The 71,311-nt window shown below is 44.7% G+C and overlaps 4 protein-coding genes and 2 long non-coding RNA genes across 13 annotated transcripts; 3 read left to right on the top strand and 3 right to left on the bottom strand.

Annotated features, from left to right (window-relative positions):
* Positions 1-16,905: 16,905 nt before the first annotated feature.
* On the top strand, positions 16,906-19,444 carry LOC125535940 (probable serine/threonine-protein kinase PBL23). The gene is made up of 5 exons (XM_048699023.1): positions 16,906-17,636; positions 17,739-17,902; positions 18,001-18,190; positions 18,285-18,679; positions 18,779-19,444. Exons 1-5 carry the CDS (start codon positions 17,444-17,446, stop codon positions 19,145-19,147), a joined length of 1,311 nt encoding a protein of 436 aa, XP_048554980.1. The 5' UTR covers positions 16,906-17,443; the 3' UTR covers positions 19,148-19,444.
* Positions 19,445-31,197: 11,753 nt separating this feature from the next.
* LOC125532936 lies at positions 31,198-35,364 on the top strand. Its single transcript, XM_048696784.1, has 2 exons — positions 31,198-31,574; positions 34,564-35,364. Exons 1-2 carry the CDS (start codon positions 31,266-31,268, stop codon positions 35,170-35,172), a joined length of 918 nt encoding a protein of 305 aa, XP_048552741.1. The 5' UTR covers positions 31,198-31,265; the 3' UTR covers positions 35,173-35,364.
* A 242-nt stretch (positions 35,365-35,606) lies between these two features.
* Positions 35,607-44,429, top strand: LOC125520955 (SAC3 family protein A-like). Of its 4 annotated transcripts, none has more exons than XM_048686009.1 (14): positions 35,607-36,037; positions 36,626-37,459; positions 38,030-38,230; positions 38,308-38,508; positions 38,751-38,849; positions 39,366-39,469; positions 40,860-41,028; positions 41,214-41,681; positions 41,820-41,960; positions 42,472-42,531; positions 42,893-43,023; positions 43,102-43,235; positions 43,322-43,527; positions 43,839-44,429. In XM_048686009.1, exons 1-14 carry the CDS (start codon positions 35,984-35,986, stop codon positions 43,935-43,937), a joined length of 2,901 nt encoding a protein of 966 aa, XP_048541966.1. In that variant the 5' UTR covers positions 35,607-35,983; the 3' UTR covers positions 43,938-44,429. The 4 variants fall into 4 exon arrangements, with proteins under 4 accessions (XP_048541966.1, XP_048541959.1, XP_048541954.1 ...); XM_048686002.1 differs by having other exon boundaries at positions 38,296-38,508; positions 40,863-41,028; XM_048685997.1 differs by having other exon boundaries at positions 38,296-38,508.
* Positions 44,430-46,000: 1,571 nt separating this feature from the next.
* Positions 46,001-47,665, bottom strand: LOC125520944 (protein CANDIDATE G-PROTEIN COUPLED RECEPTOR 7-like). Its single transcript, XM_048685987.1, has one exon. The coding sequence runs from the start codon at positions 47,589-47,591 to the stop codon at positions 46,218-46,220; it is 1,374 nt and encodes a 457-aa protein (XP_048541944.1). The 5' UTR covers positions 47,592-47,665; the 3' UTR covers positions 46,001-46,217.
* An 8,519-nt stretch (positions 47,666-56,184) lies between these two features.
* Positions 56,185-57,233, bottom strand: LOC125520938. Its single transcript, XR_007288920.1, has 2 exons — positions 56,720-57,233; positions 56,185-56,625 (listed from the first exon to the last, which is right to left on the bottom strand). It is a non-coding gene; the product is annotated as an uncharacterized LOC125520938 (long non-coding RNA).
* A 23-nt stretch (positions 57,234-57,256) lies between these two features.
* On the bottom strand, positions 57,257-64,690 carry LOC125520921. 5 transcript variants are annotated; one of them, XR_007288918.1, is made up of 6 exons: positions 63,980-64,690; positions 62,186-62,244; positions 61,647-61,697; positions 61,013-61,084; positions 59,673-59,780; positions 57,257-57,548 (listed from the first exon to the last, which is right to left on the bottom strand). It is a non-coding gene; the product is annotated as an uncharacterized LOC125520921 (long non-coding RNA). The 5 variants fall into 5 exon arrangements; XR_007288903.1 differs by having other exon boundaries at positions 61,044-61,084; XR_007288909.1 differs by having other exon boundaries at positions 57,257-57,539; positions 61,044-61,084.
* Between the last annotated feature and the right edge of the window lie 6,621 nt (positions 64,691-71,311).

Raw genomic sequence — 71,311 nt, 5'->3', positions numbered from 1 at the left:
CTACTTATGATGATTATTGTGATGATACTTATGCTATAAAAAGTAATGATGATTATATTTATAAAACTTGTCATGATTATGATTACCCCTTTTCTGAACATTACTCTTTTAATATGGAAACAATTTATAGTATTCGAGTTTGTTATGATACTCCCCCTATTCCGAATGAGAAGAATTTTGCTTATGTGGAGAGTAATAAAATTTCTATGCTTGTAGATCATGAAAAGAATGCTTTATGTGATAGTTATATTGTTGAATGTATTCATGAAGCTACTGAAAATTATTATGAGGGAGGAATATATGCTTGTAGGAATTGCAATAATATCAAGTTTCCTCTCTATGTGCTTAAAGTTTTGAAGTTATGCTTGTTTTGCCTTCCTATGCTAGTTGATTATTGTTCCATAAGTTGTTTGCTCACAAAATACCTATGCATATGAAGCGGGTTAGACTTAAATGTGCTAGTCATATTCTTCATGATGCTCTCTTTATAGTTCAATTCTTATCTTTGATGTGAGCATCATTGAAATCATCGTGCCTAGCTAGGGGCGTTAAACATTAGCGCTTGTTGGGAGGCAACCCAATTTTATTTTTGTTCCTTGCTTTTTTCTCCTGTTTAGTAATAAATAATTCATCTAGCCTCTGTTTAGATGTGGCTTTATGTTTTAATTAGTGTTTGTGCCAAGTAGAACCTTTGGGAAGACTTGGGTGAAGTCTTTGCAATCTTGCTGTAAAAATCAGAAACTTTTGCGCTCACGAGATTTGCTGCCATCTCTTACTGGAGAGTGCGATTAGGTTGATTCTTTTTGAAGATGATTAATAGACAAATTAATAAGGTCCACCAATTTATTTCATAATTTTTGGGGTTACAGAAGTATACGTTTGATACATATTACTACAGACTGTTCTGTTTTTGACAGATTCTGTTTTCATTGTGTTGTTTGCTTATTTTGATGAATCTATGAGTAGTATCGGAGGGTATGAACCATAGAGAAGTTGGAATACAGTAGATATTAAACCATTATGAATTTATAATGAGTTCACAACAGTACCTAAGTGGTGATTTATTTTCTTATACTAACGGAGCTTACGAGTTTTCTGTTAAGTTTTGTGTTGTGAAGTTTTCAAGTTTTGGGTAAAGATTCGATGGACTATGGAATAAGGAGTGGAAAGAGCCTAATCTTGGGGATTCCCAAGGCACCCAAAGGTAATATTCAAGGACAACCAAGAGCCTAAGCTTGGGGATGCCCCGGAAGGCATCCCCTCTTTCATCTTCGTTCATCGGTAACTTTACTTGGAGCTACATTTTTATTCATCACATGATATGTGTTTTGCTTGGAGCGTCAATTTATTTTGTTAGGATTTGCTTGCTGTTATTTAGTACAATGTTTTTAATCTTTTATTTCAATAAAAGTGGCATTGATAGCCTTTACTATGCCTATTTTACAAGTCTACATGTTGCTGTTTGAAAACAGAAAGTTTACCGGTGTTGCAAAGATTCCCTAGAAAAGTAAGAATGTGATAAAATGTTGAAACCTTTTGCATAATAAGCTCTGATAAATTTACTACAGTGGGAATTTTCTTTAATAATTTTTGGAGCTAGGGAAGTATGGATCTTGCTGCATTCTTTACAGACTGTCCTGTTTAGGCAGATTGTTGTTATGTTTGCATATGTTTGCTTGTTTGATGATTTTATTTGGGGATAGGACTACTAAATATGCAGAGGCATTTAGTATGCAATGTTCAATAATAATTTTAGTGATTTGCTACAGTAGACTATGATAAGGTTTTTGCATTGGCTTATACTAACTTATCTCACGAGTCCTTGTTGAGTTTTGTGTGGATGAAGCTTTTGAGATTTAGGCAGGCTGTGATATGATAGGAATTAAGGAGACACAAAAGCTCAAGCTTGGGGATGCCCAAGGCATCCCAAGATAATATTTCAAGAAGTCTCAAGTGTCTAAGCTTGGGGATGCCCCGGTTGGCATCCCACCTTTCTTCTTCGACAACTATCGGTTAGTATCGGTTGATCCTAAGTTTTTGCTTCTTCACATGATGAGTGCTATCCTTGAATTGTCATTTTATTTTGTTTTGCTTGCTGTTTGAATAATATATCAAGATCTGAAATCCTTAAATGGGAGAGCCTTCACATAGCTAAATAATTATTTAACTATTCATTGATCTTCACTTATATCTTTTTGGAGTAGTTTGTCATTTACTCGTGTGCTTCACTTATATCCTATGAGTAAATAGTTGAATGGTTTGAATATCATAAATCTGAAATTATATATGTTTCATATGAGTATCCCATGGGGAGTGATCACTTCCCATATAAGAAGTAGAGGTGGTAAATTTATTGAAGGTTAGCAAACATTGTATTGGTCACTTGAACAATTCATGAAAGAATATTGAGGGAAGAGAGATTTCACATATAAATATACTATATTGGACATCTTTTGTAATTGTGAGCACTCATTAAAATATGACATGTTAAAAGGTTGATATTGGACAAGTAAGACAACGTAATGGGTTATGTTTTCTTATATCTGAAATAAAGTATATTGTCATGGATCATTCAACATGCTGAGCTTGCCTTTCCCCCTCATGCTAGCCAAATTCTTTGCACCAAGTAGAGATACTACTTGTGCTTCCAAACATCCCTTAAACCAGTATTGCCATGAGAGTCCACCATACCTACCTATGGATTGAGTAAGATCCTTCAAGTAAGTTGTCATCGGTGCATGCAATAAAAATTGCTCTCTAAGTATGTATGATCTATTAGCGTGGATAAAATAAGCCTTATACGATCTTGTGATGTGGAAGTAATAAAAGTGACGAACTGCATAATAAAGGTCCCTATCACAAGTGGCAATATAAAGTGACGTTCTTTCGCATTAAGATTTTGTGCATCCAACTATAAAAGTGCATGACAACCTCTGCTTCCCTCTGCGGAGGGCCTATCTTTTATTCTTGTCTTATACCTTATGCAAGAGTCGTGGTGATCTTCACCTTTCCTTTTTACATTTTATCCTTTGGCAAGCACATTGTGTTGGAAAAATCTTGATATATATATCCAATTGGATGTAAGGCGTCATGAACTGTTATTGTTGACATTACCCTTGAGGTAAAAGGTTGGGAGGCGAATCTATAAGCCCATATCTTTCTCTGTGTCTGATTAAAACTTTGAACCCATAAATATCGCGTGAGTGTTAGCAATTGTGAAATACTAAATGATAGTTGAGTATGTGAAGTTTGCTGAATCAAAGCTCTGACATAGACTCTTCCTGAAAATAAGATGAATTGTAATTGTTTGATGACTAATAACACAGTTTGTTAGTTCTCAAGAAAGTTTATGATCTATACTTTAACATGTGAATAGTTTGTTACTTGATCATGAGAAGCTTTATGATATGAGCCATTGTTATGACATATAATGATGCTAGAAAAGGTGATTGAAATTACCATTGATCAAACTTGTGCACCTGCTAGCATTCACACTTCATAAATTCTTTCTTTTATCATTTACCTACTCGAGGACGAGCAGTAATTAAGCTTGGGGATGCTGATACGTCTCCAATGTATCTATAATTTATGAAGTATTCATGCTATTATATTATCTATTTTGGATGTTTATGGGATTTATTATACACTTTTATATTGTTTTTGAGACTGACCTATTAACCGGAGGCCCAGCCCAAATTGTTGTTTTCTTGCCTATTTCAGTGTTTCGAAGAAAAGGAATATCAAACGGAGTCCAAACGGAATGAACCCTTCGGGGGAGTTATTTTTGTAACGGAAGCAATTCAGGAGACTTGGAGACGTCAGGGAAGCTTCGAGGAAGCCACGAGGCAGGGAGGCGCGCCCTACCCCCTGGGCGCGCCCCCCACCCTCGTGGCCCCTTATGGCTCCCCTGGCCGACTTCTTTCGCCTATATATGTCCATATACCCTAAAAACATCGGGGAGCAGAATAGATCGGGAGTTTCGCCGCCAGAAGCCTCCGTAGCCACCGAAAACCAATCTATACCCGTTCCGGCACCCTGCCGGAGGGGGAATCCCTCTCCGGTGGCCATCTTCATCATCCCGGCGCTCCCCGTGACGAGGAGGGAGTAGTTCTCCCACGGGGCTGAGGGTATGTACCAGTAGCTATGTGTTTGATCTCTCTCTCTCTCTCGTGTTCTTGAGATGGTACGATCTTGATGTATCACGAGCTTTGCTATTATAGTTGGATCTTACGATGTTTCTCCCCCTCTACTCTCTTGTAATGGATTGAGTTTTCCCTTTGAAGTGATCTTATCAGATTGAGTCTTTAAGGATTTGAGAACACTTGCTGTATGTCTTGCATGTGCTTATCTATGGTGACAATGGGATATCACGTGATCCACTTGATGTATGTTTTGGTGATCAACTTGCGAGTTTCGTGACCTCATGAACTTATGCATAGGGGTTGGCACACGTTTTCGTCTTGACTCTCCGGTAGAAACTTTGGGGCACTCTTTGAAGTTCTTTGTGTTGGTTGAATAGATGAATCCGAGATTGTGTGATGCATATAATCATACCCACGGATACTTGAGGTGACATTGGAGTATCTATGTGACATTAGGGTTTTGGTTGATTTGTGTCTTAAGGTGTTATTCTAGTACGAACTCTTGAATAGATCGATCCGAAAGAATAACTTTGAGGTGGTTCCATACCCTACAATAATCTCTTCGTTTGTTCTCCGCTATTAGTGACTTTGGAGTGACTCTTTGTTGCATGTTGAGGGATAGTTATATGATCCAATTATGTTATTATTGTTGAGAGAACTTGCACTAGTGAAAGTATGAACCCTAGGCCTTGTTTCAATGCATTGCAATATTGTTTGTGCTCACTTTTATCATTAGTTACCTTGCTGTTTTTATATTTTCAGATTACAAAAACCATTATCTACCACCATATTGCACTTGTATCACCATCTCTTCGACGAACTAGTGCACCTATACAATTTACCATTGTATTGGGTGTGTTGGGGACACAAGAGACTCTTTGTTATTTGGTTGCAGGGTTGTTTGAGAGAGACCATCTTCATCCTACGCCTCCCATGGATTGATAAACCTTAGGTCATCCACTTGAGGGAAATTTGCTACTGTCCTACAAACCTCTGCACTTGGAGGCCCAACAACATCTACAAGAAGAAGGTTGTGTAGTAGACATCACAGCCCCCGGCAACCTTGGCCTACCGCGGTTACATCCTTGTGTCTGCAGCCCCCGGCAACCTTGGTTTGCCGGGGCCGGAGCGTCGGCCCGTTCTTTTTCCTCCCAATAGCTCAGCGGAAATGTCCATGTACCCTGCGAACCAAAGAAGATGGAAAGGAACAGAGTGACGCACACTCGACCTCTATGCTAGGGGTTAGCCGCCGCTAAGCACTATCAACCCTAACCGAGGGAGAGACTTAACCTAGCATGCATGCTAAAACTTAGGGTGCGAGCGCTTCATTTCTTTATGCTCAGGGTCTGCGCTTGGCTTTGTACAAAGGGTTACATGCCTTGCCGGCAAGGCTTGTACAAAAGGTGGTTTGCCGGGGGGCCAGGAAACCGCGCCTTATGGGTAAAACTTGCGAAGATGTTCGATGTTCCAGGAGTTGCTCACTGGAACGCCATCTTCGGTCTCCAGGCGGACTGCGCCAGGCCTAGTGACTCGTATTACCCGATAAGGGCCTTCCCACTTCGGCGTCAACTTGTTGGAATTCTTGGCCGACTAAACGTGCCGAAGAACAAGGTCGTCTTCCTCAAAGCTTCGGGCATGAACCTTGCGGCTATGATAGCGGCGCAAGGCTTGCTGGTAGCGCGCTGCTCGTATAGCCGCCCGAAGACGATCTTCCTCAAGGAGCGTTGCGTCATCTCGCCGCAATTGCTCTTGCTCAAGCTCATCATAAACGAGCACTCGAGGTGACCCGTATGTGAGTTCCGTGGGGAGAACTACTTCTGCCCCATAAACGAGGGAGAAGGGTGTCTGACCAGTGGCTCGATTTGGCGTCGTTCTGATTGACCAATGAACCGCCGGCAATTCATCAATCCAGCGTCGTCCGCACCTGCGTAGCCTGTCAAAAGTCCTTGTCTGGAGGCCTCGCAACACTTCAGCATTTGCCCTCTCAGCCTGGCCGTTGCTCCGTGGATGTGCAACAGAAGCAAAACAGACCTTACTGCCGAGGTCCTGGATGTACTGCATGAAGGCGTGGCTCGTGAACTGTGTGCCGTTGTCGGTGATGATTCTGTTTGGCACACCGAAATAGCAGACTAGCCCCTTGAAGAATTTGATGGCTGATTGTGTTGTCACCTTTCTCACTGTCTCCATCTCCGGCCACTTTGTGAACTTGTCGATTGCGACGTACAAGTACTCAAAGCCCCCGACAGGACGGGGAAAGGGGCCCAGTATGTCGAGCCCCCAGACTGAGAATGGCCAGGAGAGAGGGATTGTTTGGAGCGCTTGAGCTGGTTGATGAAGCTTCTTCGAATGGAACTGACACGCTTCACACTTGGTTACTAGTGCCGTTGCATCCTGGAGGGCGGTGGGCCAGAAGAAACCTTGCCGGAATGCCTTGCCGGCAAGGGCCCTTGACCCTATGTGGGAGCCACATATGCCTCCGTGTATCTCTATCAACAAGTCCAGTCCTTCCTCCTAGGGGATGCACTTCAATTTCACACCGTTTGGTCTTTTCTGTACAGTGCGTCATCGATGAACTGATACATGGCAGACCGATGGGCTATTTTCTCCGCTTTTTCCTGCTCCTCAGGGAGTTCCCCTGTTTGGAGGAATCAGACGGTATGTTGTGCCCATGCCGGAGCCTGAGGCTCGATGGCAAGGACTAAAGGCACTTCCTCTACCATGGGAACAATTGTCTCTACAGCTAGGACTTGACGCCCCGCCGGAGTTGGTTGCCCCATGGCTGGCTCAATGTCCACGGCAACATCCTTGCCGGCGGCTCCTGGGAGCTCGGCGGGAAGGTACTTGTCGGGGCCTGATTTCCTTCACTTGTTCTGCTCTATTTATGGTTCAACGGATGGTTGAGTAAGCTGAAGCACAAAAGTACCTGGTTCCATAGGTAGTTTGAAGGCGGCGCGCTTCGACAGGTAGTCGGTGATGTCGTTCTCCACTCGGGGAACATGCTCTGCCTGTATACCATCGAAGCGCTCCTCCAGCTTCCTCACCTCGTCTACGTAGGCCTCCATCAATGGGCTTTGATAATCTTTGTTGACTTGCCTGACAACAAGCTGCGAATCACCCCTCACGATGAGCTTCTTGATCCCGCGGTCTGCCACGATCCTGACACCGGCAAGCAACCCCTCGTATTCAGCAGTGTTGTTTGTGGACATCTCCCTGGGAAAGTGCATCTAGATTACATACTTGAGGTGCTCTCCGGTGGGTGTGACGAGCAACACACTAGCACCGGCGCCTTGCAGCGAGAAAGCCCCGTCAAAGTACATAATCCAGTTGCGACTTGCCTCCTTGCCAGGGAGGGTGGTCTCCTGGATCTCTTCGTCTAGCGTTGAGGTCCACTCGGCAATGAACTCTGCCAAGACTCTGCTCTGGATTGTCGAAGTACTTTCAAACTTCAAACCAAAGCTCGACAGCTCCATGGCCCACTCTAGAATCCTCTCGGTTGCGTCTGGGTTATGCAATATCCGTTGCAACGGGAGGCGGGTGACGTCAGTGATCTCGGGTGCTTGGAAGTAATGACGAAGCTTCCTCGAGGCCATAAGGAGGCCGAAAAGCAATTTCTACACACCAGAGTACCTTGACCTAGCCCCCTACAAGAGGGAGCTGACAAAGTAAACGGGGGGTTGTATCATTTTCTTCTTCTGCAGCAATTCGTCTGGTTGCGCAGGCCCTGCCCCGCCAGCGTCGGACCCTGCTGGGGACCTTGCCTCTTCGTCGACCTCCCTCTACGCCACTAGTGCGGCACTGACCACTTGGTTCGTTGCCGCCAGGTATAGCAGCAACGGTTCTTGTGGTTTGGGAGCAACCAGTATCGGTGTAGAGGAGAGGTATTTCTTCAGATCTTGCAGCGCTGCTTCGGCCTCTGGGATCCATTCTATTGGGCCCGCCTTTTTCAAGATTTTGAAAAAGGGAAGGGCACGCTCAACAGCATGGAGATGAATCTGCTCATGGTGGCAACGCAACCAGTGAGCCGACGCACGTCCTTGATCTGCTTGGGTGCCCTAATATGCTCAATAGCCTTGATCTTGTCTGGATTCGCCTCGATCCCATGCCGTGACACAAAGAACCCGAGAAGTTTGCCGGACGGAACACCGAAGACACACTTCTCAGGGTTCAACTTGAGGTTTATCTTGCGCAGATTCGCAAACGTCTCTTCCAAATCTTGTACAAGTGTCGCCCTATCTTTGGTTTTGACCACTATGTCATCCATATAAGCTTCCATATTTCTATGTAGCTGGGGCTCAAAACCAATCTAGACCGCCCTTGCAAACGTCAAGCCAGCACTCTTCAACTCAAAAGGCATCTGTAAAAAGCAATACATGCAACATGGGGTGATGAATGTTGTCTTCTCCTCGTCTTCTCTCGCCATGAAGATTTGGTGGTACCCCGAGTAGGCGTCAAGGAATGATAACAGGTCACACCCGGCCGTGGAGTCAACAATCTGGTCAATGCGCGGCAATGGGAAAGGGTCCTTGGGACAAGCCTTATTGATATCTGCGTAGTCAATACACAGCCTCCACTTCCCATTCGCCTTGCGCACCACCATCGGATTGGCCAACCACGTCGGATGGAGTACTCCTCTCACCAAGCCTGCCACTTCCAACTTCCTGATCTCCTCTGTAACAAACTCCTGTCATTCCAAAGCTTGCTTCCCGACCTTCTGCTTGACGGGTCGCGCATGACAGATAGCAAGATGGTGCTCAATCACCTCCCTGGGAACGCCGGGGATGTCGGATGCTTGCCATGCACACACATCGACATTCGCCCGCAGGAAGGTGACGAGTGCACTTTCCTATTTGTTGTCTAGGGTGGAGCTTATGGTGAAAGCCCCTCCCGTGCCATCCTCCTCGACGGAAACCCTCTTGGTCTCTGGTTGCGCAGCTCTGGATTTCTTGCTCTTGCCAGTGGAGCTCTCTGGCACATCCTCGACGGGAGCACAACACTCCGAAGAGGTGTGCTTGCCGGAGTGGGTGCGAGAGGTCTTGCTGGTCTTCTTCCATGCCGGGGCTCCAGCGGCAGGAGTGAGTGCCTTGGCGGTAGTCGCTGCAACTGCTTCCCGGTAGAGTTGGTCAACGCAGATCATTACATCCTTCTTATCGGAGGGGACGGTGATGATGGTCATCGGCCCCGGCATCTTCAGCGTGTTGTAGGCGTAATGCGACGCCGCCATGAACTTGGCTAGTGACGGGCGGCCGAGAATCCTGTTGTAGGGCAAGGGGATCTCGGCTACATCAAAAACAATCATCTCTGTCTTGTAGTTTAACTCGCCTCCAAATGTCACGGGCAGCGTGACCTCACCCTTCGGCTGACTCCTCCTCGGGTTGACCCCTTGAAACGTGCCCGTCTCTTCGAGGTCTCCATTAGGAATCTGCAGCCTTTTGATCACGATGGGCGAGATCAAGTTTAGACCGGCCCCGCCGTCAACTAGCATCTTCGTCACCTTGAGGTTGTGTATTGTTGGGGAGAGCAACAATGGCAAACACCCGACCGCAGTTGTGCGATCAGGGTGGTCCTTGGCGTCAAAAATGATAGGCGTGCTGGACCATTTCAGTGGCCTCTGAGCATCGAGTGATGGTTCCGTTGCTGTGATCTCACGTGCCCACTGCTTGAGCTGGCGGTGAGAAGAGTGCAGCGAGGCGCCACCGTTGACGCACATGGCCTCCGTAGCCTTCTGGAACTCGTGCTCGCCGGACTCGTCATCTTCGTCATGATCTTCATCTCCTTGCTTCTTGTCGCGGCCCCGAGCGGGCCTCTCTTGCTAATTATCCTTTCCGCGGCGGCCTCCTTGGCCGCCACGCTTCTTGCCAGACCCCTCGGCACCATCTTGGCCCTTCTCCTTGACCCGCCTCTCATACTCAGCTTTTTGCTTCTCGGCAAGCAGCTCGACTTGCCGGCAGTTCTGGAGGTCGTGGCCCTTGGTGCGGTGGATCCTGCAATATTGCTTGTTAGAGCCTCCTGGCTTGTCGGCAGCCGCCAAGGCCCGGCAAGCGGCACACCCGGCAATTTCTTTGCTGGGGTCGTTGCCTTGGCCTTCTTGGCAGTGCCGGTGTCCTCGGATCCCTCAACGGCAAGCACGGTCTTGCCCTTGCGCTTCTTGTTGCAGCGCGGCCCTTCTTCGTTGGGGTGGTTGTGTCTTTGTCAGTGGAGTCGGTTTCCGTGCCGGCGTCCTCGCTGGGGTACTTCCTCCCCTCTTCAGCCCGAGCGCACCTATCGGCTAGAACTTAAAGTTCGGCCACATCTCTGACCTTGTTCATCGCCAGCTCTTCACGCATCTTGCGGTTGCGCACATTCTGATGGAATGCGCTAATCACGACGACGGGATGAACATCTGGGATGGTGTATTGCACCCGGCTGAACCTCTGTATGTACTTGCGCAAGGTTTCACCTTCCTTCTAGGGGATGATATGCAAATCGCTCGCCTGGCCATGAGCTTGGTGGCCTCGGGTAAAGGCGCCAACGAACTCATGACACAAGTCCGACCAAGAAGAAATGGAATCGGCCAGCAAGTGCATCATCCATGACATGACATTGGGTTTGAGTGCCAGCGGGAAGTAATTGGCAAGCACCTTGTCGTCGCGGGCTCCAGCAGCTTGCATCGCGATGGTGTAGATGCTGAGGAACTCTGACGGGTGGGTCTTGCCGTTGTACTTCTCGCCAACGTCTGGCTTGAACGTGCGGTGGGAGGGCCACTAGAACTGTCGCAGCTCGCGGGTAAAGGCCGGGCAACCCACCTCGTAGGGTAGGTCGCCAGAGCCCCCCGGTACTGGGTGGTCCATAGTGGGGCCCCGCCTGCCTATCTGACTGGTGGCGTGCATCGTGCCGGTGCTCGATGGTGGTTCGAGCGTCTTCGCGGGCTCGCTCTCGAAGAACTTGGTGCTGATCGCGGTGGGTCTGTGGGTCGGACGACACTATGGAAATGTTATCACAAGCATCGTCACGATGGATCGACACCCGCGGTGGCTGGCGTGGAGGAAGAGAGTGCACCGTGGCCGCAGCGCCCCCGATCCTTTCACCATTGGCATGCGGCGGCTCGACGGAGCGCCGGCCAGTGGGCCCTGCCGGTCATGGCTCATCTTTGTTGGCAACGCCGACGAGGCTTCGGATGGTGGCTCTCCACTCATCGAGTTTTTCCGCAGCAGGAGGAAAGTCGAGGAGCAACTGCGCGCGTGCCAAGGCTTCTGCTGGTGTGGTGGTGGCGAAAGCTGCATGGACCGTGATGCGCTTCGACTTCTAACCACGTTAGAAGGAGCTCTATCATGGCCTGGCGGCTGCACGCCATTTTCGCCAGCACCTCGGCGCGCGTTCTGGCCTTCTACGTCCCACGAATGATGCACGAGACTCTTCCCACGATGGTGCCCAGGGTCACCAGCGTGGTGACGCTGCTCGTCGCGCACAACCAGGGAAGAGCGCATCGGGGGCGCCGGCGCAGGCGCCTCGGAAGTCGCCGCGCCACCCGTGGGTGGCACGACGCCGCCCCTGGAGGGCCCCGCGCCGCCTGCGGCGGGCCTGGCTCCGTCTTTGGATTTGGTGGCGTGTGGCCCGTCGTCTCGCGCACGAACGACGCTGCTCGCCAGGCTTTGGCTGCCCAAGCGATGCAGGTGTTCGCGAGCCGCGCCTCGGCTTCCGTCCGCGACCACCCCACCACTCGCCCGTACTGCTACGGGCCATTCGGCCCCCGACGAACCGATCGCTGTGATCGCATTCTTCTTGGGAGCCATGGCGATGAAGAACTGCTAAACTAACTGCTAGACCGGTTTCTCACAACTGCGCACCCCCTACCTGGCGCGCCAGAGATGTTAGTAGGAAACGACACCTATGGGGTCACTGGGATCCCTTCTACGGTTGGCGGGTGCGGGGTTGTGCAAAGAGCGGGTCTAGCAGTCAGCACACAAATCGTTTACCCAGGTTCGGGCCGCGGAGACGCGTAAAACCCTAGTTCTGCTTTGATGTATATTTAGGTGTTCTTGTGTTCTTGAACTAGCTGCGGTGGCTCTCTAGTCCAAAAGATCTGAATCCCCCTCCAATATGCCTCGGGCCTCCTTTTATAGACAAAAAGGGGTCGCCACAGTGGCACACAGGGGGTGGAAAGGTGTACAGGGGCTGAGTCTATCCCCTGGCATCGTCGGACAAATGCATTTAATGCGCTGCCGGCGTGCCCCTCTTGCTTTATTGGGGATGGCAAAGAAGCTCGTCCCAGCTGTCGTCGCCTCGCCTGGCTCCGACGCGCCTCCAGGCTGACGAGGCGTTGTAGCGCCACGTTGGCTGGTTGCTGGGCTGGCGCGGTCGTGGAGCCTTCACGAAGATCTACATGCTACCACGCATGTGCTTGCTGAGTTGGTGTAGAGGCCGCGCGCTGCCATGCAGATGCTTGCCCAGCTGGTCGAGCTGGCAGCTGTATGGGAGCGGCGGTGGAGTCTTGGCAGACGCGGGCCTGGCTGCGGCCCCGCGGGCGTTCTCGGCAAGGGTCTTGCCGAGGGACCGGCAAGGGTCTCGCTGCGGCACCGCGGTCGTCCCCGGCAAGGAACTGCCGGGGGTCTCGTGGATCTCCTTGGGAAGGATCTCACCAAGGATCATCGTCTTCTGGTTCTCATCTGATCTTGTGTATTTATGATCTCTACAAAGATCTGCATGCCACCACGGAGGTGCCTCCCGAGCCTTGGTTTCGACGTGACTGATGGTGTTGGAACCCCTTGGGCTCAAGGGTGGCGCGTTCTGCTGGCATCAGGCAAGTTGCCCCGGCAAGGTTCTTGCCGAGGCTGCGGAAGCCACCCCGGCAAGGGTCTTGCCTGGGGTAGTCCACCTCGCCCTCTTGCTCTGTTTGCGCCTATGGTCTTGGCGTTGCTTTGGTCGTCTTGTGCTCCGGCTTCCCTCCTCTGCCCTGCTTAGTGTGGCCATGGGCGTGGCTCTGACTGCCTGTGCACAAGTAAAGGGATGCAAAAGGAGGGCCCCTACTTTTGTACAACGACAGTTGTGATCCCCTATACTTGTGGGTTATCAATGACCGTCGGCAGCCACCAGTTCGTGTCCCTCCCGGTTCACTGGGACTGGCTTGTGACACAGGTGTCGACGCTTCCTACGACGGAGGCGCTCACCCAGAGTCAATGGCTGATGCCGGGCTAGGAGTGATGGAGAAGCATCCGCTCCTTCTACCATGGAGGGTGTGCCGAGAAGTGGACGATTGGTGGTGTTTCATACCTTTGGATGCTGGGGCGGCGACCTCGGGTGGTGCATCGCACGGTTGGCTCTTCGGTTGGTTCTATGGTGGCGCTGGCGGCTTTCCCTCTTGGTCGCACGGGCAGCGAGCCGACAACGTCAGGTGGCTCATGCTCGTCCTCTGTGAGTGGCACTGGCAGCACCCAGATCCGGATCTGGGAGTCTAAGCTCGTCGGGGTTGCCCCGAGAACTCATGGTGGCACGCGGTAGCTGCCGAGCGAAAGCTTCGCGCCTTGGCGCCGCTCACGGGCGCTGCCCTCTTCTTGAAGACGTCGTTGCAGGTCTTCTCTGTATCAGGGTTTCGAGTGAAAACCCTTCTCCGCTTCGGACTCGGCAGCGGCGATATTTCGCGCCCTCTTCCCTCCTTGGGGCGTTGTCGTGGAGTTTAGGTGTTCTAGGGTGTAGCGTGGCGTTGTACTCCGTCTTCTCTATGTTCTCTTTCAGTAGCGTAGTCACATGAGTTCTACATGTTTCGGTTACACCGGAATCTGCTTCGTACGAGGGCTACCTCTTCATCTTGTATCGTTTGGCTGTGTATTTTGATCGTTGTTGTTGCTTTATATTTGTACTCCGTCTTCTCTATATATCGTTGCTACCTCTTTATATCGTTGCTGTGTAGTCACATGAGTTCTATATATAAAGCGAAGCAAAAGTCTGTTTTAAGATATATTTTTCGATAAGTTTTGTGCTGACATACGGCAAATTATATTGTCGCAATATTCACAAACACATTAAATATTGTGAAAAAATTGAATTGAGACGGAGCTGCCATGCTTGTAAATTAAATTTGTCATCCTCAACCAACACTATTGCCACGTGTTCGCATTTTCCATGCTCCCAACACACTTTCGATGATTAAGTCGTTCCTTTTTTTTTGCAAGCAAGAACTACACCATCTCCAAAGTAAAAATGGCCGCAGATTCAAGACGGCGCAGATTCAAGACTATGCCATGCTTGATAAGAGTAATGCTACACATACACAGGTTTACACTGGTTTTACAAAGAGGTGGGTTTTGATTGGAGATTGCGTGTAACTCTTTGTCAGCGTGTAATTGCGTGTAACTCTTTGTATGTTTAGCATTACTAACACAAATGTTCGTGCGTTGCAACGGGAGAGATAATTGACGTGTCCACAGAAACATCCATAAGCACAACACAATAATAACTAAACAGTGTCATCTGGTGGCTGCAGGGAGGCGCATGCCAAAAGCTAGCAGAAATGAATATAAGTCATACATAAAAAACCATGCTACACATACGATACTTCTATATGAACTTTGTATGACTGTTCTGATATTAAAGGACTAATTTTCGAATCTTCCATAGAAGTTATTATTTTGGAAAGTTGGAGTACTCTTTGGGATTTGCACTACGCCATGAAAAAAAAATCAAAATTCGCATTGAGCAGCAATTTTTTTTCCGGATTTTGCACAGAGTCGTGAAAAAATCTAGCTAAAACGGTTGGGTTAAATAATGTATTTTAGCCCCTCTCTCACTTCACGGGACATCAATTCATTTGTGTCGGGTAAATACCATGACAGATGAAAAAAAATGGAGAAATTCAGCTCCGTTTATATATTTTTTAAAGCGAACATATCCGTGCGTTACAACGAAAGAAAATAAATAAATATAAGCTGATTAACCTGAAAAATAATTTATCATTCAAACAATTTCACAAGAAGCCAAAGAGTATTATAAGCAATCAAAAGTATCAAGGGCCATGAATGATGTCCAAACAACGGTTTAGTGCGCCTGAAATAAGTTGTCCTAAATCCCATACTTCCAAAACAAAACCATTAAAGAACTAAAGAACATTGAAAGAAGTGGCCACGGATATTCACAAGTCACATAAAACTCATAACAGTGACACTGCTAGCACATTGCACTTGAACAAAATGGACATCATTCTCGAACACTATGAATTCCGGTTGGATCAAACTAACAACACAAAAGTACAATGGCAAAAGTCCATGTTGAGAGTTACAACAGAGCATGCTACTTCAAAGTTATTCATAATCCGATCACATAGAATATAGTACTCATGTTGTAATTAATCGATGAGGTAAATCTTTTGCCACCGTTTTGAAAAAAGTACTCGTGTTGTACGACGGCGTATCACATAATAGATGAAGCACAGCCGTTGAATTCATGCTCTCCTTTTTCTAAAAAAATATCAATATCTCTCCTCTGCAATTGTATAGAAGAAATAATAAATAGCCAGTTCAATTTGCAAGAACTTTAAAATACGGATCATATTCTATCTAGCTACTGTATTGGCACCACACGCAAGCGAGCCAGACATGCGGGATCCATGTAGCCAGCACGTGACGGACTGCGTCGATCGGGGAGGAGGACTTCGTTCGTTGGAGTTCCCTGGGTAGCGGCAATGGCTTATTGAAATACCTAGGCGACTCGCAATTAGGTCTTGTCTTAGACACATAGGCATGCATCCTTTTTCCCTCGTTAATTGGCATGCGTGATTCCTCCCTTAGCCCTTCCTTTCTTTTCCCTTGTTAATTAGCACACGTGATTCCTCTAATCACGCAGCCTTCCTTCTCCCTCGTCAATTACCCCTTTTGTCGGTCTCTCTTCTTCCACACAATCATTTTCCCTGGTTGTATCTCTCTAGATCGTTTGAAATCCTCTTGATTCCTCAGACACCTCCTTGAGACCCAGGAACCTGGAAGACGTATATAAATTAGGAGGATTTAGTGGAAGGAAGCGAAATGAGACTATTAGTATATAAGTCAATGTTCTAATTTGGACAATCAATAGATCTAGCTTATTTGGCCGTAGTACTTAAGACAGAAGGGCTGGTCGTGAGTTCGAATATCCATATTGCACCTTCTTTTTGTTTTCCAAAAAAAGTAGGACCAGGCCCAGCTCGGTCCATAGGGGTGCCGGACGGACCAAACCAACATTTTGACCGGATGGGGTCGCTGCCCTGTTTCTTCGTTCTCCATGGCTGTAGCGAAATCGATCCGCTTTAGTACCACCTCACGTATATATTTTAAATTTAAACTAAAAGCATAAATTTATAAAAAAAGCATATTGTGACGGTGACAAAGTCAATCTGTGCTTTATTATTAGAGAAAGATTGGTGACGATAACGCTACATCCACGTAAAGTAAAACTTCTTTCGTAAACTTCCTAATAATCCTGGTTATCTATGTTGCTAGTTACGTAATTCGCTCTACGTAGATCTAGCATTACTCGTGTCGTGGCAACTTCGGCAGCACTACCTTTTGTGCATGCCCAAGTACCATTCCCTGAACTCCAAAGGCACTACTCCAGCTAGTTCGTCGTGGACTACACGAAATTAACTCACAGCCAGCACACGACGAATCGGTTCGCATCCGGCGGAGACACAAACATGCAGGTGACGATCATGGTGGTGGTGGTGGACAGCACCAGCAAGAATGGCCGAGACGCCCCCTCCACGACGCCTCCCTCGCGGCTTAAAAAGTGCGTGGTGCTCCGCACGTCCAACCCCGCCTCCCTCCTTTCCCGCGCGCCAAACTTAGCCTCCCCATCTCCCTCTCCTACCCTCTCCTTCCTCCATCTCTCCTCTGTGGGAAGGCTTTGGATCCCTCGATCTCCAGGGCCTTCCTCCTCCCCCGACTGCCGTATCGCCCCACCACCACTACCCACATCCTCTCCATCGATCTCGGTCGATCCCCCGCACACCCTTCTCCGATCTGTTCATTCTCCCAGGCGATCCCGCGTCCTCCTCCACCACCAGCCCGTCTCGTCGATCTGACGGATCGAGGGACACGTGCGAGCCGGCCGTCCTCCGGTGGGTGCCCTGCTGCCTGCGCGCGCGCGCGTACGTACGTGTATCGCACATACATACGGTGCGGCGCGGCGGAACTGATGGCGTTCCATGAGGTCGAGGCGCCGCGGCGGTGCTGAGTCGACGCTCGATGATCGCCGGCACGCAGTGACGGCGGCGGCGGCTCCTCGGTCGTCGACCCTGCGTGTACCTTGGCGTTCTTGTCCCCCGCGAGGTCGCAGCACGGCGTGGACGGATCGGCAAGATGAGCTGCTTGCCGTGTTTCGGGAAGAAGAAGGATGGCAACGCCGAGGGAGGGGGCGGCGAGCAGGCGGGGGCGGGGCCCATGACGCCGCCTCCCGCCGTGCACGCGCCCGCGTCCTACCACGGCCCGGCTGCTGCCGCGCCCGTCTCCGTGGCAGCTCCGGCGAGCGTGACGCCGACCAAGCCGCCCGGCGGTGCGTCAGACTCAGACCTGGCCTCCTCTGCTTTTGTTTAGATTTCCTCGCGACATCGCTCCTGCAGATTCAGTGCTTAACGAAATCGATTAATGCATGCAGAGAGCGACGCCAACCCGGAGGACGCGCTGCGGCAGGCCATCGAGGTGAAGGCGTTCGCGTTCCGGGAGCTCGCGGCGGCCACCGATCACTTCACGCCGTACAACCTCGTCGGAGAAGGAGGCTTCTTCAGGGTGTACAAGGGCCAGCTAGAGAAGGAAGGGCAGGTAGGCATGCTTGCCCTAAACAAGAACCATATGATATGATCGCCATAGATATGTGCTTGCATACTGATTCGCTTGTGCGTTGGATGGGGGTGGATCAGGCCGTGGCCATCAAGCAGATGGACAAGCATGGCTTCCAAGGCAACATCGAGTTCCTGACCGAGGTCTCCAAGCTCAGCAAGCTTCACCACGAGAACCTCATCGACATCATCGGCTACTGCGCCGACGGCGACCAGCGGCTCCTCGTCTACGAGCACATGGACGGCGGCACCTTGGAAGACCACCTCTACGGTACTCTACGCCCGCTCGTGATAAATTGTCCGGCCGGTGAACCGTCAACTCAATCGGTTAAATTGCTGACCAAATTTTCCCACCAATCCGACAGACTTGCCGCCGGAGAAGAAGCCTATGGACTGGATGACAAGGATGAAGGTGGCCAACGGCGCCGCTCAGGGGCTCGAGTACCTGCACGAGAAAGCGGACCCGCCGGTGGTGTATGGCGACTTCAAGGCCTCCCAAGTCCTGCTCGACTCCAGCTTCACGCCCAAGCTCTCCGACTTCGGCCTCCAGCAGCTCGGCCAGTCCGGCGGTGGCAACATGCCGATGGCGTCGCCGATGATGGGTGCCTTCGGGTGCCTCGCGCCGGAGTACGACCGCGGCGGCCAGGTCAGCATGAAGTCCGACGTGTACAGCTTCGGGGTGGTGCTGCTGCAGCTCATCTCCGGCAGGCGGACCGTCGACACCAGCAAGCCCGTCGAGGAGCAGAACGTCGTCACCTGGGTACGTAATTCACCACCGCGTCCATCACCACGGCCATCGATCGGCGTCGACAATTTTTTGCTAATTAAGGTTGTGCGATCCGCGGTGCGGTCGTTGCAGGCACAACCGAAGTTCAAAGACCAGAAGAAATATCATGAGCTGGTGGACCCGCTTATCAAGAGGGAGTACCCGGCCAAAGCGTTGAACCAAGTGGTGGCCATGGCTTCCATGTGCTTGCAAGAAGAGGACTGCGTGCGGCCAATGATGGGCGACGTCGTCATGACGCTAGGCTTCCTCATGATGCTGCCGCCGGATCCGCCAGCCCCAGAGCCAGAGCCAGCCCCCGCCCCCGCCCCCGCCCCCGAGCCAGTCCCCGAGCCGGCACCCAAAAAGGACGACGAATCGCGTCGCTCTGGAAGCTCGTCGTCCTCTTCGGATGACGACGGCGGCGAGGAGGAAGAAGAGGAGGAAGAAGAAGAGCAAAGTTAAGGATAAATTAATTGGTCCGGGATCGGTTTTGGGGAAATGGTAATAATATGCTTCAGAATTTTAATGTCAAAGAACCATGTGATGTAGACCATGTGGTTTGTTTGATGTGTCTGATGTGTAAGTAGTGCTACACATGAATTGATTTTGGGGGGGTGGTTCAGGAAATGACCGTGACGATGGAACTTGAACGGCGGGGGTTCAGCAGTCAGGAGTAGACATGTTAAATATATATTTTTAATTACAGCAGAGCTGCTAATTTGATTCGTAAAGCATGAAAAGACAGACTTCGTTAGTTCAGTACATAATCATTCCTGATTTTTTTTGTCAGAAATCCTAGTCGGACATGACGGTAATGGACATACACAGATGCCTCTTTTTTTTTAGGAATGCCATCATGGCTAATTTTATTAAAATTAAATCACGCTTACATCGTCAATCAACAGCGGCAAAATAAAACTAGGTGGATCATCAGCCCACACACAACTATCTAGCCTACATTCATGTGCAAGTGTATGCGCTACCCGATTTGCTTTCCTTGAACAGTGCATAAATAAGATTCTGTCAAAAGAGCTCACCTGAATACGAATGTCTTTGAATATTGGAGCAGCAACTGTCGCAGAGAAACCGCCTTCCAGAAGAGTATCAATAACTCCTGCACAATCAGACTGAATAACTAATTTCTGACAGCCTGTTTGATTTACAAGATGAATACCATCTAGAACTGCTTGAGCTTCAGTTGTTGCCGCGTCTAGCGCAAAAGGAATGAGCTTGGATCCCGCGCCTACAAAACTTCCTTTATCATCTCTGATTACCACATCTGTAGCTCCTGACCTCATATTAGTATCGTACTTCGCATCAACATTTACAGAGACAAAGCCCTCAGACGCCCGATACCAAGTACTTGATCTTGGTTGAATCTCTTTCCCTTGTGCTTTCGAGAAACTAGATACCAAGACTTGAATTGACATCGCCGCTTGTGATAAAGATTGCACAGTTTCTGCATGGACTGTCTGTCTCCGTCTCCACCAAATATACCAAGCGGCCGTTATGATTGTTTCTCTCAAAAACTTTACTGATGCATCAACTGGGACCCTGAACTTTTCAGCCATCAGATAATCAAGCACTGCACTACCTGGCCGATCTATCTGACATGCTTCAGTAACCACCTCTATCAGGCCAATTTTCTGCCAAATACCTTTTGCTTCCTCACACTGAAAAATAACATGTTTTATGTCTTCACAATATCTCTTACAGACAGGACACGTACTGTTATTCATTATGTGGCGGTTAACCAGAACATCATAACAGGGAAGAATCCCATGCAAATATTTCCAAGTAAAAATTCCACTTTTGCTGGAACAGCGCACTTCTAAAGATCTCTCCAAATCGTGTTCAAACCTGAAGATCCCGTTTCATCAGATCTTTGCGAGACACCAAAAGTAGATTCCCACTCCATGTGGTAAGCAGAACGAACTGAAAATAAACCATTCTTACTGAATTGCCATGCCACAAAATCACCCATTCCATTCTGACTCAACGGAATTGCTAGGATTTTTCTTGCATCAATATCCCAAAAAATGGATTGAATTAAGTCAGCATCCCTGATACGTCTCCAACGTATCTATAATTTTTGATTGCTCCATGCTATATTATCTACTTTTTTGGACTATATTGGGCTTTATTTTCCACTTTTATATTATTTTTGGTACTAACCTATTAACCGGAGGCCCAGCCCAGAATTGCTGTTTTTTTGCCTATTTCAGTGTTTCGAAGAAACGGAATATCAAATGGAGTCCAAACGGAATAAAATCTTCGGGACCGTGATTTTCTCACCGAACGTGATCCTGAAGACTTGGACCCTACTCCAAGGAGTCAAAGAGGAGGTCACGAGGGTGGGGGTGCCCCCTGCCTCGTGGGCCCCTCGGTGCTCCTCAGACGTACTCCTTCCTCCTATATATACATACGTACCCCCAAACGATCAGAACAGGAGCCAAAAACCTAATTACACCGCCGCAACTTTCTGTATCCATGAGATCCCATCTTGGGGCCTATTCCGGAGCTCCGCCGGAAGAGGGCCGTCATCACGGAGGGCTTCTACATCATCATAGCCTCTCCGATGAAGTGTGAGTAGTTTACTTCAGACCTTCGGGTCCATAGTTAGTAGCTAGATGGCTTCTTCTCTCTTTTTGGATATCAATACAAAGTTCTCCCCCTCTCTTGTGGAGATCTATTCGATGTAATCTTCTTTTTGCGGTGTGTTTGTTGAGACCGATGAATTGTGGGTTTATGATCAAGTCTATCTATGAATAATATTTGAATCTTCTCTGAATTCTTTTATGTATGATTGATTATCTTTGCAAGTCTCTTCGAATTATCCGTTTGGTTTGGCCAACTAGATTGGTAGTTCTTGTCATGGGAGAAGTGCTTAGCTTTGGGTTCGATCTTGCGGTGTCCTTTCCCAGTGACAGAAGGGGCAGCAAGGCACGTATTGCATCGTTGCCATCGAGGATAACAAGATGGGGTTTCTTTCATATTGCATGAATTTATCTCTCTACATCATGTCATCTTGCTTAAGGCGTTACTCTGTTTTTAACTTAATACTCTAGATGCATGCTGGATAGCGGTCGATGAGTGGAGTAATAGTAGTAGATGCAGAATCGTTTCGGTCTACTTGTCACGGACGTGATGCCTATATACATGATCATGCCTAGATATTCTCATAACTATGCTCAATTCTGTCAATTGCTCAACAGTAATTTGTTCACCCACCGTAGAATACTTATGCTCTTGAGAGAAGCCACTAGTGAAACCTATGGCCCCCGGGTCTATTCTCATCATATCAATCTCCATCACTTTAATCTTGCTTTGCTTTTTTACTTTGCCTTTACTTTTTTACTTTGCATCTTTATACCAAAAATACCAAAAATATTATATCTATCAGATCTCACTCTCGTAAGTGACCGTGAAGGGATTGACAACCCCTAATCGCGTTGGTTGCGAGTAGCTATCGTTTTGTGCAGGTGCGAGGGACTTGAGCGTGGCCTCCTACTGGATTGATACCTTGGTTCTCAAAAACTGAGGGAAATACTTACGCTACTCCGCTGCATCATCCCTTCCTCTTCGGGAAAAACCAACGCAAGCTCAAGACGTAGCAAGAAGGATTTCTGGCGCCGTTGCCGGGGAGGTTCGCGCAAGTCAAGATTTGACTCCCGACAACGAGCCATTTCTGGCGCCGTTGCCGGGGAGTCTACGCAAAAATTCAACATACCAAGTACCCATCACAATCCCTATCTCTTGCATTACATTATTTATCATTTGTCTCTCGTTTTCCTCTCCCCCACTTCACCCTTGCTGTTTTATTCGCCCTCTCTCTCTATCCTCCCTCTCTATTTGCTTCTTTTGCCCGTTTGCTTTTGTTTGCTTGCGTGCTAGTTTGTTTGCTTGTCGCCATGACTAGTCTCATATCTTCCCCGTTGTCTCCCGAGAGTGAAGTTTTAAATTTTAAACAAAGGGAGGGAGAAAATCTAAAAGATGCTTGGTATAGAATTTGCAATGCTCAAAATAGATCTACCAGGAAGCAATCTACCTTAGTTCTTCTCCGCAATTTTTACGTAGGTGTTAATCCTTGGTATAGATATATCCTCGATACCATTACCGGAGGGAACTTCTTGGGTAGCCATACTTTTTGATTCTTATAATGCTATGCTAAATTTATTTGGCTCACCACCTCTTTTGGTTAATGGAACCATGTTAACTTTGGAGCATGTTATGCAAATACTTGAGATTATTGAAAATAAAGTTGCTACTATTGAATTAATTGAAAATCTAGATAGAAAGATCCACAATCAAATTACTCAATATGGATCTAAGGTAGGAATGACTCTGAAAAATATTAAGGAAAAGGGACCCATATTTAATGAGAATATAAACTTAGACTCTACTAGAATTGATAAACTTGAGGGTATCATTACAAACTTGGGAACCGCTTTTTCTTCCGTAAAGAATACTCCAAGTCCTCCTACTAAAAATGCCAAGCTTATGTATGTTCCTAAAAATAAGAGTGAATCATCTAGTAAGGAAACTGCGGATCTTAAATCTATAAGTATTCATCCCAATCTTTTTGCTATCATTAAGGAACCGATTGCTACAAATGAATTTTTCGATCTTGTGCCTAAAAGTTTGATAATCACTAGAAAGAAAGAAATTCCTAAGGAAAATAGATGCCTCATCGAAGAATTGCCTACCAAAGATAGCAATACCTAGACCTACCATCGCTTTTATGCCTAGCTAGGGGCGTTAAACGATAGCGCTTGTTGGGAGGCAACCCAATTTTATTTTTATTCCTTGCTTTTTGCTCCTGCTTAGTAATAAATAAATTATTTAGCCTCTATTTTTGTTGTGTTTTTTGTGTTTAATTAGTGTTTGTGCCAAGTAGAACCGTTGGGAAGACTTGGGGAAAGTCTTGTTGAACTTGCTGTAAAAAACAAAAACTTTAGCGCTCACGAGAACTGCTGTCATTTTTATTTGAAGAGTGTTATTTAGTTAATTCTTTTTGAAGATGATTAATAGATAAATTACTCACGTCAAGCAATTTATTTTAGAAATTTTGGGGTTCCAGATCTTGCGCTAGCTACAGATTACTACAGACTGTTCTGTTTTTGACAGATTCTGTTTTTCGTGTGTTGTTTGCTTATTTTGATGAATCTATGACTAGTAAAATAGTTTATAATCCATAGAGAAGTTGGAATGCAGTAGGTTTAACACCAATATAAATAAAGAATGAGTTCATTACAGTACCTTGAAGTGGTCTTTTGTTTTCTTTCGCTAACGGAGCTCACGAGTTTTCTATTTTGAGTTTTGTGTTGTGAAGTTTTCAAGTTTTGGATGAATTCTTTTGATGGATCATGGAACAAGGAGTGGCAAGAGCCTAAGATTGGGTATGCCCATGGCACCTCCAAGATAATCCAAGGACACCAAAAAGTCAAAGCTTGGGGATGCCCCGGAAGGCATCCCCTCTTTCGTCCACTTCCATCGGTAATTTACTTGGAGCTATATTTTTATTCACCAACATGATATGTGTTTTGCTTGGAGCGTCTTGTATTATTTGTGTCTTTGTGTCTTAGTATGCCACAATCATCCTTGATGTACACACCTTTTTGATAGAGTCATACATGAATTAAAATTTGATAGAATACTCTATGTGCTTCACTTGTATCTTTTGAGCTAAGTAGTTTTGCTCTATGTGCTTCACTTATATCTTTTGAGCGTTATAATTTTGCTCTATGTGCTTCACTTAGATCTTTTAAAGCACGGTGGTGGATTTGTTTTAAAGAAACTATTGATCTCTCATGCTTCACTTAAATTATTTTCACAGTCTCTTAATAGCATGGTAATTTGCTTAATAATATGCTTGGTATTCAAGATTTGTGAAACTTTATTTTGAGTGTGTTGAATACTAAGAAAAGATTGAAGCATGATAATTGTTTTGAGATATGGAGGTGATAATATTAAAGTCATGCTAGTTGAGTAGTTGTGAATTTAAAGAATACTTGTGTTAAAGTTTGTGATTCCCGTAGCATGCACGTATGGTGAACCGTTATGTGATGAAGTCGGAGCATGATTTATTTATTGATTGTCTTCCTTATGAGTGGCGGCCAGGGACGAGCGATGGTCTTTCCTACCAATCTATCCCTCTAGGAGCATGCGCGTAATACTTTGCTTTGATAACTTCTAGATTTTTGCAATAAGTATATGAGTTCTTTATGACTAATGTTGAGTCCATGGATTATACGCACTCTCACCCTTCCACCTTTGCTAGCCTCTCTAATACCGCGCACTCTTCGCCGGTATCATACACCTACCATATACCTTCCTCAAAACAACCACCATACCTACCTATTATGGCATTTCCATAGCCATTCCGAGATATATTGCCATGCAACTCTCCACTGTTCCGTTTATCATGACACATTCATCATTGTCATATTGCATATCCCGGTACACCGCCGGATGCATTCATATAGAGTCATATTTTGTTCTAAGTATCGAGTTGTAATTATTGAGTTGTAAGAAAAATAAAAGTGTGATGATCATCATTATTAGAGCATTGTCCCAGTGAGGAAAGAATGATGGAGACTATGATTCCCCCATAAGTCGGGATGAGACTCCGGACGAAAAATAAATAAAAGAGGCCAAAGAAGCCCAAAAAAAAAGAGAAAAAAAAGAGGCCATAAAAAAAGAGAAAAGGCCCAAATAAAAAAATAAAAAATGAGAGAAAAAGAGAGAAGGGACAATGTTACTATCCTTTTACCACACTTGTGCTTCAAAGTAGCACCATGATTTTCATGATAGAGAGTCTCCTATGTTATCACTTTCATATACTAGTGAGAATTTTTCATTATAGAACTTGGCTTGTATATTTCAATGATGGGCTTCATCAAAATGCCCTAGGTCTTCATGAGCCAGCAAGCTGGATGCACACCCACCTAGTTTCTTTTGTTGAGCTTTCGTATACTCATAGCTCTAGTGCATCCATTGCATGGCAATCCCTACTCACTCACATTGATATCTATTGATGGGAATCTCCATAGCCCGTTGATACGCCTAGTTGATGTGAGACTATCTTCCCCTCCTTTTTGTCTTCTCCACAACCACCATTTTATTCCACCTATAGTGCTATATCCATGGCTCACGCTCATGTATTGCGTGAAGATTGAAAAAGTTTTGAAAAAGTTAGAGTATGAAACAATTGATTGGCTTGTCATCGGGGTTGTGCATGATTTAAATACTTTGTGTGCTGAAGATAGAGCATAGCCAGACTATATGATTTTGTAGGGATAACTTTCTTTGGCCATGTTATTTTGAGAAGACATAATTGCTTTGTTAGTATTATTATTTTTATGTCAATATAAACTTTTGTCTTGAATCTTTCGAATCTGAATATTCATATCACAATTAAGAAGATTTGCATTGAAATTATGCCAAGTAGCACTCCGCATCAAAATTTCTCTTTTTATCATTTACCTACTCGAGGACGAGCAGGAATTAAGCTTGGGGATGCCTGATACGTCTCCAACGTATCTATAATTTTTGATTGCTCCATGCTATATTATCTACTATTTTGGACTATATTGGGCTTTATTTTCCACTTTTATATTATTTTTGGGACTAACCTCTTAACCGGAGGCCAAGGCCCAGAATTGCTATTTTTTGCCTATTTTCAGTGTTTCGAAGAAACGGAATATCAAACGGAGTCCAAACGGAATAAAATCTTCGGGGACGTGATTTTCTCACCGAACGTGATCCAGGAGACTTGGACCCTACTCCAAGGAGTCAAAGAGGAGGTCACGAGGGTGGGGGCACCCCCCTAGGGCGCGCCCCCTGCCTCGTGGGCCCCTCGGTGCTCCTCCGACGTACTCCTTCCTCCTATATATACATACGTACCCCCAAACGATCAGAACAGGAGCCAAAAACCTAATTCCACCGCCGCAACTTTCTGTATCCACGAGATCCCATCTTGGGGCCTGTTCCGAAGCTCCGTCGGAAGAGGGTCGTCATCACGGAGGGCTTCCACATCATCATAGCCTCTCCGATGAAGTGTGAGTAGTTTACTTCAGACCTTCGGGTCCATAGTTAGTAGCTAGATGGCTTCTTCTCTCTTTTTGGATCTCAATACAAAGTTCTCCCCCTCTCTTGTGGAGATCTATTCGATGTAATCTTCTTTTTGCGGTGTGTTTGTTGAGACCGATGAATTGTGGGTTTATGATCAAGTCTATCTATGAATAATATTTGAATCTTCTCTGAATTCTTTTATGTATGATTGGTTATCTTTGCAAGTCTCTTCGAATTATCCGTTTGGTTTGGCCAACTAGATTGGTAGTTCTTGCCATGGGAGAAGTGCTTAGCTTTGGGTTCGATCTTGCAGTGTTCTTTCCCAGTGACAGAAGGGGTAGCAAGGCAGGCATTGCATTGTTGCCATCGAGGATAACAAGATGAGGTTTATTTCATATTGCATGAATTTATCTCTCTACATCATGTCATCTTGCTTAAGGCGTTACTATATTTTTAACTTAATACTCTAGATGCATGCTGGATAGCGGTCGATGAGTGGAGTAATAGTAGTAGATGCAGAATCGTTTCGGGCTACTTGTCACGGACGTGATGCCTATATACATGATCATGCCTAGATATTCTCATAACTATGCTCAATTCTGTCAATTGCTCAACAGTAATTTGTTCACCCACCGTAGAATACTTATGCTCTTGAGAGAAGCCACTAGTGAAACTTATGGCCCCCGGGTCTATTCTCATCATATTAATCTCCATCGCTCTAATCTTGCTTTGCTTTTTACTTTGCCTTTACTTTTTACTTTGCATCTTTATACCAAAAATATCAAAAATATTATATCTATCAGATCTCACTCTCGTAAGTGACGGTGAAGGGATTGACAACCCCTAATCGTGTTGATTGCGAGTAGCTATCGTTTTGTGCAGGTACGAGGGACTTAAGCGTGGCTTCCTACTGGATTGATACCTTGGTTCTCAAAAACTGAGGGAAATACTTACGCTACTCTGCTGCATCATCCCTTCCTCTTCGGGGAAAACCAATGCAAGCTCAAGACGTAGCAATCCCATACTCCTGAACTAGGATCAATCAGTTCCTGGACATGTTTTAGCAAACAGTGACCTTTGGGCGTCAAAATCCTCCCGTTATTACTTTACGGTAGCCATGCATCCTCCCAAATATCAATTTGTTGACCATCTCCGACACGCCAGATCGCTCCCTTATTAAATGTATTGAGCCCTGACAATATACTCTGCCAAGTAAAAGATGAACCTGATTTAAGTTTAGCATTAAGTATCTTGCCATCAGGATAGTACTTACTTCTCAAAACTCTTGCGCATAAGTTGTCCGGAGCCTCAATTAATCTCCATATTTGTTTAGCTAACATAGCTAAATTAAAACAGTGAGGATCTCTGAACCCCATTCCTCCTATCTCTTTTGGAACACAAATCTTCCACCAGGAAAACCAGTGCATCTTCTTATTACTGATGTCATCGCCCCACCAACACTGCGCTATTGCATCCGTGATTCCTTTACATATTTTTTTTGGAATCCTGAATACAGACATTGCATATGTCGGAAGAGCTTGGGCTACAGCTTTAAGCAGAACCTCTTTACCTCCAATGGATAATGTTTTCTCTTTCCAACCTTGAACTAGTTGACAAACTCTATCCACCAAATATTGAAATTTGTCACTGCTGTCTGCTCCAACTAACAAGGGTAGACCCAAATATTTTTCTGACAATGCCTCCACTAAAATATTAAGAGTTGTGCACACCTCAACCCTTTTATCAACAGAAGTATTTGGACTGAAATATATGCTGCATTTAGCTTCACTTACCATTTGACCGGACGCGTTGCAATATGATTGCAGAATACCCTTTAATGTATTTGCATTAGCCACATCTGCTTTCATCAAAATTAAAGAATCGTCGGCAAATAGAAGGTGTGATACCGAGGGAGCATCATGACAGACCTTCACCCCTTTGATTGCTCCTCTTTCTTCAGCATCCGACAATAAGGCTGATAAACCCTCTGCCACCAACAAAAATAAATATGGGCTAAGTGGATCACCCTGTCGGAGCCCCCGTGGTGGGATCAATCTTTATGTTATCTGTGAATTAAATCTCACTGAATATGTAACATCAAATCCCATTCTGAACATATTTCCTTCAAGAAAGCACCATTCCACACGGTCATATGTTTTGCGCATATCCAATTTTACCGCACAAAGACCATGATTACCCTTCTTCCTTTTAATTCTATGGACACTCTCATAAGCAACCAAAACATTATCAGTTATGAGTCTACCCGGGACAAAAGCACTCTGAGCCTCTCCAATCACCTCGGGTAATATACCTTTCAGCCTTTTAGCCAACATTTTACTTATAACTTTGTAGACCACATTGCACAAAGATATTGGCCGAAATGAGATAATTTCTCTGGTTTGTCCACCTTTGGAATTAACACTATTACTGTGTCGTTCCATCCTTCTGGTATAACTGCAGTATTAACTGCCTCCAATACCTCCTTCACCAAATCCTCTTCTAACATTACCCAGAAACGCTTATAAAAAGCTGCATGCAGTCCATCGGGACCCGGTGCCTTTAGATCACCTATATCAAAAAGAGCTTTTCTCACCTCCTCAGATGTAAATGGTGCGAGAAGGTGATCGTTCATGGCCGGTGTCACTCGAGGTTTTACTTTATCTAGAACCTCCCCATTTGCTACATTAACTTCGGACGTAAAAAAGCCCGAAAAATAATCATTAATCAGAATGGCTAAAGAATCACCTTCAACTATGTTACCATTATCATCAAGCAACATTTTAATTAGGTTTCTTTTCTTCCTTGCTGTAGCAAAATGATGAAAAAATTGGTGTTCTTGTCACCATGTCTCAGCCAAATCGCCCGCCCCCTTTGCAACCAGAATATTTCTTCCCGCTCAAACAGATCCTCTAATATCACCAAGATTTGTCTTTGTCTCTCCAAAGCTTCATCTATCATAGGGCCCCTTCTTAACTCTTCTAATCCTCTAAAATGATTAGTAGCTTGTTTATTCTGTGATACATCTGCCTTAAAGTACTATGTGTCCACAACAATTGGACGGTGATCTGATTTTGTCATACTCTCATTAACCAACGCAGCAAAAGGAAATAAATTTCTCCATTCTGACGAAGACATCGATATGTCCAGCCTTTCCCTAATTTTGCCACGTCTCCATGTATACTTATCACCCACAAATTCCATATCACTTAGGCCGCAATGATCTAGACAGTCCTGGAAATATTGCATAAATCTCATGGGCATTGGATTGCCTCCTTCCTTCTTTGAATTTAATAGAATTTCATTAAAGTCTCCTAGCACAAGCCATGGAATTTTAACCAACTCATGTAAGTCACGTAAATTTGTCCTTGCCGACACCATCCATGAACCCTAACGTTGCCGATCTGAAGGACCGACAAACACACGATGCCATCAACTCCGAGACGCCGCCATGAAGGGCACCGTCGGGGTGGGAGTGAAGTTCCCGTGGAGTTGAGGCAGATTTATTCGCCCGGGCGCTGCTCCCATCACCCCAACGGTGTACCACGACCTATAAATCCAAACCCTAACTACAGAGCGGAGGAACGGGATCCCCATCCCTCCTTTCACCGGAGCAGCAGCCGGAGGGAGAGGGGTCTAGCGCCCTGGCCGGTAGAGATCGATGGAAGAAGATTGCCTTCCTAGTCGTCTGGCTCGTGGCGGCGGCTAGCGTAGGGAAGCGGACCCATGCGAACTAGAACCTTTTTTTTGCGGGGGTAAAAGGAGTATATTACTCAAGAGCAAAGAAGTTTATCCCTACACAAAGTAGGGATGTTACGAGGGCCGGAATGGATCCATACCATAGTTCGTTCCTCTGTCCTCCTGAAGTTTGCTAACGTGTGACTTACATTATTCGGCTATCTAGAAATATGAGTAACACAACACTCCATTAGACCCATGAGACGCTTCACCTCAGAAATTATCATGGCATATTGAGACTGGCCCTGGCCTCAGGCATTGATCATCTGTACTGCTTGTAGACTACACGCGGACTAGAACCTGAAAGCTTAAGTTTGGGTGCTGATATTGTACGAGTACTTGTATTGTAGGCTCGTTCATGCTCCGTGTCACAAAAACATATTAAAAAAAAGGATCGCAATCACAACAAAAATCATATTAAATAATAAATCGCAACAATGTTTGAATTCGCAAAATAGAAGAAAACGCATAACCCCCACGAGAAGCCGCCCAACAGCCCAAAATTTTGGAGCTCCCGCCTGTTCTGTAGAAATTTGCGACCCACCGCGCCACACACCGATCGGCACCGCCCGCCAGGTCATCGATCCGCGGCAACTCTCCCCCGGATCGCCGTTTCGACCGTCCGATCCATCCGAATCGGACGGCAGGCACATGCCTCATCCCACCCCTCGCCTCCTTTAAAATCCCCTTCCCCCTTCTCGCAAATCACAGCACCCATCACCACTCCTCCCCCAATCCCACTCGCGCAGCAGCTCCAAGAGGATCGTCAGCCATGTCCGGGCGCGGCAAGGGAGGCAAGGGGCTCGGCAAGGGAGGCGCCAAGCGCCACCGGAAGGTGCTGCGCGACAACATCCAGGGCATCACCAAGCCGGCGATCCGGCGCCTGGCGAGGAGGGGCGGCGTGAAGCGCATCTCGGGGCTCATCTACGAGGAGACCCGCGGCGTGCTCAAGATCTTCCTCGAGAACGTCATCCGCGACGCCGTCACCTACACGGAGCACGCCCGCCGCAAGACCGTCACCGCCATGGACGTCGTCTACGCCCTCAAGCGCCAGGGCCGCACCCTCTACGGCTTCGGCGGCTAGGCCGCTAGTCCCCGCTGCCAGATGGTCGTCAGTCTTCGTCGCCGCCTGCAGATTCCGATGTGTTAGTCCACCCGTTCCTAGTAGTGTCGCCCTCCCTCAAGAAATCTCAGATGGAAAACGCCTTGTTTCCCCATTTCCTCTGTATGTTTAGCTGAATCATGAAATTATGTAATGAAGATGTTTGCATCCGGAGTTTGAACTGAAACCTGCATCCCTTGTCGTGAATTCTGTGCAAATGCTGCGTTCCTCTTTTTTTGTGTGTAACGATGTGGCACATTTCAGATACTTTTCTTTAGTTTGATCTGTCGTCGATCCTTGACCCGTAGTACAGATTAACATATTGGCAGGGCAAATCAGGTTATCGATTAGTTAAATCCAAGAGCACCATTTCCTCTGGATTTATTTGCAGCACTCTGTTAAGTAGCTAGCTTATCAGCAGAATGATCCATTTCAGTTTTGCTAATTTTGCAATGCTTTAGGAGTGACACAAGAACATCTTGAATCATGGGAACAGCAGCTCCTGGTGTGCTTTTCGGCAGTATAGCTTAGATCCAGTAGCCTGGAAATTCGTTAACAGTAAGTGTCATCTGATCATCTACTGCTTGTGATCCAATGCTTGTGAGTTTGATATTATCTATTTCGGATTATTTGTTTCAGACTTGACATGATTACGGTAAGAATGCTTTCTTCTTTTATGTGATTTCAGATAAAAAGGGGCAAATTGTACAGTGATCAGTGAATCTTGTAATCCTAAAAACAAATAATCTTGATGATTGATAATCTTTTGGGTCAAGGGCCTTGTAAATTGTCTACCAATCTCTTGAGAACACATAATACAGATTGCAAAATCATCATTCCGTCAGAACAGTAATGGGCTTTGTAATACAATTTACTTAAGGGAATCTGCTCCTTAGTGGCATGTACAACTTCAGGAAGTTCGACCGGGATTAGTCTGCATTTCGTACATCAATTTCTAGATTGAGTTGCTATGCTCCACCAAATCCAGAGTGGTGGAGAAATTTGCTGTCTGACTTGTAATGTGTACTCACAACGACCAATTTATGATGTGGTTCGTGTTAACTGCTCATTGGAGATTAAACCGACATTTTGATTGATTACAGATTTCAGTCTATATAAGAAGTCTGCTCATTGGAGATTAAACCTACATTTTGATTGATTATACTCAATATACAGATTTCAGTCTTTTCTGTTTGATGTCAACAGCTTTGACAATCCCACATGAACAACTTCAGGAACGCCTTTATGAAACCGAACACCTAATACAAGAAGGCGACATAATATCACAAACGATCTAAATGGACGGACATACAAGTAGTTTAGACAACAAAGACCCTCTCATTTTGCAAGACCAGCACAACCAACAACTGGCTCTCCAGCTAAAACTATACATGTACACTAGTATGAAAAAGAATGGAAAAATCACTATCAAGTATGGGCAGCAGCAAGATTACCGAAGTATTCCCTCTGTAAAGAAATATAAGAGCGTTGATCTATATGCTCTTATATTTGTTTACGGAGGGAGTAGAATAGAAACGACAAGTTCCGTGGAAAGCTCCGAGCAGTATGAAGCTGTTGGTGCTGCGTCTACCCGATTTGTAGTATCCCAGTCCGGTACAGAGTAGAACAACCATGCTTTTCAAGGCACCCAATACAGCGGTTTAGGTTGCTGTTATAGAGTGAAGGGAACACCAGAGTCGTCGTGTTCTCACATAAATGACAATTCAGTGTTTTTATGTACGCCGTTACAAGTTTAAATAATGTTTTCATATAAATTACACCCACTTCATCTTCTCTAACTCTAGTATTTCTCGGAGATCATGATCGCTTGGAAGAAACAGAGCGCAAATGATGATCCACGTCACTTCACTTTCTGGGAACCGGCACGCTCTCTCTACGAGCAATCTACTTGGAGCTATAGCTGGCCAAATGGGCTGGTTTTTTTTGGGCCGGCCCGTGAGCACGCCGGCACGGCCTGCCTTGGGCCAGACACGGCACAGGCTAAACGGGCCGGGCCCGGCACGCGGCACGCCCTGGGCCGTGTCTGGGCCTGGAGGCTGGGCACGCAGGCCGGCACGACACGACCCGATTAAGTTTTATTTTTATTTTTTTATACATCTATATATAGCCCAACATGTAAAAATAAATTAAAAACGCTCAATTCGTCAAATAATAGGTTAAAAATATGCGGCTCACCGTGCTAAACGGGCCAACGTGCTGGCCCGTTTACTAACTGGGCCGTGCCTGGGCCTGGGGGCGCAGCACGCAGGCCGGCACGGCACGACCCGTATAGTAATCGTGCCCTGGCGGGCCAGGCACGATTACGATGGGCCGGCCCGGCCCGTTTGGCCAGGTATGCTTGGAGCCCCTACTCAGCAGCCAGAACTTGCTAGAAAAAGGCAAAAGATTCAGTATCCCTCTAGCCACTGGTGTCAGTGGACACCAACGATTTCTGAAAACCCTTCAGGCCTCGTTTGATTGGGGAGATTTTGCAGCCTCGGAGTGGAGGGGATCCGAGGGTATTTGGTTAATCCTTCTCTTCCATCCAATCCTCTCAATTACCCACTAATTCCTCCCTCCTCATAAACCCCTCTATTTGGTTAAACCTCCTACAACAACAGCAGCAAAGCAAGCGTCCAGTTCCATGGATGTCTCGAAGGGTTTTCTGTATCACATGGATTGAGGGGGATTCATGGTGAACGGAGAGGATTGACCTTCTCAATCCCCACGTGTCAAATGGGCTGATAAGGATTTCTAAGGATTTTGAACCCTGCGAGGGTATTCCCCTCAAACCTTCCCAAACCTCCTCCACCAAACAAGACCTCACTGATTCAATCTAATCACCGTGATTTTTTGAGAACGTCATCGACAATCTGAGGCACTGCTTAGGCACACTCCGGTGCCGCTTCATTTTTCGCGCCGTCGCGCACGAGCACCACAGAAGCGAAACTGAATTCGTACCACCAAGGAAACGCACAGACAGCGCGGCAACGCGCAGAAAAGGTTTCGAGCTGGCGCCCCACGGAACCAAAATTTTCAGGCGCACCCCCGCCAAGCCTCCCGCCACGTCACGGATCCGCGGCATCCATACCCGGATCGCGGTCTCGGCCTTCCCAATTCCGTGGTCACGCATCGCCTTCCTCCCGCCCCTTTTAACCCCCCTCCCCGCTTCCCCCAAATCGCAGCACCACACCCACAAGCCACCACCGCGCCTCGACCTCCATCCGCTCTCTCAGCTCGAACCAAGGCGAGTTCGTCGGCGACCATGTCCGGGCGCGGCAAGGGAGGCAAGGGGCTGGGCAAGGGCGGCGCCAAGCGGCACAGGAAGGTGCTGCGCGACAACATCCAGGGCATCACCAAGCCGGCGATCCGGCGCCTGGCTCGGAGGGGCGGCGTGAAGCGCATCTCGGGGCTCATCTACGAGGAGACCCGCGGCGTGCTCAAGATCTTCCTCGAGAACGTCATCCGCGACGCCGTCACCTACACGGAGCACGCCCGCCGCAAGACCGTCACCGCCATGGACGTCGTCTACGCGCTCAAGCGCCAGGGCCGCACCCTCTACGGCTTCGGCGGATAGGCGCCCCCCTTCGTCAGCAACTCTGCCCCGCTGTGGCCGCAGACGGGAGAAGTCTGCCATGTCTTATGTTCAGTAGCTGTAGCCGGAACAATGTCACCTGTTCTCCCATCTGTCTATCGCAGAATCTCTCTAGTTACCTTGTAGCTCCATGAGCCCAGTCGTGAAATCGAATATATCGTCTTACCGTGCAAATTCCGCGAGTTCGTCGAGATGTTATGATTTATTTACTGTCCGTTCTTGATTGAGTTCCTACGGTTCTCTGAATCTCCCCACAGCTCTGTGTTAACTGAATCTCTGGAGAGTCGTTTCTCCGAAGAAGGCAGAGTCGCTAACAGCAGCCGGGCTCAAATAGACCAGGCCACAGGCCCACTTATAGCTTCCAAGGCCCACGGCCCGTTCACGCAAGCGCCGCGGTTATTCATTCCGTCTCCGGCACGTTCTCCTCTGCTCCGTCTCCGACGAACTCGTTGCGACACCCAACCAAACCGCGACGCAACGCATCCAAAAAGGGCAACCAACAAAGTTCGCTGCTCCTTTCTCCCACATCTCGCTTTCCGCATCCTCCTCTCCCCACCTTCGCTTTCTGCATCCCCGCTTCCGCCCAAAAAAATCCCCCCTCAATCCCGCCCACTCGATTTCCCCCTGAATCCCCCCCCCCGAACCAACCCGTTGACCCGATCTCCCCGTGTTTTTTTTCAATTCAATTCGTCCGCCGCCGATTTTCCCCCGCTCGTCGTCGAACTGAATCGCGCCGTCCGTGGCGCGGCGGCGGCGGTTGACCCTTTCGCGCTAGGGTTCGGGCTCGGGGACGATGGCCAGCCACGGAGCTGCGCCGGCCGCCGGATCCGACGCCGCGCGCGTCGAGGTATGCCACGTGACCCGCCTGTTGATTTCTATTTTAGTATTTTTTTCAGAGAAAGTGTATTAGGGATGGTTTGGTTCCTGCCATAAGCCCCGTGCATTGGCTTGTTCTTGTCTATTTGGTCTCGGTCCGCTGTAACCAATTCGTAGCTATGGTAATCACTGCGGTTGTAGAGGGTTCAGCCTTGTGATGATATGCTGTGCAATTAATTGCGTGCATGAGATGTGCTCCAACTAAGCTGACGATTGTGGCTTGGAAAATAAAACGATTCTAGCTGATTTTGAGTAACTCATGCAAGTGTTGTTTTGTCGTGTTTTGTGCCAATTTTCCCCTTACATGAGGCGTGACATAAGATATTATTCAATGGCCTTGCTGCAGTATAGTGTGTATAAGCACGTCGTAGGCTGGTGCTGCTTAATCAGTTAATCTTAATTTCACCAATGCTGCGATGCACAACCAAACCATTTTATACCCTACGCAAAACCGAACTTGCCTTTTAGATTAACGCCGCACTGAGGATAACCCTTTTGTAGTTGGTCATTGGTGCATATTAGAATCTATCTGAATGATGATTAATTTTCTTAATGGCAGGTCAGCGGCACAGGCCAGACAAACCAGCCTGCTTATCCGCCTTTAGTTTCTGGGGATCATTCATGGTCCTCTACAACTGGCGCAGCAGCAGCAGGTTCGTGGAACTACCCAGTGGCCAATCAAAGTCAAGACGCAGTATACTATGATCCGCAAAGGGATGTATCGGTTTCAGGAGATAATCAAAATGTGGCGAGCAGTGCGCCTCCTGCTGTACAGTCGACTATGGGCTTGACAAATGCAAGTCATTCTCATGTGCCTTACTCAAGTTCACTTCAGCATGGCTACAATCCTGCAGAATATGCAAACTATTACTATAACTACCCACAAGCAACAAATAGTTGTTCTGTGCAGCAAGGAGGAGCAAACCAACATTCAGGTGCAGCTTATCAGCCTCTTACTTCATTTCAGAATTCTGGGTCTTACGTTGATCCTGCAAGTAACACATATTACAATGCTGGTGGTCACCAGACTGCGCCAGGATATGCAACCACCAACTATTATTATCAGACCGACACTCGTAATGATGGAAGCTCAGCAAACAATTATGCCCAGTCATACCAGAACTACCCATCCTCCGATACCAATGCAGCCCAAAGTTCCAGTACAGTGCCTGCCAATTCTTTCTTATATCAGCAACAGTACAACCAGTGGCCATACTATTACAATCACTCTGTGCCAACTCCTGCTGGCAATCCAGTTGCTGGGAGCAGCAACATAGATAATACAGTCGTTAACACCACTTCTGGTTACTCTTATCCTAGTATGGAGCCACCTCCGCCGGGTACTACACCATGGAAAAGTAATTCAGGTGCTTCTGTTGCACCTCCTGTACAGGTATGTTGCTTCCTTCCACTGTAAATTGTTAGTTACCATATATAGCCTTTTCCATCAGATTCTGCCAATTGTTTCTCACAAGTTTTAGTCTGTCTAGCCATATTCGTTATTCTGGACAATGATTTCTCATAAGCTTTAGTTTGTCTAGCCATGTTTGTTACTCTGGAAACAAAAAATGACTACCTGTTCTATTGGGACTTAAAAAAAGGTGGTTAAAAGGGGAAGTTCCCTCCCTTACCTGTATGTTGTTAGGTAGAAAAATGAGACACCCTGCGGACCGAATGCGGGTGGGTGAGGTTACAACCGTCCACTCTTGCCAACCGAGTACTTGCTCGGTTCTCAATTCTATTGGGACTACTGCAATGTCCCTTCCATTTTTTATAAAATGCCCCTTCTTGTTTGAGAGTTATGTTGTCTGTAGGTCTTTAGGGCCTTTGACATGCTATTTTTGAACCCCTTGAAGTGCGAACTGATAAATAGTAGTATGGCATGTGAATTGTAGCATGTTATTTGCATTTTTTCCACCATGGTAAGAGATTTGCTTTTCACCTAAGTTTTACTACTTTACAGGCTCCAAGCGTTCCAGAACCTCAAAATCAGTACGTCCAACAAGCGCAAGTAACTCCAGGGTTCCAAAACCAGTATGCCTATCAGGCACCAGGTGTCCCAGTGTCTCAGAACTACTACGCCAGCCAGGCACCAGCATACCCACAAAACAATATGAATGTGAATCAAGTACCTTTGAACAACCATGGTGATCAACAGAAGAGTGTAGGTTCAAAAGGTTTAAGCTCAAATATTTTCTCAATCAACCATGTTTTCTGATAAACCTTCAGCCAAATATGCAGGGTTCTTTGACGACAGGTATTTACAGTAGCGAAAACAAAACACAGATTCCGACCATTCCTCGAATTGCTCCTGGTTTCTCTATGGTAATACCAAAGAGTGAGAAGAAAATTGTAGGTGCTGATTTGGCAAAGAAACCTGCCTATGTTAGTGTTTCTGTGCCGAAGAATGATGACAAAGCAGTTCAAAATGGTTCAGACGCTGTAATTTTCTCCTCTCCTTTTTTTTGGTCATCGTTAGTACCTGTTATGGGTTTAGTCTTTGTTTTTGAATCACAAGGTAAGTTATTACCATATATGAAGGCCTAAAGTGCATCTTAATTGGTTAATCCCGACCGTCTTACTTAAATAATGCTGTAAATCTTATGTTTATAACAACACAACTGCGCTAGGTCATATTTTGTGGTATTCGTATTCACCAACATTTTTTTTCATCCCATGTTTAGAGATCTCTCCCTTTTTCGCTGCGTAATTATGCCATGAGGAATCTTAGCCGTTGCAAGGATGAGGCCCAGAGGGCTGCTTGCCAAACCATGATACAACAGGTGAAGTCTCTTTTTATTGGCTTTTGTTAGTTTCCACCATTTGTAAAAGTCGCCATCATTTTATCAATGTCAGTCAGATGGGATAGTTATCTGCCTACACGCCTGTAATAAACCAATGCCTACTCAAGCATTGATGCTATTAAATTAGGACCTCAACTTTCTTAGGTTGCAACAAAACGCAGTTCTATTTTCTAAGCACATCTAAGGACTTGCATTGTACATGCCCTTAGCCATAACAGAGTTGATGTGCTATCCACCCTATATTAATGATATATGCATAATGAAATTGGCATGTTTGATGTCTCAGTGACTACATATGCTGCTATTCACGAGCAAATGCCTGATGTCAGTCCTGTAACTGAAGTTGCTTCAGTTACTGGGCATCTGATTGATTACCGTGTTTCATTTTTTTTCCTTTATTGATTCTCTTGCTTCTGCTACATCATTTGAATGGTTGAAGTTGTTTGATTGGTTTTGTCATATCAGTTTCTCTCTTTTCTTTATGTTTATTTTCAGATCACAAGCAAAGCTATTAGCAATGGAACCCTCCTTACTAAGAATTGGGACACTGAACCGCTGATTCCTTTGCCAGAGAATCTTTTGACCATGACCGAAACAAGGTATGTGCTTCTCTTATATGCCCATCCCTGCCAAAATATAAATAAATTAAATCTGTAAGGTGACAATGCAGTGTTGTTGAGACCTAAATGCATCAGGTAGGGCAATATTGTGGTCTGTTTCTTTGGATTTTTGTGGTACCATACTGCTGTGCTTTGAAAACCTCTATAATGATTGCATTTTTCAGATCATACCATTTCCATATTTTGGTATCATCTTGGACTGACACCCTAGAGAAGTGCTGCAAACTAAGAAAATACCAGAGCATTTTATTATTTTAATAATTGTATAATGACCACTAGATGAGCTTCGGCACTTCTTGGATATTTGTAACACTGATAATTCAAGCAAGAACTGTACAGTGGAGCTAGGGAAGTATTACTTAGTTAATAACAATGAAAATATAAATAAATTAAATCTGTAAGGTGACAATGCAGTGTTGTTGAGACCTAAATGCATCAGGTAGGGCAATATTGTGATCTGTTTCTTTGGATTTTTGTGGTACCATACTGCTGTGCTTTGAAAACCTCTATAATGATTGCATTTTTCAGATCATACCATTTCCATATTTTGGTATCATCTTGGACTGACACCCTAGAGAAGTGCTGCAAACTAAGAAAATACCAGAGCATTTTATTATTTTAATAATTGTATAATGACCACTAGATGAGCTTCGGCACTTTCTTGGATATTTGTAACACTGATAATTCAAGCAAGAACTGTACAGTGGAGCTAGGGAAGTATTACTTAGTTAATAACAATGAAAATATAAATAAATTAAATCTGTAAGGTGACAATGCAGTGTTGTTGAGACCTAAATGCATCAGGTAGGGCAATATTGTGGTCTGTTTCTTTGGATTTTTGTGGTACCATACTGCTGTGCTTTGAAAACCTCTATAATGATTGCATTTTTCAGATCATACCATTTCCATATTTTGGTATCATCTTGGACTGACACCCTAGAGAAGTGCTGCAAACTAAGAAAATACCAGAGCATTTTATTATTTTAATAATTGTATAATGACCACTAGATGAGCTTCGGCACTTCTTGGATATTTGTAACACTGATAATTCAAGCAAGAACTGTACAGTGGAGCTAGGGAAGTATTACTTAGTTAATAACAATGAAAATCTAACCTTGTCTGATTGCGGATCATATTGGTCCTAATGGCTAATGGAATAAAAGAGAAGATAAACAGATTATGGTACATTTCAAGGGTTTACTGGAAATTATTTCCTTAACTGCCGAAGGGTATCCATGCAAGATTTATAAATTGGCATATTATTTATGTGCTTGGTAAACGGCAAGCCATCTAGTTCCATTATTAGGCCTTCTTTCTGTTTCTGCGGTTCCCAGGATCATAGCTTTCTGATTTTTTTTATCCTTTACACCAGTGCAAACAATTCAAGTTCCTTGCCAACATCTTCTACCCCTAAAAGACGGCTGAAAAGTAGGTGGGAGCCTGTTCCGGAAGAAAAGGTTACTGAAAAGGTGGAGCCACTAGCAAAAGCATTGATGAATGGATATGTCCACAATAATTTGAAAGCCCAAAATACGATGGTGAGAACTGGCATGCTGCTCTTGTTAAAATTTTGCCATCAAACAGAACGTACAGAATGGAATCTGCACTGCTATCTGTTGCCTTTAATTTCCAAACTGTCATTATCGATTTATGCATTATCACATGCTTGCATTTATGCTTTAGCGAGCTCTTTCTCTGAAATACCTAATTGCCTGTTATGCAGGGTAACAGTTGGAATTTAGGGAAGTCTCTCCAGTCTCCACATGCACCTTCAAGCAAAATCAGCCACCGGCTTTCCAAGAAGCAAAAGATGGGTAGTTATTCAAGTGTGGTACAAAATGGAAACACTTCAAGTGATAGTGATAAGGAGAAGGACCTGACCAAATATTACGCCAATGCATCAGCATTAGCAAACTCACCAGAGGAAAAGAAACGCAGGGAGCACAGATCTAAGCGTTTTGAGAAGAGTAAGGATTCACCATCAAAGTCAAGAAATTCTGCAGTGAATAAAGATGCCATGGCTCGTATACATACAAGAAGACCCATTTCAGCTCTTGTTACTGGAAGTTATAAAGATGGCAGCAGCTTGGCCGTCGAGGATATGGACTGGGATGCACTGACAGTCAAGGGAACATGTCAAGAAATTGAGAAGCGATATTTACGCCTCACGTCAGCGCCTGATCCTTCCACGGTAATAACACTCACTAATTGTCTTTCATAACTCTAAACCGAAAGGCATTGATAGCATCAGTGCAACATTTTATTTCTAGATGGCAGTCTATCCATTCTACTGTTTGTTTGCTTATTTATCTGAATACGTTCTTTGCAGGTAAGACCAGAACATGTCTTGGAGAAGGCGCTTTCCATGGTTGAAACATCTCAAAAGAATTATCTTTACAAGTGTGATCAACTGAAATCTATTCGCCAAGATCTTACGGTTCAGAGGATCCAGAATGAACTGACTGTGAAGGTAGTCTTCGTTCTTCATGGCATCCAGTTGCCTGGAACTGTGGACCTCATTATATCAGTAACTTGATAAATGCACAATGTCTATATGTCTATTTAAGTTGCTAGTCAGGATACCATACTCGATATACTCCCTCCATTTCTGTATACAAGTCCACTTCATATTTTTTATGCCTACCTTCCCCGGACCCTGCGCAAGCAGGAGCTACGTGCACCGGGCTAACCTTTGACCATTAATTTTACCAACAAAAAGTGAGTTATATGCAGCATGTCATTGGATGCACATTCCAAAGAACTTTCCGATGATATATTTTTGATGACATATAACCCATATTTTATTGAGCAAAATTACAAGTCAAAGTTTAACATGAAAAACGAAGTGTCCTTGTATACAGAAATGGAGGGAGTATTAGTTATCTGGTGCAGACGACCAAAAGAAAATATTTGTTAATGTTCTGCACTGGAAATAAGTTAAGCAATCCATTGTCTTCTAACCTTCAGATTTCTTATTTCAGGTTTATGAAACTCATGCGCGTTTAGCACTGCAAGCTGGTGATCTACCTGAATTTAACCAGGTCAGTTTGTCTTGTCTTATCTGATTCTTTCGAAGTATCAAACAGTGGTGCACATGTTCTGTTTGCTAGCCATTGCAACCAACTTTTTATAGTGTTGTACGGAATGCCCAAGAAGGGTTTTTCTTTCCTATTAGTAGCAATCAGAAGTTTGGTTACACTTTATTAGAGCTTTTCTAGTTATCAGGTTCATCTAGTGTATGCTTTACTAAAAAGAAAGAAAAATATTGCTTTTCTGGTAATGGTTCAGGAATACTTATTGACATTAGAACTTGATGATGTGGCTTTGTAATGAACATATTTGTAATTCAACTGCTGCATGAGTGACATAATTTAAACTATTTCTATGTGCAACCTTTTGCAGTGCCAGTCACAACTGAAGAGGCTATATAGAGAGGGAAACAATGGTTGTTATTTTGAATTCTCTGCCTACAATTTGCTCTGCGTCATGCTACACTCTAATAACAAACGTGACCTGTTGTCATCAATGGCAAGGTATCATTTTGTAAACAGTACCATAGCAACCTATTTAGTTCATAAGTGGACTAAATTTGATATATACATTATTTTCAGCTTGTCAAAAGAAGCCAAACAAGATGGAGCTGTCAAGCATGCCCTTGCAGTTCATGCTGCTGTTTCATCTGGCAATTATGTAATATTTTTCAAATTATACAAACAAGGGCCCAACTTGAACTCTTGCCTCATGGGTAAGGGCAATTTACCACCTTCCAAGTTAATTCAATGCACTTCTGTTTCCGTAAGAGGTTTTGATGTCTGTAGCTCTCTTCAACAGATCTATATGTGGAGAGGATGCGTTTCGAGGCTATAAAATGTATGTCTAGATCATATCGTCCCACGGTACCTGTGGGGTATGTTGCACAGGTTTTGGGATTCTTACTAGATGGGGAGGACAGATTGGAAGAATGTGAAATATGGTTAAAAGCACATGGTGCCGTTCTTTCAGTAGATAACAGTGGAGAATTGCAGATAGACACAAAGGTAATGATCTCTCTCTGGACAATGTAATATACTATACACTCCTTAATGCTATTCCTTGAAGGTATGTTTCACTTCAGTTGTGCAAAGTTGGATTATTGTCTTGTCATAGTGTGCAGGGGGGTGATCTATAACATACTTAATGCAGAACATGCTAATGAAGTGCTTTACAGTGTTGTGCTGAAATGTTGCTAACCTTGTCCAATACTAGAGAACAGTATATTTGTTTTAGGAAATGTAAACTATTTGTTTAATCTATTTTGATGTTCTAATCCTGCATGTTTTTCCCGGCATTACGTTGCATTGCTCCACAGGCTTCTTCTAGTACGCTTTTCATGCCGGAGCCAGAGAATGCGGTTGCACATGGTGACGCGTCACTTGCAGTTAACGACTTCTTTGCACGTACATTGTAGAAGGTGTACACTCATCGGCGTGTTGGTGCATATGGATGCATTGCACATGCTCGGATGAGAATACGCTGTTATGTGCCACAGGAACATGAAATGGATCAGCTTGAGAAGCCCAAGAGTGCTTCTTTGCCTAGAAGGTTGGAGCGAGGATAGAAAGCCACACTGGACTATGGGCATGTCCACTCGATGGCTGCAGTTGCACAGCTCCGGTGAGCTGCCGCAAGGCAAATTCGGAGCATTGACCAACACCAGCGACGGCTACCTGCTGACAGCCACATTTATCTGTCGGGCCGCTATCTGAGTGAAATGTTTACAGAAACCTCATATTTGTTTGTAAAAGTTTTAGAACAACTATAATTTTGTGTTTTGTATCAGGCAATTTATACACTAGGTGTAGGGGAAAAGATAGGGACGAGAAAGATTCGGAAATTTATTTGTAAAACAGACACACAGCCAATCCTCTTAATTTATGAAAACATCTCTTCTTTTTGCCAACGGAATCTGTTGAATGTTGAAGTTTCGGACATGTTGATAAATTCTGCTGAAGCTATTGGACTGTGATAAAAGACGTACGGTGCTGCCGCCGCTTAGAAAATGAAGAGTTTGGTGGAGCATCAAAGCTCAAAAGGCGCAGCAGAACAGGAACAGGAAGATCCTAGACCTGAGGTGTTGCCGTTTGTTGCTAACCACTGGCCTAATTGCCGGCACCCAACCTATTTTACTCACTGTCTTCATTTAGGAGTGCCTTTTTAGGGCAGTGTCGCTAGCTCCTGCTCTCTCATTCTACTCGTCAGCAGCTACTGTATCTTATGCACTGCCGAATATCCATGTCTGAGCGCGAGCTCATCTACACCACATGAACAGTAAAAAACTAAAAACAATCTGACTTCTTTTTGCATGGAAGATGTTGCGTAAGTTTTATCTTTTTTGCTGACAGCTACTCAGATGTCCAAATGAAAAAAATTTGGCACGGACCTCACACTCTGAAACATCTTCCATGCCATTTTTTTTTCGTTTTTTATTAATTTTTCTAGTATTTGTTTTGATTTTACTGTTCATGATGGGTGTAGATGAGCTCTTAATGATCCATGCACTGCTATCATCTTCTGATTTCTGAGATGTACGTAGTTTCCGGTCAGGAATGGATCATTCGGAGCTCACCGACGGCATGCCATGTCCATGTCGATATCCTCCTCCCTTCCGTGCACTGTCCCCTCAAACTTTCATTTGTGTTCATGCTTGTTTTAAGCCGTTAGGTGCTTGGATCATTGGAACAGAAACGGGAAAAGCTGGACAGTGATGCATTACCAAGCAAGTTGTGTACCATGCGCTAGACACGCCCAACTGGAACCAGTAACGTGCTTTGCTTCATTTTAGCTTCCACGAGGATCTCAAACAATGCCCAACCACAATGCATTCCAGAAATGCAAATCTGTAGATAGCATTACACCTAATCCGGAAGATGTTTCAGGGCACTGAAAAAAGGACTGTTCTTCATCAACAGACCTTTCTTCATGGAGCCTTCATTGATGTTGCTGGCTTTTCCTTTTTCAAGTAGACTTCTTTTCCCTTCCATTTAGGATGAAAGGGGACCTTTCCTCCCCAGCCCCGCTTCATTTTAACCCCAATTTAGAAAATAAAATAAAATACGTACTACTCCCTCTTTAAACTACTCCCTCCGTTCCTAAATACAATATAAGTTTGGTTCATAGTGGAATCTCTCCAAAGACTTATATTTAGGAACGGAGGGTGTAATATAAGATCTTTTAGATCACTGCAGAGGGAGTACTTTTTTTTTTCTTTGAAAAGGAGGATAACCCCATAAAAATGAATAATGGGGTTTCCGTTGCAATGAGTGGCAAATCATAAGATACATCACCACATCAAGTTGAGTTAACAGACAAACAAAAGGATCAGCAATGGTCAAAGAATGAAATGACTGATCACCACACAAAATTGCAGCAAATTTCAAACATTGCCTGAACAGTAACACCTGCTCAATTAATTCCCTGCGCACTTTTCAAGCAAGAACCTCTTTGCACGTATCCAGTTTAGTATCCTGCGTCTCATCGGCAAAATTTGAAGCTACAAGGGAAGAGGAACAAATATAATCTTACAGCCCTGCGGTACATACAAGACGATGAGCTATACCTGCTACCTGGTATCTGTATAAATAGTGTGCTAAAGTCTCAGAGGGGAGATCAGATCAGATAAACAGGTTACCAAGAGAGCAATCAAGGCACAATTGCAGCTCACGGCATTGTTGCGGAAAATTACAAATGCTCAGAGCTCGAATTCCTCTTCCCGGAGCACCATCTCCGCGGCCTCCTCGTCGTCGTCGTCGAGAGAGAAGTACTTGCTCCTCTCGGCCGGCCTGAATGTGTAGAACATGTACATGTAGAACGCCATTGATGCCACTTCCTCGGCCAGGATGCTCACCCACCGGTACTGGTAACTGGCAATGGTCCTCAGCGCAAACACCACGATCCTGGTGAAGTACAAGTACCCAATGACCACAGTGTAGAACTGCCGGAACAGAGTGAGCTTGGACAGGTTCCGCGCCGCCTTGCCGTCGGTCTTGGACGTCTCCCGGAGCGACCGCATGGACCAGACGACCGGGAAGAGCACGGCGCAGCAGCAGGCGACGTCGACGAAGAGCAGGATCTGGTTCCATGTCACCCAGCTCTGCATGAACGGCCCGGTCTCCCCGATGACCGCGTCGGCGATGTTGGCCATGACCTGCAGCGGGATCACCACCATGAGCACCTTCTTCTCCCGGTCCTGCAGGAATGGCCTCAGGAAGGACCAGCCCGTGCCGACCAGCACGATGACCGCGAAGAGGATGACGCCCTTGATGAGCTGGAAGAGGTAGAAGGCCACGTCCCAGCCGTGCGGCGTGCCGGTGACGCGGATGTAGTGCTGGTCCTCGGCGGCGGAGAGGCAGTAGAGCAGGCGCGCCACGAGGAGCGCGGACATGAGGTGGTGGATTTGGTTGGCCGCCACGCGGTCGCGGGAGAGCGTGAGGTAGGCCCAGCCGGCGAGGAACGCGGCGTAGCCGAAGGCGAAGAAGCCGTAGATGGCCGGGACGGGCGCCTGGCCGACGGGGAGGTAGTCCTTGGAGCCGTCCGGGTTGGCGTTGTACATCTCGGTGCGGACGTTCATGGAGACGAGCGACTCCGGCGCGCAGTTGGCGAAGTAGAGGCTGTACTCGTCGGGGTGGGTGACCGGGAAGGACTTGTTGTAGTGCCCGCCCTCCATGTCAAAGAAGGTGAAGAGCTTCTTGACGTAGGGGCTGGAGAGGACGCACCCGGACAGGTCGGGCTCGTCGGCGCCGGTCGGGTCGTCCGGCTCCGCGCGCTTCTCCGCCGGCGGCCGCGACTCGGAGGCGGCCTGCAGGAGGGACTCGTCGGCGAGGAGGAAGAACCCGATCTGCTTGGGGTCCGCCCGCGCGAAGGAGGAGGAGACGGCGGCGCCGGAGAGGATGATGCGGACGGCGCCGGTCTTGGAGAAGCCGAACTTCTCGAACAGGATGGTGTGGCGCGGGTCCTCCCGGAAGGACTCCGCCCGGATCTCCGCCGCGGCGGGGGAGGCGAGGAGGAGGGCCCCCGCGGCGGCGAGGAGCAGCGGCAGCAGGAGGCGAGCTCCGGCGTCGGCCATGGCGAGATCTGTCGCCTGTGGGGGGCGGAATGCGTGGGAGTGTGTCGGTGTGCGCGTGGGCGGTGGGTGGAGCGGGGCAGCGGAGCACGGCCGTCTTATGTGGCGGAAGGGCGGGGGTTGGATGTGCCTCGCGATTGGTGAGAGTTCGGTAGGAGGTTGACTTGGGCAGTCGTAGCCGACGGTGCGATGGGAAAGTTTTTTGTACACTTCGGGGCATCACATTCACGACTGAACGGCTTGTGTAGCATTATGAGAATTTGAGATCCACCAAGTGTCATTTCCTTTTAGATCTACCTATTCTTATAGTTCTACTACCTTCGTCTGGGTTTATTAGTTATCTTTATATTTTATGTCAAATTTTGATCATAGATTTGATAATAAAATAAAATTTTATGTCACAAAAGTTATTTTGTTGGATTCATATTCGAAAGTGATTTTCGACGTTACTATTTTTGTGGCATAGAACTTAATTTTTTTGGTAGTTAAATCAAAGGTTAAAGTTTGACCCAAAATGCAAGAGGGACTAATAAACAGGACGGAGGTAGTATGAATCATCACTTTAAGAAATCTTTTCTCATATGCCCATACTCTCCCACATGGCTTTGATTCAACACAACTGGGTGGTTTTAAGGTTTGTACCCCGTTTCACAGAGGTTTTGGAGTAAGTCGGCGAGATCAACGAAAAACAACCCCCGCTTCATCTACGCTAAAAGTACTGCACGCTGCCACACCGCTTCCTTTTTTATCGGTGTGAAAATGAAAACATGTTATTCAAAGTGTTTGTTTGGCTTGATGGTCTGGTTGGCTATTAGTGCTGTGGTCTTTGGTTCCTTGCAGGGATAAGGTACTTTTCCCTCGTAGTTTCGTGTGCGCACGAATGTACCTTATCATGTCCTTGGTGGACCTAGAGTAATCTAAGTGTCTTGATTTTGCTAATTCTAACCCTGGAAAAGTGTTACCTAATTGCATTGATGTTGTAGATGTTGGGGAACGCAACATGCAATTTCAAAAAAATTCTATGCTCACGCAAAATCTATTTAGGAGATGCATACCAACGAGAGGGGGAGAGTGTGTCCATGTACCCTCGTAGCCCGAAAGCGGAAGCGTTTGACAACGTGGTTGATGTAGTCGAACTTCTTCTCGTTCCGACCGATCAAGCACCGAACGTACAACACCTCCGAGTTCTGTACACGTCCAGCTCGATGATGTCCCTTAAACTCTTGATCCAGCAAAGTGTCGAAGGAGAGTTTCGTCAGCACGACGGCGTGGTAACGGTGATGGTGAAATGATCCGCGCAGGGCCTCACCTAAGCACTACGAAAATATGACTGGAAACTTAAACTGTGGAGGAGGGCGCCGCACACGGCTAACAGATGTTTGTGTGTACTCTAGGCGCCCCCTCCCCATATATATATATAGGTTGGGGGGGGGGGGAGGCAGCTAGGGGGCGCCCAAGTAGGCCGAATCCTACTTGGGCTCCCACCCCAATTTGCCCCCCTTCCTTGTTTTGGCACTAGGAGAAGGAAGGAGGAGGCGCCCCCTTTCCTTTCTCCCTTGAGAAGGGGAAGGAAAGAGGGGCTAGCCCTCCTCCCTTGCCTTCCCTAGGGCTGGCCGGCCTGGTGGAGGGGCGCACCAGCCCCCAGTGGGCTGGTATGCCCCTCCCTAGGCCCATTAAGCCCATATAGCTTGCCGGGGGTTGTCCGGAACCCCTTCCGATGACTCGATACGTATCCGGTACCCTAGGAACACTTTCGGTGTCCAAATACTACCGTCCTATATGTGAATCTTTACCTCTCAACCATTTTGAGACTCCTCGTCATGTCCGTGATCTCATCCGGGACTCCGAACAACATTCAGTCACCAAATCATATAACTTATATAATACAAAATCGTCATCGAACATTAAGCGTGCGGACCCTGCGGGTTCGAGAACTATGTAGACATGACCGAGACACCTCTCCGATCAATAACCAACAACGGAACCTGGATGCTCACATTGGTTCCTACATATTCTATGAAGATCTTTATCGGTTAAACCGTAATAACAACATACGTTATTCCCTTTGTCATCGGTATGTTATTTGCCCGAGATTCGATCGTCGGTATCTTCATACCTAGTTCAATCTCGTTACCGGCAAGTCTCTTTACTCGTTCCGTAATGCATCATCCCGTAACTAATTCATTAGTCATATTGCTTGCAAGGCTTATCATGATGTGCATTACCGAGAGGGTCCAGAGATACTTCTCCGATACTTGGAGTGACAAATCCTAATCTCGATCTATGCCAACCCAACAAACACCTTCGGAGATACATGTAGAGCATCTTTATAATCATCCAGTTATGTTGTGACGTTTGATAGCACATAAGGTATTCCTCCGGTATCCGGGAGTTGCATAATCTCATAGTCGAAGAAATATGTATTTGACATGAAGAAAGCAATAGCAATAAAACTTAACGATCATTATGCTAAGCTAATGGATGGGTCTTGTCCATCACATCATTCTCCTATGATGTGATCCCATTCATCAAATGACTACACATGTCTATGGCTAGGAAACTTAACCATCTTTGATTAACGAGCTAGTCTAGTAGAGGCTTACTAGGGACACTGTGTTTTGTCTATGTATCCACACATGTATCAAGTTTCCGATTAATACAATTCTAGCATGAATAATAAACATTTATCATGATATAAGGAAATATAAATAACAACTTTATTATTGCCTCTAGGGCATATTTCCTTCAGCGGAATCATTCGCTCATGAGATGCATGTTAAGGTTTGAGATAAAAGCGAAATCTGTCATGAATTCAATCATGTTACAATTTAGTCCCGAGGCTTGGTCCCACAAATGTTAGCTAGATCTTATGAGTTCCATTGGTCCTTCCTCCCCATTGAAGCCATTGGATTACATTCAAATATTCTACTCTTTGGACTATAGTTAAAAGTGTAAAAAGTTAATTTTGTGTGGACACTTGTGATTGTTTAAGGTTATGCTTATGCCAAACACAAGTTAGAGTTTCTGATTAAATTACGACGTCATGGGGAATGATGACTAACCCTACCGAGTGAGGACTTTTAACTTGGTAAGATTTGTTAATGAAAAGAATAATGGTGACATTAACCATCAATGGTCTTTAGTGATTAATCATTGGATTAATAAGTGGGAATTGTTGGAGAGCGGACTTTTGGTGCTCGACCACCATGGTGGGGGGTATTTTCAAAAAAAAAATCAAAAATCCCATTTAAAAGTGTCAAAAAATTAGAAAATATTCTGTGGAAACATATATGTGTACCACATGAACGTTTGAAAATTCGCTTGAAAAAGTTGTGATTTGTAGGCTTTACAAAGAAAATTCCGGCCCAATAACATAATATGCTGGCCCATCTAGAAATACGTATTTGGTCTTTTTTGTGTGCACCATGTATGAAAATATAATGTTATGAAATTTTGCATATACGTCGTATACATGTGTGTGTTAAAAAAAGAAATCGAACATTTTTGCTTTGTGGAAAATTGTATTTTGAAACCGTCCACCATGGTGGTCGGTTACCGTTGGCATTTTATTTGTCTATGGATGCGTGTCGGCCATCCAATCATGCCCCATACATTTCAAATGAATTTGAATAAAACAAACGAATTTCAAGCAAACCAGATAATTTTTATTTAAACCAGACCAAATCATTACATTTTCAACATATTTCAACTAAACAAAAGCGCATGAGACTTTTTAAACCTACTCTAAAGGACTGCCGGCCGTGTACGTGGCCGTGTCCCACATCTTGTGTTCTCCATGTCCGGCAAGCTCACCGGACGCGAGCTCCGAGAAGTGAAGCAGCGGGAGGTGAAGAAAAGGAGTGTCGTTCATGGGACCCAAGCTATGACGACCTCCCATGTGCTACACTTCCTCACCTGAGTCCATCGTGTCACAACCTCAGAAGTGGGCGGGCCAGCCTTGTGGTCATGGCGGTGGGACGCGAACCGTGGTGGTGGCGTGGGCGATGCGAAGCTGGCGTCATCCGTGTCTCCTGCGCCTCCTCTTCATCCACCTCTACCCATGGATCGTGACGGCCTGACCACGTATATATAATGTTGGGGAACACAGTAATTTCAAAAAAATTCCTACGCACATGCAAGATCTATCATGGTGATGCATATCAACGAGAGGGGAAGAGTGTTATCCACGTACCCTCGTAGACCGTAAGCGAAAGCGTTATGACAACGCGGTTGATGTAGTCGTACGTCTTCATGATCCAACCAATCCTAGTACCGAAAGTACGACACCTCCACGATCTGGACACGTTCGGCTCGGTGACGTCCCACGAACTCTCGATCCAGCTGAGTGTCGAGGGAGAGCTTCGTCAGCACGACGGCGTGGTGACGGTGATGATGAAGCTACCGGCGCAGGGCTTCGCCTAAGCACTACGACGATATGACTGAGGTGGATTATGGTGGAGGGGGGCACCGCACACGGCTAAGGGATCAATGATCAACTTGTGTGTTCTAGGGTGTCCCCTGCCCCCGTATATAAAGGAGCAAAGGAAGGAGGCCAGCCGGCCCTTGGGGCATGCCAGGAGAGGAGAAGTCCTCCTCCTAGTAGGAGTAGGACTCCCCTTTCCTAGTCCTACTAGGAGGAGGAAGGGGGAAGGAAGGAGAGGGAGAGAAGAGAAGGAAAGGGGGGTGCGCGGCCCTCTATCTCTCCACTAAGGCCCATGTGGCCCATTAGTTCCCCCGGGGGTTCCGATAACCCCCCGACACTCCGATAATTATCCGGTGTCCGAATATAGTCATCCAATATATCAATCTTTATGTCTTGACCATTTCGAGACTCCTCATTATGTCCGTGATCATATCCGTGACTCCGAACTATCTCTGGTACATAAAAACACATAAACTCATAATACCGATCATCACCAAACATTAAGCGTGCGGACCCTACGGGTTCGAGAACTATGTAGACATGACCGAGACACGTCGCCGATCAATAACTAATAGCGGAAACTGGATGTTCATATTGGCTCCCACATATTCTACGAAGATCTTTATCGGTCAAACCGCATAACAATATACGTTGTTCCCTTTGTCATCGGTATGTTACTTGCCCGAGATTCGATCATCGGTATCTCAATACCTAGTTCAATCTCGTTACCGGCAAGTCTCTTTACTCGTTCCGTAATGCATCATCTCATAACTAACTCATTAGTCACATTGCTTGCAAGGCTTATAGTGATGTGCATTACCGAGAGGGCCCAGAGATACCTCTCCGATACTCGGAGTGACAAATCCTAATCTCGATCTATGCCAACTCAACAAACACCATCGGAGACACCTTAGAGCATCTTTATAGTCACCCAGTTACGTTGTGACGTTTGATAGCACACTAAGTGTTCTTCCGGTATTCGGGAGTTGCATGATCTCATAGTCATAGGAACATGTATAAGTTATGGAGAAAGCAATAGCAACAAACTGAACGATCATTTATGCTAAGCTAATGGATGTGTCTTGTACATCACATCATTCTCTAATGATGTGATCCTGTTCATCAAATGATAACACATGTCTATGGTCAGGAAACTTAACCATCTTTGATTAACGAGCTAGTCAAGTAGAGGCATACTAGGGACACTCTGTTTTGTCTATGTATTCACACATGTACTGAGTTTTCGGTTAATACAATTCTAGCATGAATAATAAACAGTTATCATGATATAAGGAAATATAAATAATAAATTTATTATTGCCTCTAAGGCATATTTCCTTCACTCTCCCACTTGCACTAGAGTAAATAATCTAGTTCACATTGCCATGTGATTTAACACCAATACTTCACATCTTTATGTGATTAATTCATATCTCCATGTGACTAATACCCAAAGGGTTTACTAGAGTCAATAATCTAGTTCACATTGCTATTTGATTAACACCCAAAGAGTGATCATGTTTTGCTTGTGAGAGAAGTTTAGTCAATGGGTCTGCCACATTCAGAGCCGTATGTATTTTGCAAATTTTCTATGTCTACAATGCTCTGCACGGAGCTACTCTAGCTAATCGCTCCCACTTTCAATATGTACCTAGATCGAGACTTAGAGTCATCCATATCAGTGTCAAAGCTAGCATCGACGTAGCTCCTTACGACGAACTCTTTGTCACCTCCATAACCGAGAAAAATTTCCTTGTTCCACTAAGGATAATTTTGACCGCTGTTCGGCAATCCACTCCTGGATCACAATTGTACCCTCTTGTCAAACTCATGGTGAGGTACACAATAGGTCTGGTACACAGCATATCATACTTTATAGAACCTATGACCGAGGCATAGGGAATGACTTTTCGTTCTCTTTCTATTTTCTGCTGTGGTTGGGTTTTGAGTCTTTACTCAACTTCACACCTTGCAACACAGGCAAGAACTCCTTCTTTGACTGTTCCATTTTGAACTACTTCAAAAACTTGTTAAGGTATGTACTCATTGAAAATTTTTATCAAGCATCGTGTTCTATCTCTATAGATCTTGATGCTCAATATGTAAGCAGCTTCACCAAGGTCTTTTTTGAAAAACTCCTTTCAAACACTCCTTTATGCTTTCTAGAAAATTCTACATTATTTCCGATCAACAATATGTCATTCACATATACTTATCAGTAATGTTGTAGTGCTCCCACTCACTTTCTTGTAAATACAGACTTCACCGCAAGTCTGTATAAAACTATAGGCTTTGATCAACTTATCAAAGCGTATATTCCAACTCCGAGACGCTTGCACCAGTCCATAGATGGATCGCTGGAGCTTGCACATTTTGTTAGCACTTCTAGGATTGACAAAACCTTCTGGTTGCATCATATACAGCTCTTCTTTAAGAAACCCATTAAGGAATGTAGTTTTGACATCCATTTGCCAGATTTCATAAAATGTGGCAATTTGTTAACATGTTTCGGACAGACTTAAGCATCGCTATGAATGAGAAAATCTCATCGTAGTCAACACCTTGAACTTGTCAAAAACTGTTTTTTGACAATTCGAGCTTTGTAGATAGTAACACTACTATCAGCGTCCGTTTTTCTCTTGAAGATCCATTTATTCTCTATGGCTTGCCGATCATTGGGCAAGTCCACCAAAGTCCATACTTTATTCTCATACATGGATCCTATCTCAGATTACATGGCCTCAAGCCATTTTGCGGAATCTGAGCTCATCATCGCTTCCTCATAGTCCGTAAGTTCATCATTGTCTAGTAACATGACTTCCAGTACAGGATTACCGTACCACTCTGGTGCAGATCGTGCTCTGGTTGACCTACGAATTTCTGTAGTAACTTGATCTGAAGTTTCATGATCATCATCATTAACTTCCTCTCTAGTTGGTGTAGGCATCACAGGAACATATTTCTCTGATGAACTACTTTCCAATTCAAGAGAAGGTACAATTACCTCATCAAGTTCTACTTTCCTCCCACTCACTTCTTTTGAGAGAAACTCATTCTCTAGAAAGGATCCATTCTTAGCAACGAATACCTTGCCTTCGGATCTGTGATAGAAGGTGTACCCAACAATTTCTTTTGGGTACCCTATGAAGACACACTTCTCTGATTTGGGTTCGAGCTTATCACTTTGAAACTTTTTCACATAAGCATCACAACCCCAAAAATTAAGAAACGATAGCTTAGGGATACCCTATGAAGACACATGAAGACACATGTGTTTGAACATTTTTAACCCCAAAAACAGTTTCTTTTGGGTACCCTATGAAGATACATGTGTTTGAACATTTTTGTTTGAATATGTGTTAAACATTTTATTCAAATATGTCTTGATTTTTTAAAATGCTGTCAACAATTTTGAAAAGTTGCACCAATATTCTCTAAACAGGGCACGAACATTTTCTATGCATCTTTGACATTTTTAAATACACGATTAACATTTTTTCATAATGTATGCTCTGATGTCTATTTTTTTTTCATACTCCCTGTACATTTTGTCGTATACATATTAAACATTATTTTTATACACATTCAACATTTTTAAGTGTGTAACTTTTGTGACACTGCAGAGAGATTTTGTATGCATCTTTGACATTTTTAAATAAATGGTTAACATTTTTTTAAGTGTGCAGTTTTTATGTCTACATTTTACATATGCATCAAGAATATTTTTTGTACACGTTTATCAATTTAGAAGTTCATGATTAAAATTTCTAAATAGAATGTTTAACTTTTTTCAAATACATGTTTTGATGTCTACTTTGTGCCATACACATTGTACATTTGTCGTGTACGTCTGAAGTATTTTTTTATATACATGTTTAACTTTTTAAAATACATAATTAACATTTTTTAAACACATCTGTTTGAAAATTGTTGTTTGAATATGTGTTAAAAAATTTCTTGTTTGCTGTCAACATTTTTTTAAGGTTGCATCAATAGTTTTTCAACACCGCACAAACATATTTTTTCAAACTTATGTATTTCTGAAATTATATGTGTTTCTTTTGAGAATATATAAAAAAGGAAAACCAGAAATGAGTTTCTTTTTAAAATAAAAAACCGGAAATGAGTAAACGAACGATACTAAAGAAGCCAACTAGCGAAAAACGAATCAAATGATCTGCGCTACTGGGCCGGCCCAGTATGACGTCGCTTCAGGCGAGTACAATATCTCACCGTGCTATCGAGACGCAAACATTCATATAAATATATCGCATAACTCACCCTATGAACGCACGCACGCACACTCTACGCTTATGAGCACGTCCGAGAGACTGAGGCGACATATCATCTTGAGATTTTACAAAATCACCGTAGGCGCTTCGCAGCCGACAGGAGCGTCCCATTCCACTGAACGCCCATCGCCGGAAATCGTGGAATCTCTACTCCTAATATCTCAGTTGGTAGGTCGCGTTCCGGGTTTAATTTTCGTCCCACCTCACCCGGTCTTTTTTGGTACCTGCTCCCACCTCCCGCTCAGCCGCGATGAACCAAGAAAAACCCTCAGGGCCGAGTCCCACATCCGCCCCCACGCGCCTAACCTCCCTTCGCACCCATCTGACACGAACAAACCGGCGAAAATTAACCAGTGAAAAAAACCCGGCAAAAATTAACCAGCGAAAAAAATCGCAAACTAATCCCCCGCACATACGAGCGAGGTCTCGTGCCCTCGAGCGAGAAACAGACGCCCGAGTCTGTGCCCTCATTCGCCTGCCGCCGCTCTTCATCCCTTCACCGCCGCCGCTCCATCCCTTCGCCGCCGCCCTGGCACTGATCCGCCGCTGGTCTCCACTGATCCGGTGCATGTCCAGTTGAGGACCCTCCGCCGAACGCTTCCAGGATCCGTCGCCGATACCTTTCAGGACCCGTCGCCGATACCTTTCAGGACCCGTCGCCGAAGACGTCCAGGATCCGGCTATCCCTTTCACCAGCCACCGCCGGAGGCGTCCAGGATCCCGCGCCAGAGACACTCACGTCCAGGTATCACATTTCAAACAACCATATCATGAACTGATAAGAAATTAGGTATAATGTTACAGCCATCACATTTCATACACCCACCGCCAGTTCCATACTGCAAAGTAATACCAGTTCCATATGCATCACATCACACTGCACCTTCTATGTAGAATATGAAGATCTTGCAAGCTATCAGCCAACCAAAATTGCAAAGTAAAACAACAGCACGTAAGGTTCAGAATAAGTAAAACAGCTAATCTTTTTGCATTTTTCAACCATAACCGAAATAACAAATTGACCAAACATAATAAGTGAAGCAAATGTACAGAGAGAATAGCATGATTTCGTGAAGCAATGGTTTAGCTATAGTGTCAACCAGGAAAGCAAATAGATGCACTATGCATTTTGGATCAATGAGACATTTGGAACCATGCGATGGCTGCACCTTCTATGTAGAAGCAATTAGGATAATCTGAAGATCTCGCAAGCTTCCAGCCTAGCAAAACATATCTCTGACAAAACTGCAAACCATAAGGTTCAGCACGTGCTGTTCAGAACAAGTTCACACGGAAACACAATAAACAGGACACTAATCTTTTTACATTTTCAACCATAACCGAATTATCAAACTGAGACAACAAAATAAGTGAAGCAAATGTACAGAGAGAATAGCAGGATTTTGTGAAAAGATGGTTTAGCTAGTGTCAACCAGGAAAGTTTTTCGCCGAACAATAAGATGCACTATGCATTTTGGATCAATGGTTTATAATAAAGCAATTGCGCTTAGTTCAAGGTAGATCCAAAAAGATACACTAAACCAGAAAAGTAACCTGTTCCATGATAGTTAAAATGAAACCAGAAAAGTAACCTATTCCATTATAGTTAAAATTAAATTGGAGCATGCAAATTATATGGCTTTCACAGATCTGAAGAAAAGGTTTAGTTAAAATGAAGGGAGCAAAGGATTACCAGAATTATAATGGAAGATGGATGCATGATAAACATTTAAACAACAGTTTGTAGGCCAAAATAAGTAATAATCCAGTGAGTGCGTGCATTGATGACACATACAAAACATCTAATCTAAGGTTGATTGCGTTAATTACCTATATTTTTATTGGCTGCAAAAGTTACAACTTACTAATCTAAGGTTGTAATGCATGCAGTTTACTGCCTGTGCATTGTCGAAGACACAAACCAAGAACATCATATGAAAAAGAGAGGACCAAACAAGTGAAACATTGCATTACAGATTTCAGAACTGCAGAAAACAAGATGAATTTGTTTATAATAGTCTCATCATCTTATGTCTGTGGGAGCATAGATGGAGCTATATGCCTTGACCAATTTCCTAATAACACAATTTTCCCGAGTATTATAGCATCACGGTTAACAAAAGTGATGTCTGCACTCAGCTCTAGAACAAACAGATTTCATAATAGGCGTTCTACTGAGCAAGGAAACTGATTTCAGAAACCAGAATTTCCATGTTGACAATATATGTGGTCAGGCATCAAAACAGTTTGAAAGTTAGTGCATTCTTTATCCTTAATCATACATGCCGACCGGTCTATTTTCTTGTTCCTAGATTTCCTTGCTAAATGTGTATAGTTCCTTTCTGCCAGCTAAACGTCAATATGTTGGATGATGTTGTGGAGAGGGCCACCGATAGGGGGTTTGCATTTCCAAAGTCAAAGGTCGCCATCGCCTTGACCTGCCTGGACCTCCTGACCTTTCACAACGCTCAAACAGGAAACACATGTTGGAGGAGGAGACCACAGGCTAATTGTAAGCATCAACTATTTGTTAGCTATCAATCTTGTCCTTGAGCATCTATACCTTATTTCCTAAACCATTATGCATGAGCTTTGCAGGATGATTTGGATCAGTGGATCAGAGGATGACATGAACAGGTATTTCCATTCGATCATACCCAAAATGATAACGTATACCCTCACTTAACATGCATGTGCTTGTGTGGAGTGCCTGCAAAATTAATAGCTCAAGTCTCTCAACATGCAGATGTGGAGAGGCTTCTCCTAGCGTCATTGCAACTGTGATGTGCATTTCCTTGCTTTCGGCTCTGATCAAGTTTGTAGCGTCTGGGAATGTGCATATGAAAATCCACACGTAATAGTATTGTAATGCGATTTGGCTGCTATATATTTTTTCACACTGGTTTCTAAAGATGTTCAAGTTATCTCATATAATATATCGAATTATAATGGATAAGTTAAGTGTACATACTGATTTGAAGATCCTTTTGCTGTCATACACATATTACTGCAGGACCATAGCGGACCATTGCAATGCGGCAAATCAAATCTCAATACTCGGCACTCTTCTATGTGGATCAGTAAGTTGTTTATCTACTTTCACTTTTAAATTGCTTGTTGAACACACTTGATTCACTTTGTGCCTGTTATTTTAATCTTGCTAAGTGCATACAGAAAAAATTCTACTTGCCCCTTGTCATGCACAAAATCGAATAAACATTGCAAATTACTTTACGCGAATCTGATCCTGTAGTTAAATATTAGTTGGTCTAAGAAATGAGATGAAGTTTGTCCCTAGAATATATAATGGACTGAAAACAAAACCCAAAATGTGAAAATTCAAACACCCAAAATAAATTACTTGCATACCTTATTGAGATGATTTTTTTTGAAGTTTATGCGTTTACCAGCTTGGTGAATGAATCACTTGAGCTCATGGTACTTGTCTCACTTCTCACTCCAACTGACTTCTTACTCCTGAAAGCAAACATAATTGAAGGTCAAATAGTATACACAGGAATAAACACATCATTCATCTACTTTATACTCCCTCCGTTCCAAAATAGATGACCCAACTTTATACTAACTTTGTACTAAAGTTAGTACAAAGTTGAGTCATCTATTTTGGAACAGAGGGAGTATTTCCTAGATTCAGTGTAGTACAAAGGTATAATCGAAAAAAGTAAATGTGCCGAGTCAAGAAAAAATGCAGATAAAGAGAATAGTAAAAGACAGAGCTCGCCTAAGAAATAAGACTGCTTATGAATATGAGTTGTGACAAAAGAAAAGCAGGTAGGTATGCAGGGGTGATTTATTACAGGTGAATAACCACATGATGAAGAATATATTTTAGTAGAGATGAAGAATGCCTACATCTGTAGTATCAGTCCTTTATTTTATCCATTTTAGTAGGGATCTCTACTTCTAATGTCTTAATTGGTAGTCTCTGCGGTTAATTTTTGTCCCACCTATCATGGTTTTTTTTCGTCCCTCATCCCACCTCACTGTTAGCCGCGTCAAACCAAAAAAACACGTCCCGATGCCCCCATGCAGTACAGGGCCGCACCTCCCATCGCACCCATCTACAAGCGAAGGAAAAAGAACCTATGAAAATTAACCAACGAAAAAAAACATACAAAAATTAACCAGCGAAAAAAACCCTAAACCAATCGCACGCACGACTCTCCTGCCCTCCACTCGCACGCCTGACTACGCCCGACTCACTGCCCTCGTTCGCGGCCGCCCTCCATCCCTTCGCTGCCGCCCTCGCACATCAAGATCCGCTTGAGGAGACGTCGCCGATCCGTTTAGAACCCACCGCCGATCACATTCAGGATGGAGGCGGCGATCCCCTTCTGGAGCCGCACGCCGATCCCCTAATCCGCCGCTGAACCCTTTGAGGTCACATCCATGATGCGGCGACGATCCCCTTCAGGAACCCTGAGCCGGCGCTGATCCCCAGACAGCGAGGTATTATTTGAACACAGCTTACACATATATCATACAACCATCGCATGTTCAAATATCCACATTATGACAAAGAGACATCTGTTAAGAACCTATATTTAACGCACCAGAATGGAAAGGGTGCACTCTATATATGCACTTTTGTTCGTTGCAAAGATTGTTCCTTGACTACATGTTTCACGTTCCAACAATGCATGTATGTCAATCAGTACCAAGTAGAACCATCGACAGCAAAATCACACCTTCCAGTGATGCATGTAGGTAGTACAATACCTTGCCAGGTTGGGAGAAGAAAACATCGTCAAATATTTGACCTGAAAGAATGTTTTGAATCAGTGTGATGCTTATCCAGAATCCACGGCCACACACACAAAAAGATACTTCCAAAGAAAGTTTGCACATGCAACGCACATCTTCATTTTCATATGCCTGAGTAAACCATGACAAACATGCACTAAAAGGTGGGCATATGGTCTGTATATTTTATCAGCACTATTTTTTCACTCGCTCTAAAAAGGTATATATATGTATATATAGTAATTTCCTTTTACATTTTATTTCTTAAACTGCTAATAAGATCATGACTCATCAAGATTGATGCTTATTCATCTCATTTTCACTTGATCAATAAACGCAAAGCCCTGTTCATATCAGTACACTATCATGTATTTCATTATATGTAACCTCATCACGTGGTATCTCATCTAACTTGATCACATGGTTCCCAAAAAGCAAAGTTTTATTTCAGTTCAAAGTTTGAATTTTGCAGGAAAGCCAAGCTTCTGGATATAAGAGCACAATGAAAGTAGAAAACATTCACAATTTCTGAACCTTTCACCTCTGATATGTATGAAAGGAAATAAAGCTAGGCAATACCTTTCTAGCTACGAGTTTACATTGCTGTTCACTTTTTGCTCTAGTGCAAACCTGATAACACAGCAACGGTATACTTTGCATCAGTATGTAATTAGGAGGATAAGACCACTAAGACAATAACTCTCTGGTATAACTATCAAATTCACTTTCCTGTAAAATGTTAACAAAGGCCACTGAATCAAAACATTTTTGCAGGTTTCCATTAAGGTGAATGGAATCAACTGATACCCAAGGAATTTTAATTGAAGTATAGTATCAATCCAATCTCGACAAATCTTTGCTTAACTTTTCAATGGCCGAATAGAGGGACTTTCTACTGATTAAAAAGATTTAATTCTGACATGTAGATAATAAGAAAAATATGTAGTGAACCCCAAACACTTAGTGTCCATGGGGGATTTGCATTGAATTTCAACACTCAACTGACTACAACATGAATATCTACTCATATGCGCGTACAGTATCAGCTCCAACATCATTAGATAATCTAACTACAAAAGAACATATTGTGCATCAGATGTACATGAACTTGGCCTTACCATTTTTCCTGAAGCAGATATCAATGTGGTAGTTTTTGGTTCTCTTATCCGCATGATAACTGTAGCAAACCGTTGTTCAAAATAGAATGTCAGCAAAGCAAAGCATAATATATATGCTTCTGAACAGATTTGCATGCATCAGAACAACAAAAGACAGAGCAAATGTCCAGATTTCACATATGTGCATTTCACATTGACAAGCCCATCTATTTTATGCCTAAAAAGAAGGCCAGGTGATCAATTTAAAAACGGCATTATCAGTTATGCCTACATTGTTCCATTTTCCTCACCTCAGACTGACAGTGAATAGGCACATGATGATCTTGCTTTAGTTACTGCATGCATGTGGTTGTCATTTACACCTGAACTTGATTGCCTAAAACCCAATAGGAAGTTCTGATTTATTGTCTTCTACTCCCTCCGTCACAAAATAAGTGTCTCAACTTTGTACTAACTTTAGTACAAAGTTGTACTAAGCTTGAGACACTTATTTTGGGACAGTGGGAGTATTATTTTAGTCGTTGTTTAGGTGAACTCGGCTTGCGTTCTTGTTTACATTAATCTTGAGTTAAAGCCTTCTATTACAGGAGCATTGTATTTTGCTGGAGATTAATGCCCATATAGTCAAATGCCATGCCAGCTTTCAGGGTGTGATTTAAATTGAATCTAAAACAACCTTATCTGGGTTCCTATAGTAATCTGTTTGTTTTCAGAGGAAGTGATCTCAGAGGAGTGAAAAATGCATGTAGCAATGTTTCAGAACAAGGATATGCATTGTCCAATGCTTAACTGGTTTCATTCACTAATATAGAAAAACTGCTGCATCTGTTCTCTCCCGACATATCTGGACAGAATCAATACTTACCCAAACATCTGATACCCAACCCATCCATTGAACTAAAAACAATCCCCCACCCCCAAATGCCTTCGTTAAAAAGGAAATAGACAACATGATATCCGCACCCCGCAATCACAGAAACAAAAAATCGCTACACCAGAGAGGCCTACGCACTCGCGTGTCTCCCTCCTCTCTCGCTCGCTCAACTCGATCCCCACACCACCGCCTCCGCCGCCCACGTCTCTTGTCTCTCTCAAGACCCAGCACCGCTCCCCTCTCTCTGGCAATCGCCAACGCGCCCTCTTCGCCCACGAGCATTCCTACCGATGCGACCGCGACAACAGCCACGCTGCCCCACCACGCAACACTTGCATTGGACAGGGCCGGCCTTGGGATCAATCAAAGTAAATTATGTAGCCTCGTACCTGGAGGAAACGGGTGAATATTCTGCAGGTGCTGTCGCAAGGGACAGTAGAGGGCATGTTGTTATTTCTATCTGTCAGAATACGTCACCTAGCCGTAGTGTTGAGGAGGCCGAAGCAAAAGCAACCCTTATTTGGTTGCACGCACTCTCGAGGATCTACAGGAGCCCCGTGATTTTGGAACTTGACTGCCAAATTTGGATTAAGGAATTGATGACAGGGAAGCAGTCCCTCTCCCCCTGCTATGGACTGCTAAGAGACATCAAGCAAGCACCGACAAACTTCTCGGATCATAGTATCAGTAGTGTGGGGAGATTGTGCAATGCCCTTGCTGATGGGCTTGGAGCGTTGGCCAGGAATTCGGAAGACCAGGAGAGGATTGCTGACGTACCGGACTGCCTCACCCGCTTATGATCTCTGAATTTGTGGTTTCAGCAGAGTAGCTTTACTACTCTGAATCTCAAAAGAAAAAGGTTGTGCCTCTTCGTGGGATAATCATGGCAATTTCAAGGGGTAAAATGCAGGGGGAATTACCTGTAGGGGATGGAGCCAACGGCGGCCGCGTTGGACCCCGACCATCGAACGCGGAGACGGCGCCCCCGCCGGCCTCAAAGTTGTCGTCGCTGTCTGCTTCCTCGTCCTCGAAGAGCCTCCATGGCGCCGGACCCCGGCCACCCCTGCGTCAAGCCACCGACAACCGAAGCCAACAAGACCTCGCGCCCCTGTCCCATGAGATGAGCCCCTCCTGTGGTCTTGCGCCGCCGTCGTCCCGCGAGTCACAGGCCACCTCGCCGGAGATGAGCACCGCCGCGGATCCGGCCAGAACGGGACCGAATTGAGCACCCACACCCGGATCAACGCGTCCCTGTGTCTGTCGCCGTCGGATGCGCCGCACCCAGCTCGTGGGAGCTCCAAACCCCGCGCTGCACCTCTCCTGCATCCCCAGCCTGCACTTATCCCCGTGCTCGAGGCCGCCGCCATTGGGCCGCTCCTCTTACTTGAGCGTCCGTCGCTATGGACCTATCGTCCTCCTCCAGCCGAGGCCGTCGCGGGACCAGCCATGACCTTCGTCGTGCGGAAACCGCCGATGCATGCGACGGATGCGGTGGTCGGCGGGCAGAGTCGCGCGGTTGCGGCAGGAGCTTGTGGTCACGCGCAGCGGATGCGGCGGGGGAGGGGAGACCGGGAGAGGGGCGAGAGAGGTTGAGTGAGTGGAGAGGAGAGGTGAGAGTACTGGGGGAGATAAGGTTGCGTTCCGTTCGGTGCCGAACGAAATAAACTTTTTTTTGGAATTCCTAATTTTTTAGGCTTAGATTGGGTGCTGGTTGGGCCGTGCTGGATAGCTAATTTGGGCTTTGGATAGGCAACGTTTGCTCTACGAAAATAGATAGATAAATAAAGTATATATACCTCAAAAAATAAATAATGTATATATATTAAACATGGTTCATACAAATAAATATTTTATATACTTTTTAGATATATTGAGAGTATCACAAAAAATATTGAGAGAAGAAACCGAATATACTTGGTTTATGTTGGTTTGCTTGCATGTTTTTATCTTTTGTTGGACAATTTTCCATAGCCTATATAAATAATTTAAAATGATTTAGGAAATTTTAGATAAGTACTTATTTATATATGAACATTATTGTTGGTTGCTTTCCACGAGAGAAATGCAACATCTTTTTTAATAATATGAAAAAGCTGTTCTTTTTTACAAAATAAAACAGTTGTGTTAGTTTCACTTTTATTATTATTATACATTATATATGTTTATGTGATGCAGTATAAAATAGTGTTTATATTTCATGAGATAGAAAGTGACGGATTCCGACATACACACTGATGTAACGATGATAAACCGGACTGAAACACCACGAGAGGAGGTGCATGTAGCTAATCATTCTTTGTATGTATGTTAAACATGATAATACAAAGTGTGTATTTTTATATATATTTTTCTCAAATATAGGAGACATATATATGGATTTTGGAGATGCACAAAAAGAATCCATCGACAAGGGTTCCGAAGCGACGTCGTTGAAAGGGGCCGAAAATTCATGAGTTTTTTTACAACATAATGATGCGGAAACGGTGATATCTCACAACAAACCCAAAAAATGCCAATTTAAATGTTATCGCACAAGGTATTTTTCAATATTATTATTGATCTTTCCTTTGTCATATTACCTTTTGTATTCCACTAATTTGGATCATTTTTGTATCATGTCGACAATCTATGTTTATACCTCTAGAGATATTGCAGTCATCGTATCAATCATGTCTGCCCCCAAGAAAACCAAGTTCGTGGGCATCGCAAGTGAAGTGGACTTCAATTATTAATTAATTACTAGATCGGAAGCACGCCTTGGCGCGCGTTGCCTGGCTCAGCACAGTGACCCCAACGTCTAAACCCTCAACATAACAAAGCATTTAACCAAAAGAAATTAGAATAACCGCTTAGAATAAATGTGTTCAATATATATCACAAACACTACAAAGATCTATCAAGAGCAAGGTATAGTTTCTGCCCAAGATAACTGATTTTAGTATAGGGCATACAGATTAAATATGTACCAAAAGCGAACTATAGCTGTTGCCCAGGATAACCGCAATTTCACTACAGATCATAAGGGCAAAATTTGTACCAAAAGCTAGGCACAATGTTTGCCAAGGAAAATTGATTTGCATCAAATAGTACAAAACATAAAGACATAAATTCTATAAATATAGCCAGGCAATTCATACCAGCAAGTGTAAGAATAAGTGTTAAAGGAGATGTTGTATCTGCTCATAAACACAATGAGATAACATACAATTGGAAACGATGCTCTAGAAACATCAATATCTACGGTACTTTATAACTGATCATTATTGATAACTCTACTTCCTCTTTCCAAGTTCTAAGGCGAAGCTAATGCAATTAGTAGTGGACAATACTTGACAGGCTTCATCATCCTAATGATAATATGGAAGCTCTATAGATAATATTAGAATTAGCTCATGAACTTAGCCACTATGCAAGCTATACAAAATTCAGATAGATGGCATGTTGAGATTGAAAACAAACCAGTAACACTGTGCCTGTAGAGAATAAGTAGAAAAGTTTGCACTTAACAACTGAGAGATCCAAATAAGTATGCAGCTAAACGAAGAAACTACCTGCAAGAAAAGATGATGTAGGTTAGGGCAACATATGATCCACTTGATACTTGAGCAGGAAAAGGATGGATACCTATGTACAACTGGAGTAACTTAATTATCTCATACGATGCAACAGTAGTATTAAGAGAGGACTGTGTAATTTGCCTTCAGATTAACAACGTATGGGGGTTATTTGGTTAACTAATTACAACCGCATGTCACTGAAATTACACTTTCTAAATCACAATGAAGTATAATAAATTAATAATCCACACCCATATAGATAAATATGCAATTTTACATCCCCATGATTTAGCTACCTTTGGATCCTCAGATAGGAAGTACAATGAAGTATAGCTGAGGTCTTCACAGCCAAACTAAGAAGTACAATGACATAATAGAAATACAAAGCACAATAGGAACCATTGATTTCTGCTATGTGATGATTAACGGATCATCACATGAACTGCTAGCATGATTAGTTGTCTTGTTTGTGGGGTGAGAGTAAAAAATCAGAACCATGATTATCTAAGAAATTCATATGTTTCTTCAAACCATAAAGAAATTCATATTTTTCTTCAAACCATAATTAAATTCATATGATTTTTCAAGAATCAAACACTATTCTTCAAGATTATTCACCTAAGATCTAGGAGAAGTGTACTCTAAACTGAGGCAAATTCAGGTGCCTAATTCGAAATTGAACTTCAAACCATACAAAATACCATTAAAGCTTCCGGGACAGAGATCTTTGTAAATCACCTTTTACATAGCATTGGTCTAGCTCTCTAAGCAAGTACTACTCTATGGTTCTGTTGGTGCATATACATCTAAGGAACATGAATTAAAGCAGTTTATTTCTATAGAATGGATCATTTAATTTGAAGTAGAGACGCACATGAATTTTAGCTATTGCATGTGAGGATAGGCGTTGGGCTTGGGGACGCAAGGTAAGGAAATACCTCAGGCTGTAGAGGATACGCCGGGTCGCCGGCATCGATTTCGTGGCCTGGCCACAGACTATCCCCACCATGATCCGGGTGACCACTGTGAGCACCATAGGTACCTAGATGACAAGAGAGGTGGAGGGCCGGCCTGACCAACATGCAACAATAAGAAAACAATTTACTACCTTTAGAATAAATTTAGAAAGAACCAAGAAGAATGAAAACCAGCAACAGTTGGCATTGCAAGGAAAGAAAATTCCGGTGATCATTTAAGAAACATGACACTCACATTTTAGTCAAATTCAACTTGGAAGAAGCTGAGAGCAATCGTTCCTAAAAGTGAAATGTCATACTCGCTAAGATTTGAATTGCCCAATAGGATCTATATTTCAATGGAACCAACGACCCTAATAACATTTCTTAAAACAACAATTATAAATGAAAAGATATCATTTCTCTGAAATGACAATTTAGAACCAAGATCTCAAAGATGTACAGTTTGGCTACACATTAGACCCGACGCTCAGAACTATGCAAGGAAAGTACACACTAAAAAAACCAAGCATCATAGAGCTTGTAGAGAAACATATATTTCTATGCAATGGGCGAGTAGATAAGCAGAAACATGCAGTGTAGGCAACAAGCCTATGAAACAAATAAGTTGGCTCAACAATGACCTTGGCGACAAGAGGCTGCGCTGGCCAGCATTCCTAGGAAAATGTTTCTGATAAGTAATAAGGAGCATGTACACATGCCTTTTGCCTCAGTGTCTCTCCCTATCCTTACATAACTCTCATGATCGTAAACAGATTGATATTGGACTTATTCAGCATGCTGACCAAACCTTAATAAACACTACATTAACACATCTCATGTTGTAGCAGAGGCATTAGCAAACACATAAGTACGGCACCAACTGCGACCAACGCATCATGTAAACAGTAACCTGCAGGACCACCACAACAGGAGAGAAAATCAGAAACTACCTTGAATCCATGGTCGACGACAACACTGCTCCTCCACTTCAGTGTGCTACAACCACTGCTGACCAAACCCTGCAACCTGGTCAATCTTGCACGATTGGCCATGGACAAGGAGGTCGTGGATGCTACAACTGGCTCTTGTCTGATGCCCCACCTTCTCCAACTCCACCCTCACAAGAATTGAATGCTAGAAGAAATCGGTCAGTTCAAACTTGAGTCCCTCCAAAAATGGTTGCATGCTAAGATTATAGGATATCAGACCTTGAAAAAGCATGCCAACCACAAGCTTCACAGCAATATATAGACCTATAAAGGAGCTCAGGATCCTAGAAATAGAAGAGGCTTTCATCATTATAGAACACATTGAGTAAGACAAGAAATCTATATATCTTCGATGTAGTTATTTTATCAAACCAAGTAACAAAGTAGCATTCCGGCTAAGTGCATGAAAACTAAGAGCCTGCTAAAAGTCATCCGTGTTTAGATTAGAAATTAGTTGCATCGAGATATCTTTTGGTGGGGTCACACAAGGAAAATATCAATACAAGACACAAAAACGGGTTAGAAAAACTCAGGTTACCTTCAATTGACCCAAGGAAACTACCATCAGAATAGTTCAACCGAACCACCATGATGAAGAACACTTCTGTTATTGTTTTAATGATATAGTAATTGATTGCTTTCTACTGACCTCCTATAAAGGCAATTAGCCACTTCTCCGATGGAAGTCAAAATAGTGCCTATGTTTTTCTTCAAATGTGGCCTAATATCACATGATAAATGCTTTAAGAGTGCTCAAACATTTAGATAAGGCAAAGCGCTACTGGAAATAACTAAAAACAAGAGGAAAATGATATGCTAAGGAAAGGAAAAGTTCATTACCACACCCATATGAAGGTTTGCAGCCTGAGTTCCAAGATACACAGATTGCATCAACCAACCCATCTTCAAGACAACAAATAGGACATATAGGGTTTACAATCTGTTCAAGAAAAACCCTGCGATGAGCACCAGAGGAAGTGGAGAAGAGGCGGTAGCGATGACGCCAGGGACACAGAGAACGGGTTGTACGTATTCCCCCATCTGTGCTGCAGTCCATGGAGGAGAAGATACGCGAGCCGCAACCTCCGCTCCTCCTGACGATGTAGTCTCACGAACTTGACCGGGGAGCAGCGGCCCGAGTGAGGCTGAGCCTCTCCTGGCGATGGAGGAGATGGAAGGAGGGGCGGCGAGACAGGAAGGACGGGGAGCACGGCGAGCGGCGGCGGCGTAGCAAGGAGCACGGCGAGCGGCGGCCTCTCCTGGCGATGGAGGAGAAGGAGGGAGGGACGGCCAGACAGGAAGGGCGAGGAGCACGGCGAGCGGCGGCCTCTCCTGGCGATGGAGGAGAAGGAGGGAGGGGCGGCGAGACAGGAAGGGCGAGGAGCACGGCGAGCGGCGGCGGCGTGGCAAGGAGCACCGCGAGCGGCGGGCGGGAGAACTGGAACGGGGCGATGCGGCGGCTAGATTTGGAATAGGAGAGGCGCGTCGGGCTTTTTATACCTGTTGATGAAATTCCAATAATGCCCTTGGCGGGGCACCGGAATAACATGCGTTGGTAGCCCAGTTTTAACACTGTTTCGATCTACAGTGCTCAGTTTTGATCCGACGAATGGGATCAACCGGGGGCTTGATCCGACGGTCCAAAATGTATCAAGAACCAGATCCAACGGCCAGGAAGCGCTAAAGTCTGAGGAGGCTGGGTTCCTCCCACTATGTATCTTACGCGATGTCTGTGTTATATTGTATGACGTGTGAAATTTAACATGCATTATTTTTATATAACTCTTGCAAAAAATTTCAAGAGCCCGTGGCAACGCACGGGCGTTATACTAGTAAATTCAGGATAAATGCGAGGACTTAAACTCTGATGGGTTGAGCATACCAGTGTCCACCATCTCACCCGTGCTGAAGTGCTCTCTTCTATTTGTATTAGTGTGCTCACGCAACACACGTCTCATAATTTATAATAAAAATATATTTTGAATTTTATTTCTTATTTAGCATTTTTTTTCTGAGCCACTTAAATGTGTCTTATGGCCAACAATGTATGTGCGCCTAATACACAATACACACACGTCTTCACATTAAATCCGTGATCATAGAAATGTATTTTAATCAGTTACAAAAATACTGAGTACATAAAAACAACAACTAAGCAACATTATCTACCGTAACTTTTTTTAAACCCAACACATCCGACGACTGTACGAAAAATCCCCACGCGCACACCCGGATCGGACATGCCGAAGTGTGCCAGGAGGAGACACGGTCATAGCCGAGCTGTACCAAAAGGGGATGCGCCTGATGTTTTTTTTCCATATCTATGGCGCGCTGATTTTTTATTTCCTCTGTAACATGAAGATAAATATTATAATTTTGTATCTTCTGTAACGTGGGGTATTATTATATGGAAGGGATGTGCCTGACATTTCCCCAATGGTCTGCTTCTCCAATGCGTAAATGGGTGGCATCGCATCGGTGCCCGTTGTGAAGCCACATGCCCCCCTCTCGAAACTCCCAAATGCGGCGCAGGTGAAGAAGGGCAAGGTATCCACGAAGAAGAACAAGGCGGCGGACGGCTCCTCTAGTCCGTTGAGGAAGAAGTTTGCAGGGCGTGCGACGGACGCGGCGGCTACCGAAGCGCCGGCGAGCTCACTTGTTGAGCCGGGGGTCGACGCGCACAAGGTGTTCGATGAAATGCTCCCAAGGTATAAAATTTCGCCAATTTTTTGCTGTTGCTGTTGTTG

This window comes from Triticum urartu, chromosome 1 (assembly GCF_003073215.2).
Source record: "Triticum urartu cultivar G1812 chromosome 1, Tu2.1, whole genome shotgun sequence".
In the NCBI taxonomy this organism is placed as follows: Eukaryota; Viridiplantae; Streptophyta; class Magnoliopsida; order Poales; family Poaceae; genus Triticum; species Triticum urartu.
This window is presented reverse-complemented; position numbering and strand designations above follow the sequence as displayed.

Coding starts and splice junctions, on each gene's coding strand:
- LOC125535940 (XM_048699023.1), top strand. CDS start 17,444: ATGAGCTGCTTGCCGTGTTTCGGGAAGAAGAAGGATGGCAACGCCGAG. Junction 17,903..18,000: donor AGCTAGAGAAGGAAGGGCAG/GTAGGCATGCTT, acceptor GGGGTGGATCAG/GCCGTGGCCATCAAGCAGAT. Junction 18,680..18,778: donor AGCAGAACGTCGTCACCTGG/GTACGTAATTCA, acceptor CGGTCGTTGCAG/GCACAACCGAAGTTCAAAGA.
- LOC125532936 (XM_048696784.1), top strand. CDS start 31,266: ATGTCCGGGCGCGGCAAGGGAGGCAAGGGGCTCGGCAAGGGAGGCGCC. Junction 31,575..34,563: donor CCCTCTACGGCTTCGGCGGC/TAGGCCGCTAGT, acceptor CGTACCACCAAG/GAAACGCACAGACAGCGCGG.
- LOC125520955 (XM_048685997.1), top strand. CDS start 35,984: ATGGCCAGCCACGGAGCTGCGCCGGCCGCCGGATCCGACGCCGCGCGC. Junction 39,470..40,859: donor TTGACCATGACCGAAACAAG/GTATGTGCTTCT, acceptor TATCCTTTACAC/CAGTGCAAACAATTCAAGTT. Junction 43,236..43,321: donor CTTGAACTCTTGCCTCATGG/GTAAGGGCAATT, acceptor TCTCTTCAACAG/ATCTATATGTGGAGAGGATG.
- LOC125520944 (XM_048685987.1), bottom strand. CDS start 47,591: ATGGCCGACGCCGGAGCTCGCCTCCTGCTGCCGCTGCTCCTCGCCGCC.